Below are 69304 nucleotides of genomic sequence, written 5' to 3' on the forward strand. Positions count from 1 at the left end.
ACCCGCGCCCGGCTTCCCCGCGGTTTCATTGGCCGCGGGGCCTGCCTCGTCAGCGAGGCGACCAATGGGGGCGGCGGCTGGCGGCGGCGGCTCGCCATTGGCGGGCCGGGCGCGGGGGCCCGCTGCGTGTCCCCGAGGCCCGGGCGCGCTCCGCCTCAGCCTGGCTGGCGGTTTAAAGATGGCGGCGGCGGCGCTCGTGCCCCGCGGTCCGTGAGCGGCGGCGGCCGGGCGGGCGGCCGGGGGAGCGGCGGCCAGGCGGGAGCGGGCCGGGCGGCCAGGCGGGAGGAGCGCGGCGGCGGCGGGAGCGGCGGCCAGGCGGGAGCGGCGCGGCCTGTGCCCAGGTGGGCGGCGGGAGCGGCGGGAGCGGCGGGGGCCGAGCCGCCGGGCCGGGCGGGCGGGGAGGGGCGGCGCGAGCCGCGGGGCGGGGAGCGGGGGGCGCGGGGGGCGCCGCGGGGCGGGGGGGGGGCGCGAGCCCCGCCGGCTCCTTTGTGCGCCCCTCCCCCCGGCCCCGGGGCGCCCCCGCCCCTCCCCCTTCTTTGCGGCCGTTGAATTCATTTGAATTTCAATGAGCCCCTGGCGGGGCGGGGCCGGAGCCCCGGGAGGTCGGCCCCGCCCCCAGCCCTCGGGGCCCCGGCGGGGGGCGGGGGCCGGGCCTCCTCCCCGGGGGCGCCGGGCCAGGGGCTTCCGGATGGCGCGTGGGCTTGGGGGCCTAGGGGCCCCCAGAGGCCTGGATCCCCCAGAGGCCTGGATCCCGGCGGGCCCCCGCGATGAGGGCGGCCCCTCCGCGCCCCGCTTTAAGTGCGTCCTGCTCGGCAGGCTGTGATTTCAGGACTTGGGCATTGCTAGCTGAAGTGGCAGTGCCAGTGCCGGTGGGTGACATGGGGCTTGTGTGTTTGCTGAAGTTTCCAGTTTCTGTCGTAGACGCGTAAGGCAGCAGTTTAGCACCAAATCCTTCGGCATTCCCGCTCTGCAAAGGAAAAAAGCCTTTTCTTTCTTCTCCAAGTGCCTTTAATGAAAGTGTGATGGCTAATAGGAAAAGGCCTATGGCAGAGCATTTAGGACCTTTCAAAAGAATTTTGCCCCAACTAGAACCCTAGTAAAACTGACCTTAGTCTCATGGGTAGGGCGCCTTCACAAGGGTTTCACGTTTGGGCCTTTGGGCATCTGTGTTAACCGGCTTCTTGGTTTGCATCGACTCTGCATGGTTGAATGAACCAGGAACTCCTATACCTACCTGTATTGGGTGGCAATGGCTATGGATCAGCTAGTTTCCCTTTTATCTGTAGTGCTGGAAAAGACATTGTTATTATACTCTGGGGTTGTCTTGTTTGTGATGTACTGTTTTTGTTGCTAGACTTAGAGGAGATGAGGTGTGGTTTATTGAAGAGAAGGTGAAGGCTATAAAGGAGGGGAGGATCTGTTCATAAACACCTTTTGAGAAGGGCATCCTCATGTAGAATAACAAATTTCAGATTACTGCTGTGAATGGGAGTGGGTGGGGTTTGTAGTCTCACTTTGGTGCTGATGAGGTGTAGCTTTCAATGATTTGTCATTTGACCCAGGTAGGGGGATTTAGTAGTTATTTCACTTCTCCGGTCTGTCTGAGTGACCCACCTGATAGCTGACCTGGCAAGAAGCCTCCCCCCAACCACACCTACTGGCAGTAGTGTTGATGCCTTCATCTTGGGAAAACACTGAGCTTGCCTTGGCTTCCCCAGCACCCAGCTGATGCATAAAGGCTGCTCTTGATCCCATGAAACTGGATTGAGCTGGTTTCCCATACACATGTTTTTCATTTTTCTCCTATGTTTTTAATTCTGTGGGTTTTTAAGAAAAGATGTTTCTCTGCAAACATGCAACTGTTAATAGCTCTTAAAGAGCACACTTCTATGACTGTAAGAGATATTGCCGCAGCTGCCTGGTGTGGGAAAAGGCAAGCTTTTCAGAATCATTCAAACCCACAGTGGAAAAAAAAGATCATTCTCCAATGCTAAAAATTGACATTGTTGTTAAACAACCTAATTCTCAGAAAACAAGTAAAGAAACACAGAAAAACACACACACACACTCATGCCTCTGCAGAGTGTGGTTGTGGCATAGGTTTCTTGAAGTTGGAAGAACAGCACAAAGACCAATATAAATAACTGCTATCCAGGGGGAAATTGTCTTAAGAAAGACACTAGAAAGATTGGAGTACTGATGACTAAGAAAAAGGTAATGTTGACCAAAAACTGAGAAAAGAATAACTTTTACTGACAAAATTCACTTTTTCATTTAGGGTTGGGCCAAAAACTTGGCAAGAGAAGTCCAGGTGAGATTGTAAAGCTCTAGTCCATTTCATCAGATTGTATCATCATCATCTCCACTGCTTTTTTTTTTTCTTTTTTTTTTTTTTGCTCCCAGGATGTCTAGAAATCTTGTCTCCATGGAAGGAATGATCATCTCAAAGATTTTTAGCATGACCTTGAATCTCAAGTATGAATATATTTTATTCTGTATTTACTGTGTCCCAGGAACTATGCTCAGTCCTTTATGCATGTAATCCCCATGTAATAGAAGAGGACACTGAGGCAGACAGGTTTGCTGACCTGCCTTGCTCATGTAGGTAGGTCTTCCTGACTTCAGGTCTGGTGTCATGTCCTGCACCAGGAGAGAGAGGCAAGTATATTTCATTGGCCTGAAAACTTTTATTTAAATCTGACCGAACACCTGTAGGTAACCTTAGGAAAACACACTTTGGCTCAAGTGCCTCCTTTGTTCCAGAAACTACTAAACACCGGGACCCAAAGAAAGGCAGCATGACCCCTACCCTGGAGCTCCTGCTCCAGTCTAATGGAGGAGACAGCATTCTAATAATTGTGGACAAAAGCTTCAGATCCACAAGAGTACTGGGAAAGGCTTCTCGTAGATGATGAGATTTTAGTTGGGACTTGAAGGAAGTCAGAAGTTGGCATGAAGGATGGATGGTGAAAATGCCAGTCTGAAGATGGGATAGACTGGGAGTCTCAGCCAGGAGCTTACTGCTATTCCAGAAGACTGGAAATGTGTGAGGGCCACTAGTAGGGAGCCCCTGGAGAAGATGAATGTGGCAGTTGAGAGACAGACCCACCAGCAGCACTTCTGTTAGTGTAGACCTGAGATGATAAGGACTTGGTACCTCTGAGAGAAAGCAGCATATTGAGAAGATGTTGGGAAAGTAAATAGACTTTGGCAGGAGAGAGTGTGAGGATTGCACAATGACTTCACTCCAATTACAAACACAGGCTATAGGGAAGATGTTGGCAGGGATTATCCTGAGAAGTAATAGAGAAGTAAGTTAGGAAGAGGAGGTTTGGAAGGAAAGATAAATGAGTCCAGTTTGGGACTTGTCAAGTTTAAGAGGTCTCTAGGACATCCCATTTGAAGTGGCCAATAGAAAATTGGAGTCAGGAGGTTAGGAGGGAGATGAGGGTTGGAAAGATCAGTTTGAGAATCCCCAGCACAGAGATAATTAAATCCATGGAAACTGATGAGATCACCAAGTAATAATCTAGAGCAGGGCTGTCCAACCTTACTTGTAAAAGTTTTTTATTGAAACCACAGGGCTGCATTGTGGGTAGCATTTTGGACAGCCCTGATCTCTAGAGGGAGAAGAGAATCAGGCCCAGTACAGAAATTTGGAAGACACCCACAGTGTTAAAGATGAGACCTGGAAGAAGGTTCTGGGAAGAGTGGAGAATCAGGAGAGGTGATCATGGAAACCTAGACAGGAGAGCATCAAGAAGAGAGTGAGTGACAAACAAGTTTGGGAAAGAGGGTCAGAACATATACTGTAGAGAATTAGAAGAAGAAAGCAAAGGAAGGGAAGTGGAGACATCTAATAGAGAAGACCTTTTCAAGGGTTTGTTTTAAGATGTTTGCATTAGATATTTGGGGATGGCAGTCTGGATGGAAGTTTACTGAAAAAGTAGATCTAAGAATCATCAGATGACAAATGTGGAATCACCACAAATGGCAGATCACAGCCAAACGAGGAAGTTGGTATTGAGTTTTTGTTAAATGTCAAAGTATAAGGTTTGATATAAGGTGGTATATTCAATTAGTTTACTTTGTTCTAATCTTTCTCATCTCTATTTGAAGTCTACAGGTTGGTAGGACCTGCCAGTGTGTGGTTGCTAGGATGGTCTTCAAAATCCCAGCTTCACTTTCATGCCATGATTTGACCCGGCTTGCTAGATAGCGAGTAATGAGGCTTCCTTGACTCTGCCGTCCCCTCCTCTATCCCTTGTCTTTCCAAACTCCAGCCTTGCTGCCACTTGCTCTCCTTTCCTTCAGCTCCTGGTGGTGCAGCTTACCATCTGATCACCCACATGAAACTTGTTTCCATTGTTCATTTCTTGGCCACTACGAAAGATCATGGATATAAATTGGAATCTAATGGCTTTTTGTCATCTTCATCCAATACATTATTTGGGTATTCATGGATCTGCTCCTGTCCCCTCTTCATCTCATCCAAACTCACCAAAGCTCTCTCTCAGCCCTTTTCTTTTTTGGACTCGGTGATCCCATCAGCTTCTATGGATTTGTTGATCTCTATCAATGCCTCCTATATTGTATGCCTACCTAGTCCCCTGTCCCTCTCATCATTTGTCTATCCAACATATAACTCAGGATGACTGTATCTCCTACTCACTGTCTCTAAAAACTCACTCCTCTTCTGAATGTCCTTATTTCTGTGGATGATGCCCCACTGGAGATAGTGTGGGAATACTAGGCTAGCCCCTAGAGCCACCATCTGGGACAAAGCACTGGAAATGACCTCCAGGGATAGAGATGTTTCCTCAGGACTGCCGGACCTTCCCCACTGACTGAGCACTTTGTGCTTCTTAAGAATATTCATTCTTAGCTCAGGGTTATTCTGAACTCCACTTTGACCTTCTCCTAGGATCCAAATCCCAGCACCCCAGTTCATCTCTTCTCTTTCTCAAGTTTGTCCTCTCCTCTCCTCCCCTCCCACCTCTGCTAAAAGGTTTTCTTAAAGCTCATGCCCGTCATCACTCTGCTGGTACCTCGCCCTGGTCACTAGGATGGCATTTGCAGTGCCTCACTGGCTAGGGCTAGTTTGAGCCCCCACCTCTGCATGCAGTGTCCAACCCACCTTGCTGTTCCCACCCATGATTATCTGGGCCTGAAATGGACTTGGCTCTTTCTCTTAAAACCTCTGACTAACCCTGAAGTACCATGTCCTCCATCAGACCTTTCCTGATTCCTTCCCCCTGCTCCCCCTTGAATACTTCATCCTGTATTTCCATGTGTTCAGGTCCCCTCCTTGAGGGCAGAGACCTCTTGGAATACCCACTTGAAATGCTTGTTGATTGTGTATGTCTGGTCAGACTGCACCCCAAGTTCCTTGGAAGCTGAGTGAGAAATTGAGTGGGTCTTGATGGGCAACATTTCCCCTCTGGTTGGCTGTCTGAGGAGGAGAGTGCCTACTAGATGAGTCAGTAAGCATCTTTATTTGACTTTTTCATGACTGTCGAATTCAGTGATACTGATAATGGGGAAATTCAGAAAGCTTTCTACCTGCCCTTGGGGAGCTCTCCCTTAAATTGGGGGAGCCCAACAGACTCATTCTATTTACTGCTTCATAATTTATGGAAGAACTTCATAACTTTTTGATACTCAAACAATTCTGTTAGGTTTAATATGTTTACTTAATGACTGCCTTGACCTCACTTCCTAACTAGGTCTTGGTGGGCAGTGTGAAGGCTTTTGTGAAGTCTGATCTGACTTGTATAAAACCTAAGTTTGGTGTGGGTTTATGGCTATTTCTTTTTTTTTTAGGGTTTTTTTTTTTTTTTTTGGCAAGGCAAATGGGGTTAAGTGGCTTGCCCAAGGCCACACAGCTAGGTAATTATTAAGTGTCTGAGGCCGGATTTGAACTCAGGTACTCCTGACTCCAGTGCCGGTGCTCTATCCACTGTGCCACCTAGCTGCTCCAATTTTTCTATATGAATATTACACATAGAAGAGCTCATTTTGAGAGAATAGCCTATATTCAGACCAACTTGATGAATGTGTCCCCTGCCCTCAAGAAGTATGAGGTCTGACCAGGGAGACAAATTACACATATCTCAGTTATTTTAATGTAGCAATATAAGCAAGGGGGAGAGATGGTAATTTTATTCATTAAATCCTCCAGATCTTTCCTGCTGAGGCGGGAAAGAGTTAATAGGCCTGTGAATGTGCATCACTTAAAGCAAAGGCTTGACTCTGCAATAATAGGAACCTAAATCGTCTTAACCTCGAAAAATGAATTTTACCCTTAAACATTATTTTGTAGTGTTATTCCAGTGACTTGGGAATTTTGACTCAACTGTTCTATCTGTATTAAATTATGGGAGTATTTGAATGATTTATTTTCTCTTTCTTTCTCTAAAGCCTTGTTAAGGTATCCTAGAGCCAGCTTAGTAAAAATCAGTCCTGTACCTTGTGAGTAAGAAATAGTTATTTTAACTTAAGTCTTTGGCTGTAATCTGTGTTCTGGAGAAAGAAGACGGAGGGCTTTCTAAAAATGGCTGTAAGCATATCCATGTGCCCAGAAGAGTGTTAGAAAGATGGAGTATGGGGAGCTGTGAATGGGAGTCTGTTGGTTGGCTCCTTAAGAGAACCAGCTTGGGAAGAGGTTAAAGTGCTAATCACCACCATCAGCAAGCAGCACACTGTTCCTGTTGTGAATGTGTGGCGCTCCTTTGTTAAATGTTTCAGCAAGTTGGTGACATTTTTTAACCATTTCTTTACAGGTTGAAAGAAGAAAAGGAACTTAAGGACTGAAGAGCTGCTCCTCCTCCTAAGTCTTCCACTGTTTAAGTTGAATGCATTGTGATTTCCAATAATTGAGACAGTGATTCTAAAAGCTGTCTACATTAATGAAAAGAACAATGTAGTCAGCTTAGCTAAGTCATCAGTGTTGCCTATTGACTAACTTGATGGATTTTTGCATGTTAGGAGAATAGATTGACATAACTTTTAAGTTTTTGTTCTTTTAAAGTGGTCATTTTAAGAGAATTTAAGATATGGAGACATTGGAAAGCATAGCTCCTCTCCAACAAGAGTTGACAAGAGAATTGATTGTGGAAAACCACCTTTATCTCCCGCCACTGCCTCCTAGCGAAGAGCCTCCACCACCTCCCCTGCAAACGTCCAGTGACGCAGACGTAATGGACGTTGGCTCTGGTGGTGCTGGACAGTCAGATACCCCTGCTGGGGACATGTACGCCCACTTCGGACCCCAGCTTCTCACCAAAGGATCTGCTCCCTACAAAAGCCGCCTCTGCATAGACCCAGACAACTGCGACTTAAGCCCAAGAACAGCTCGCCATGCCCCTTTAGTTCGAAAATTCATCCCCGATCTTAGGTTGCTTAAGGATGTCAAGATTAGCGTAAGCTTCACAGAAAGCTGCAAAAGCAAAGACAGAAAGGTTCTCTATACTGGAGCTGAGCCAGACGATAAGACCGAGGCAGCTTTTAGTATTAATGATGTCAAAGGAGATTTTCATGTGTGTCCTTTTGATGGTAGTCATGGGAACATAGTAGGAGTAGTGGGTGAAAGTGTAGACAAGAGGGATGAGGAAAATGAGATTGATCAGGAAAAGAGAGTGGAGTATGCAGTGCTGGATGAGTTAGAAGATTTTACTGACACTATGGAAATAGAGGAAGAAACAGGAGGGTTCCCAGCTAAAGCAATTTCTCAGCGAGATAAAGTGGACGAAGACACCTTGAATTTCTCCTATGAGGTATGTCTACTTTTCTGACTATTAAAGAAATCTGAAAAAAGTCCTTTAGGAAGTTCAGCTATCTTTTAGAAGTCAACATTGCAGAGGAAATCAAATTTTATTTACTCTGCTTGGTTGAATGATTTTATTTTGATAAAGAGGAAATAAGAGGAACAATTAAAGTTTTATCAAAACTCTTAGAAATAGTTGTCACTAATAATTTTTCCTTTTGGGGGCAATTTAAACAGATAACCATTTCAGAAGGTGCTGCTGTGGACTGTGAATCTGTGGTGTGTTTAACTGATTTGTGCCTAGAATGTGTAGTAAAAAATTTATTCAGTTTGTTTTTCAGGTGATCTTGAACCATTAAGTGGAGATCCAGTGACCATATTTAAAAGCTACCCATTTGTTTTTCTCTTTTGCTATGGTCTTTTAGCAATGATGTTACATTTGCCACTGGGATAGTCAGTAATTTCTGTTCTTGAGGAAATGGTGGCCCTGGGATGGAATGTCTGATTGATAGAGTGTTTTGCAGGATGATTTTGACAATGATGTGGATGCACTCCTAGAAGAGGGTCTTTGTGCCCCCAAAAAGAGGAAAATCGAGGACAAATATGGAGGAGAGAGTGATCACCTATCTGATGGAGAAACAACTGTACAGCCAATGATGACCAAAATAAAGACTGTCCTTAAAAGTAAGCTGCTTCTTAGGTTTAAAATGTCTTTTCTAAAGGTAGAGTATAATACACTTTGGTTGTAATTAGGAATGTGAATGGGATCCTGTGTTTGGTTTGGTTTTTACAGTGTTGAGTCATAGTATACCAGGAATACTATTATTTCTAAAATGGTAACTCTGGCTGGGTTGAAAGGAGGACCCCAGGCTCCAGGATTGAGCTTTTATGGGTTTCCAAGTCCATGTAGTCCAACTCATTTTGCAGATGAGGAAACCGAAGGCCAAGAAGAGCATTGCTCAGGTTGTGGCAGAAGGAAAAACTTGAACATAGCTTTGGGTCTTTCAAATGTTTTTTTTCCATTATGTCTATGCTGCTGAGATGGACTTGAGGCAACTGGCCTCCTTATCTAGAATAAGCTCCACCCCCCGGAGCTGCTTGGAGGCTCCTTAGGGGTCCTTGGAAAAGCGGGCGCTCTTTCCCTAACTGGAATGCTGACTCATAACAAACTGGCTCGTTTGGCCATTGCTTTTATGAGGTCTTGAGAGCTCAAAGAATGAATTGCAGCCCACGGATGGAAAAATGGATCCAGAAAAAAAAAGATTCCTCACATTCATTCCCTGAAAGGAAGTTAAAGCTGGGGAGGACACACTTACTGGACTGTCAGCTGATGGGAATGGGGATAGACTGAAAGTTGAGTGAGAGATGAATCCTGCCCAAAGATATTCAGGTTCTAGACTTCCCTCTGATTTAGCATGTGACCTCAGTGTCAGCTACCCAGTCTGCCCAGTGCTTCTCTTGGGCAGGCTCACTGGAGGTGGGAGGGCTACCAGGTGAGGTCAGAGTGGCTCTTTTCTTGTTCTTTGGCCTCGATTAGGGTTAGTACTTGAAATGAAAACAAGACCCTTTCCCTTATTAGCCACAGTGAGGCAGGTGATCCTTCAAGTCTCTCTTGCCCACCAGATCCTAGACTTCCTAACCTCATTTTGGAAGCACCTCAATCTCTTCTTGGCACATTTGACTACCTATGATAGAAGCATGGAGAAATGATAACTCAAATATTGCTAACTGCAGATCTGCTTTTTGATTTTGTGAAACATTATCTTGGGATTACATTATGATTAGCCTCCATTCAATGCAGAGGACTTTTCTCCCCACTTCTCTGATCCTGGTTAAAGAGATCATCAGGATGAGAGTTTCCTGAAGCTTTCTTTGGAGGTTTAAAATATATTCTGGGCTGCTGTTCTTATCCTTTACTATGCCAAAGGAACTCAAGATTCCATCAGGTCTGGCCAAACTGAAAAGACTTAGATTTTGGGTCTAGTTTTTGTTACCTGAGGCCCCAAGTGATGAATTTTACATGATTACAACACTCATTTGACTCTCCAGAGTTGTGGAGGGATGCCATCTGGGTAGGAAGTAAAAGAAGAGTAGTTGCACTAATGAAGTCACAGATCCTTGTGAGTGGTGAAGGATTCTGTGCCTGTTCTTGCAAACAGTAAGTTTTAAGGAAACTTGGGCCTGATTCATGCCTTACCCAGAAGCCTCTTCTACCAGTGGTTCTTAGGCAGAATGCTGCTGTGAGGGGATTTGGTTTGCACCTTTTTTTTTTTTTTAGGCCTTTGCAAGGCAAATGGGGTTAAGTGGCTTGCCCAAGGCCACACAGCTAGGTAATTATTAAGTGTCTGAGACCGGATTTGAACCAGGTACTCCTGACTCCAAGGCCGGTGCTTTATCCACTAAGCCACCTAGCTGCCCCTGCACCTTATTGTTGATGGTCCATAAAAGTAGATAGACGTACAAATTTTTTTTTGGTCCTAAGTTGGAGGTAAAGGGAGGAAAAATAGTATCAATAAAGTAAAACATTGCTTTCATTCTAACCTTTGAGGGTAAGGAGATGGTGTGAGTCAACAGCAGAAACATTTGAATGAAAAGTATTATGATTTAGGGCACTTCCCAATTACATTTTCATCTGGTTGGAGTTTTACCTGGAGCTGGGAGCCTGGCCATGAGTCTGACACCTGGTTTAGGGAGTTCAGGGCAAGCCAAAAGAATGTCGAGGTTGTTGGGGTGGTGTAGTGGATAAAGCACCTACCTTGGAGTCAGGAGTACCTGGGTTCAAATCCGGTCTCAGACACTTAATAATTACCTAGCTGTGTGGCCTTGGGCAAGCCACTTAACCCCATTTGCCTTGCAAAAAAAAAAAAACTTAAAAAAAAAGAATGTTGAAGTTGTATTCAGAAAATTTTGAGTTCCAGTTTGTTACTGGTCACTTAACTGTGGCTTCAGTTTATCCCCATCAGTGAAGAGGGTGATGCTTGGATCGCTTATCCTCATGGGTTATCAGGTGTGCATTTGATAAACAGAACTTGGCATATGAAGACCTATTGTCATAGTCAACAGGTACTGGTTTGAAATTTAATTAAAGGGGGGGATGTTTTTGTTGGCTTTTATATAAAATTTTAAAGTTCTTTTTATTGGATTTTATTGAATGAAAATTTTCTTTAAAACGCTAAAGCTTTCAAGTAATTCCAGAATTTTCTTGTTTTTTTATAAAGGCCGTGGCCGCCCGCCTACAGAACCATTACCTGATGGATGGATCATGACATTCCATAATTCTGGAATTCCTGTCTATCTGCATAGAGAATCTAGAGTTGTTACCTGGTCCAGACCATACTTCTTAGGAACAGGAAGCATAAGGGTAGGGGGTTTGTTGGTCATTGGTAATGTAAGATTTAATTTTAACTGTGCTTAGAAAGACTGAAATCACCTTGGTTAGTTTTGAAGCAAGATCTATAAATGCTCAAATTTAGAATTGCATGTCTTGGAAATTTTTTGTAACCAGAGTCCAATAAGAGAAAGATTTTCAGAACTCAGCTTATGTAGATTGTGTGCTGGAATTCATGAAGCATTGCTGTTTCGTTGTCTGTCTAGAAACACGATCCTCCCCTGAGCAGCATTCCTTGTCTACATTATAAGAAAATGAAGGACAACGAGGAAAGAGAACTCAGCAATGATATCACTCCAATTGGGGATGCATCCCCGATAAAATCCATGGAGAAGACTTCTGAGCTAGACAGTCAGACAGAGGAACCTGACTCCACAGCGGCAGACTCAGGGTGCCTCGATGAGAAAGAGACTCTAGGGGGAGACACAACCCAAGGAGCCTTAGGACAAGTCAAGGCCAAAGTAGAAGTGTGTAAAGATGAATCTGTTGGTAAGTCTCTGGTCAATCTGAAAGCATTCATAAGGGCCTACATTCTACAAGGTCCTGGGCTTAGAGAAAGGAAGGGGAAATAGCCTGACTACAGATGTTAATGCAAAATTATCGAGGGGGGGTGGGCTTCACTGTAAGCAAACTGGGTGAGAAGAGAATAATGTGCAAGAATCCTAGGGAGATGGGCTTGAGTCAGGTATACTACTACTAGAAGTAACAGAGCAGTGCAATGCAATTTGTCTAATTTTTGTATTTTAGCAAAAGAATTTCAACTATATAGAGAACAGTGAAAAGAGACCAGAGCAAGGGAACCATTTTCCATTAAGAACCAGAAAAAAATGGCAATTGAGGACCTATCTATTGGTAGGAAGTATAGGGAATCTGGCAACTAAAACAGTTTTCCCAGGTTGCCTTTTCTTCCTACCTTTTACCCTTTTGTTAGATGGAATAGCTTGTAGATTATGGAGAGAGGTGTTATATTTGGAAACAAAAGCATTCCTATTTTTATGTTTAAAAGAATTTTTTTTTCCCCTTGGATAATGCAAATAGGAGAGTTGAAAATGTCAAGATAATGAGCCTAGGTGGGTGACTCGGAATGTTAGTAAAATTTGCTACTACAGGAGGGATTTGTTAGGTAGGGAAATAGGGGTTCAGTTTGAGATCCCTGCTGAATCACCAGGTGGATGATGCCAAACAGGCAAGTGGTAACTAGACATAACTAGAGCTAGAGATAACTGTTGTGGTTTCCATGAAGGGAGAGGGGTCATGGAGCATGGCTAGTGATCCTACCTTAGAAGACTGAGAAAGTCTTGTTAACTAAGCTTCCTGGGTGGCCTGGTAACCATTAGAGATGACATAGTGGGTGTGGGGTCACCTTTCTCTAGTACTGAGGCTTCCTTCAAAATCTTTCCAGTAGGCATTTTGGAGAGGCCAAGGTTACAAGCAAGTGACCGAAAACAAGATTTAAGCCCTGGTCTTCTTGGAGTGATCTTTGTACTCTTGGCTGTCGCCTATCACTTGCAAGTATGAGGATATTGAGTATTAATTGGAATAGGTGAATCCGAATTCTCAAATGTGATGCTAGCAGAAGGCAGCTCTGTCATGCTGGAAAGATTAGCCTACTGATGGTGGGCATCCATGAAACAAGAAGACAGGTTGCCCTTGTTGAGACTCAAACTCTTTGTAGAATTGCTCTAAATAATGATTTTAAGCTTTTGAGATTCTAATTGTGACCTCCTTGTCTGGAGGGGCTGACTTAACCATCTTGACATTGGCAGTGAGACCAGAAGAGGAAGGGAGGTGTAGCAAACCTGAAAGGTGGCTTGTAGTCTCTCTTTGGAGATTGCAACTAGGGGTTGGCAGAGTTGTTTGGTCATGAATTCAAAAGCAACAAGAAGCATTATTTCAGGGGACTCCTTGTAATGCCGATGAGAGATGTTTCCCCAAACCACTTCCATGAAGGTAATTGTAACTTAAAAGCTAGTGTCAGCTATTGAGAGGTAGATGAGATGGGGAAATTCAGTGAATAATTTGCTAAAATAAAAATCTTAAGTGTCAAACAACAAGAAAGAAACGAGGATCAGTTGAGGTCTGCTGTTGAGACAACACCAACTTTACATGTTTAAAGAATATATTGATGCTGACACAGGAAACGGACAAGAACAGCCTTACCAAATGTTCATTTCCTAAGCAGTTTAAATAGGTCAAGTTGAGCAAAGCCAAATCCTCAGTAAGGTCAAAAGAATGTAGAAGTTACCAGCAAATACTTAATTCTTCTCTCCAAGTGGAAAGCTGCAGCAAAGGGCAGTGAAAGCTTAAAAACATGAGTTTGATTGTTTAATCTTAGAGAGGACGACATTGGAAGATTATGAGAAATATTACCTTAAAATTAAGGACCCAACTGGAAGCTGGGGGGGGGGGGTTCGATAAGTCTCTGGAAAACATGTTGGAAGACTGATTGTGTTGTTCAGTCATATCCAATTCCTTACCTCATTTGGAGTTTGATTGTTATTTTGTTTTGCATTTTTTTATTGGGGGTGAGGGACAAAGCTACTGGAGTTGTTTACTGTTTCCTTCTCCAGCTTGATTTACGGATGAGGCTAATAACATTTAAGGGCCTTGCACAGGATCACAGATCTAATGTCTGAGGCCAGATTTGAAAACTCAGGATTTTGAACCCCTGACTTCAGTCCTGATGGTGCTCTATTCACTTTACCACCTAGCTGCTCCCAAAGACATTTAATTTAAGGATGAGATGGAAACAAATATAATTCTTAGTTCATAAATAGAATCTACATAGAAATGACATTAAAGAAAAGAAAGATGGGAAGAACAGTTAAATTGATTTGAACAAACATGGAGGAAGAAGAAAGGGTTCACATGGATTTTGATTTTTCAGTGATTCTGATAAAGGGAAAGGAATCTCATAGGCACTTGGAAAAGATTATAAACCAAAAAAAGGGGTATCAAGATATTAACTCCCAATCCATGTGCCTACTTTTATATCCCTCTGAAGTATAAAGACAAAAGGAGGAAATAGGTTTTCACAAGTGAAATTTAATGCAATTGACCAAAAGAGTCACATATAAAATCCCATTGTGCTTTTTTTGTTTGATTAAGAAAAAGAATTCTTTTCTATAGAAGAAAATGTTCCACAAGGACCCCCATAAGTCCAAATTGTACAAGGCCTTGTGTGGCTCTCACTTTGATCAGAATACCAGTGGAAGAATAAGACAAAGAGCAGCCTATTGGCAAGGCTACAGCACAGTCCACATTCTTGTACCTTCTCTAGCTAATACACATGGGCCCCCTTGGATCCTTATGTTGACAGAGAAAGAGAATGTTGTGTGTACACACCTGTCAGATAACCTTGAGAGAGAATTGCAGACTGTGGTATAGGACTTTATCCTTTTCTCAATCACCATTTAAAAATTATGAAAAGGAAAAGTTGTTTTATTTGCTAGACATCCTGGATGTAATATGTTTGTTCACAGGCACTGCTATTGTTGACTTATTTCGGATTTTTATTGATAATTCTTATTTCTTTGTGTAATTTTTGACTTTCAGATATTTTTTCTCCCTTTCCATTACCTAATAAGACATCCCTTACGAAAAAGCTGACTTTTATCCACATGAACAGAATTGAACAAAAAGTACAATATCAATGTGCACTGGCCCCCAACTCAGCAAAGAAGAGGGAAAGGGGGGAAGGTCAGGGCATATATTTTCTCATCTCTTTCATAGAAAGTTTGGTCATTATTTGATTTGCATTTTGGGCAATCATTCATCTAGCAAATAATTTGTTTTTAAGAGCTATTTTTGTTTATGGCCTTTGGATTTAGATATGTATTATTAGTCCTCATAAATCTTGCATATCAGAGTTAAGCCAAGATTTTTTTCCCCCCAGTATATAGCTTTCTTTTTAAACCTAGTGGCATTGGTTTTGTTTGTATAAAACTTCCATTTCATGTAACTACATTAATTTTACCTTTTGTGATTATCTTTGTCTCTTGTACAGTTAAGAACTCTAATTAATTCTTAGTTTAAAAACTCTAGCCTTGGCTTTGGGTAATTCCTGTAATTCTTTTCTAGTTTTTTGGTGCCTTAATTCAGCTAATGTCTCTATTTTGAACTTTTGAAGGAAGATGTTGTTTTAACCATATTTCTACCACACTGATTTCTCATTTTTCCAATAGTTCTTATTAAAATGGGTAGTTTTTCTTTTTTAAGTACTTTGTTGAATTTTTTTTAATATTTGAATTATTGAGTCTGATTGCTCCTAATTCTTTTTCATCTAATCTTTTCCTGTTCACTTGTCATGACTTGCCCAAGGCCACACAGCTAGGTAATTATTAAGTGTCTGAGGCTAGATTTGAACTCAGGTACTCCTGACTCCAGGGCCAGTGCTCTATCCACTGCACCACCTAGCTTACCCCCTTTGGGGTTTTTTTGGCAAAGATACTGGAGTGCTTTGCCATTTCCTTCTCCAGCTCATTTTACAGATGAGGAAACTGAGGCAAGTAAAGTAATGTAAACTTGTCCAGGGCCACACAGCTAATAAGTATCTGAAGCCAGGTTTGAACTGAGGAAAATGAGTGATCTAGTTTTCTGTTCTTTAACCATTATCAATTTTTTTTGTTGTTGTTTTTTTTCATTATAACTTTTTTTGTTGTAATTTGCTCTCTAGAAGAACTGTTTACCCCTTATTTCCCCCTTGAGAGTCTAAACCTTTTTTTGTCCTTCTGAGTTAATTTTGTTATGTAGCTCCTTCAAGTATTATTTTGGTAGTTTAACATAGCAGTAAGTCTGTAAATCAATTTAAGTAGCATCTTGATTTTTGTATTGCTTTGACACCCCCCCCATTACTGACTTTTTTCTTTTTATGCTTTATAAATAGAGCACTTTTGTGTACCTTAGTAGATTGACTTAGTTATTTTCTGCATTTTGTAGTTATTTTGAATTTAGCTTCCTTTTATTTTTTCTTAGATCTTTTTTGTCGCTGCTTTATAGAAATGTCATTGAGTTTTATGTAATTTGTTAGATGCTCTTAATTGTCTATGCAAATCCCTTTATTGTTTCTCTGGGGTATTCTAAGTAACCTATCATATTATCAGCAAATGGGTGTATTTTTTTTTCTCTTTTTTGCCTCATGCTTTTGTTTTTACCAAAATAGTCATATAATTTGATAACTAGAAGCAACAATGTTTCTTTGGTAATTCCTGCACAGATCTTGAGGACTTTCGAAACTACTTGGAAAAGCGTTTTGATTTTGAGCAAGTTACTGTGAAAAAGTTCAGGACTTGGGCAGAAAGACGCCAGTTCAACCGTGAAATGAAGCGTAAACAGGCAGAATCGGAGAGGCCCATCTTGCCGGCCAACCAGAAGCTCATTACTTTGTCTGTGCATGATGCGCCTACAAAGAAAGGTTAATCTTACATTTAAAAATTTTTACATTAGCAGAATCTACCCAGGCTTACTGGAGTTGATCAATTTTGGGTTGTAAAATGTGCCTCTGAGGCACATTTCTGAATGGTTCACATGTGAAATAAACAATTTGAGTATGAAAGATTGATTTCCTATCTAAGTAACACATTTAGATTACTGAAAACTTTTACATGAAATCAATTAGCACATGACATTTACATAGCATTTTAAGGTTTATAGATGATTTTATACACATTATCATTTGAGCCCTATAAAATTCAATTTAATCTTTGTTTGACAGGGATTTATAATCATTGTCATGGTGATCATTTAATTTAGAAGTGGGAGTACTGGGTTTGAAATCTGGGTCTCTTGAGATATCAGGACTCTCTTTCCCACTCTCCTCTGGCTTCCTAAATGTTGGTTTCTCTTACATAAATGATGGCCATGTATCCATTTGTGGAGATGAGGGGGTTTAAATGTTGTCGTTTCTTCTTTGCCACAGAATTTGTTATTAATCCCAACGGGAAGTCAGAAGTTTGCATACTGCACGAATACATGCAGCGTGTCCTCAAGGTTCGCCCTGTTTACACTTTCTTTGAATGTGGTAAGTTTTGTTCCCTCATTTAGGGGCTGTTTCCACAGCCTATTCTGTTTACTTGGTAGATACAGTTTGCATATAATTATGGGATCTAAGGAAGCTGACCTTAGTGCTGACTCTTCTCTAATCTTCCTATACTCACTGCCCCTAGGGTAGGATCCTAGGAGTTAGAGTTCCTGTAAAGCTGGACTGGACCTTAGAGATGTCTCCTCCAAACACCTGAGACATCATCAAGGTGGGGGCGGGGTGGGGAGTGACATGCCCAAGGTCACACCCACACCCCCACACACAAATGCACACACAATACAGGGTCAGTAGAGGTGATATTTGAACCCCAGATCCTCTTGCTTCCAAGATTTTCTCCCCACCAGGCTGTGCTACCTCCTCAGTAATCTCTGGTCAGCCCATTATTAGTACAAACTCAGTTTGTATTGATTTGCATACACTTGGTGGATTTTATACAATTTTCTCTTTGTGTCGGTCCTTGGCCGGATTCTAAATTCCTTGAGGAAGAAGAATGCTTTTTTCCCCGGTGCTTTTTTGCTTTTTTCCCAAAGTACTTTATAAAACGCCACACATAGTAGGCACTCATAAATGTTTGACTAATAGTTTAGTGAATTTAAATCCTGCATTGTATTAGGGGATTTTTTAAGTGGTGTTTCATTCAGGCTAAATATTTTAAAGAGAATGTTTTCCGTTTTTTAGAGAACCCAAGTGAGCCTTTTGGAGCCTCAGTGACTATTGATGGAGTGACCTATGGGGCTGGAACTGCAAGCAGCAAAAAGCTTGCAAAGAACAAAGCTGGTAACGTGCGCGTTTGTAACTCCCACTGCCCCACTGCCCATCTGTTTTACTATCCCTGCCTCTCTCTGTCTGGGGTTAAGGCACGAATTCATAGCAGCAGTCTTGGGTATGGAGAGAGAATGCTGATAACCATTGGATAGCTTAAAAGTGGTAAAATGCCAGTACACTTTATTTTAGTGTTAGAATCAATCATCAAACTGTACTTTCACCTTTTACAGTGGGATTTTATTGTGTTTGAAATCTGGTTCGCATTGATGAGCTTTTTCATGATGATGGAGGCAGCCATGGTCTAGTGGATAAAAAGGACCTGAGTCCTCAGCCCCTCCTGTACCTGTCCCAAAATCCCTTTCCGTCTCAGGGCTAAAGGCAACTCTTTATACCTTCTTAGGTCGAACAAAAGGTGCTGCCCTACATTTGTAGAGGGAGCTTCCTCATCCAGGACTTTCTGGTACCTGTGACATCTAAGGTCAAGTCCTTCTTTTCCCAGTGAGGCCAGATTCTGGTTTCTAGAGTAGAGTTCTGTAGTTTTTCAATTGGAGTTAGTCCCATCTTGACTGTCCTCTTATCTTTCAGTTGAAGGACTGATTCAAAATGCTTAACTACTCACCTCCCACCAAGTTAGAACAGCAAGTTGGACATATTGTAGCTCATTACTTTGTTGGACCCCACCCAGGAGGGGGCAAAAAAGGCACCTGAGTACACGTACATACCCACCAGTACCATTTAGATGCCCTTGACCCTGTGGGGAGCCCTGCAGGCTTCTTTCTTGGAAGTCAGTCTAGACCACAGAACTTGAAACAGGGACAAGGTGGGGTCAGAACAATTGTAGTGATAGCAGTGACAGAAGAAGAGGTGACAGTGAGTCCGGGAGATGGAGACAGACAAACAGAAGAGTAGACATGAGAGTTTTTAAGATCAAACAAACGAATGCCATTTCGTGAAGACCCAAACATCCTTGCGTGCCTCAGTCACCTTTGCAGAGATCGTTTGAAGTTCATTAAAGGGCGACATTAGACCCAGGACCAATTCAACAAACATTTAAGTGCCTACTATGTACAATGCACTGTGCTGGGTAGACACTGGGAGGTAGATAGATGACACCAAAATGGTCCCTGCCCCCAAGGACTTTAGAGCCTGCTCACAAAGCCAGCAGAGTGTGTGGTCCTGATTTAAAAGGCTTCATTCCAGAATAGGAATGACATGAGCTTGAATTATGCAAAGAAGTAAGGAGAGAGATTTGGGTGACTTTCTCCTGGGTCACAACTGTTTTTCTTGACCAGGTTGTGGGGACAGCCCATGGGGGACCAGCCTGGTTCTTCTTTACCTCCAAGTGTCTCAAAATGGAAGGGTTTTGTTCCTTTTAGATTTCAGCATCGAGCACACTTGGACCCACTAAAGTATGTGGACCTTAGGTTGAACCCTTTATCTGCCACTCACTAACTTCCTGTATGACCTTGGGCAACTCACTTCCCACCTCTAGGCGTTAGCTTTTTTCTCTTTAAAATGAGAGCAGTGGCCTAGATGATCTCTAAGGTCCCATCCACTTCCCAAATTCTGAGGTGTTGGTGAAGTCCCAGACCCCACAATGAATGAATATTAGACGTGGAGAGGGCAGAAGGAATGGGTCCGTAAGTAAATGGGTGACCTGGGAAGATTAAATGCGCATAGGTCGAGAACTCAAACCTTCTCCTTAGATAGATATGTGCATGTAGAGGCATGCACATGGAAGAACCACCTGTTTTCCTGTATTTTTTATTGTTGGCTTGTTGATGAATTAGCTGTAGAAGAGCACGTGTCCCAGCACTGAGGCATTGGTTGCCCCAGTCCTGGGAAACAGGGAATTTCTAGATCTGTTTCCTTGTATTAGCATTAAGAATGAGCACAAACTAAAATGATTACTCTTTTAGCCCGAGCCACATTGGAAATTCTCATCCCTGACTTTGTTAAGCAGACCTCTGACGAGAAACCCAAAGACAGCGAAGAACTGGAGGTAAGCACTACTCAGCTGACCTTGTCTAGCGATGTTGGCCATGGCAGGGCTTTGGTCATTAGCCCCTCGGTTTGAGTGAATTATTTGTGTGTTTACAGTGCTGAGATTTAAGAGATTAGAAGGTGTACTGCACCTGGAGAGATCCCACCAGTCTGTCCTGCTATATCCTTGGTGTGGAGGACAAGTGGAACTGTGCCTGGACCCTGGGCTTCTGCAGCCCCACTCATCCCTGACCTTCATAGTGTCATAGTGGAGTTCTTTCACTCTTTTAATTCCTTGAGCTATTTTCTGTGGGGTCCTACCAGGGCCTTAGAGGTCCTAAAATCCCTCAGAAGGGGCCAGAAAGAGGGAGGCATCCAGAGCACAGAGGTTGCCTGGGGAGAAGAGTGGTCTTGAGAATATGGAGAATGCAGGAACTGTAGGGTGAGAGGGGACTGCAGCTGTTGGACGGTCTTGGCTGCTCCCATGGGAATGTATGAGGAAGGAATAATATCTTAGGTGATTACACTGTGAGGCGCTGGGCTAAGAGCAAGGAATGGAAAGAAAATTAGGAGATGGTCATCCCACATTCTCAAGGAGCACATTTCAGCAGAGAAGTCTTAACTTTTAAGTCAGATGGAGAAAGTGGTTGGTCCTGTGTATCTTCTCAAATGTCATTTCTTTGTTAAAATCACAACTGTGTCAAGAAACACCCTTTCTGGGTCTGCATGGACTCTTAACTGCTGCTGATTGACAACACCTGCAGAAATAGTCACTGGTCACATCCTTCAAGGTCTCTGTCCCAGAACAATAGTGGGGGCAGGAAAGGGGAGATTGTTCAGTGATGAGTGGTGGTGGGAAGTCGCTTCAACAAACATTAAATGCTCTTTGTGCCAGACCTTGGAGATATCAGGAGAAGCTAAAACAGGGAAGGGGTAGGAAAAACGGGGACTGCCAAGAAAATCTATTTTGTGTCATGTAGAAGAGACTTCCAAGGAGGGCATGAGCAGGGTAGGGAACAGAGAAATTCTGACAGACTTTGGAGTCTGAGGGGAGACTCAGTGAAAGCCCCAGGACAATGATGGGCAGGAATTGGACAAGTGAGCAGAGGGTCTCGTAGGGAAAACCTGGACCTAAACGAATGTACATATAAATGTAGAGAAAAATAAGGGAGAAGATAGGAAGGGGCCAGGCTGGTTAGTATCTATTATTTCATGAGTCAATGAAATTTACTTAATAGGAGTGACACAATCACACCTGTGCTTTATGAAGAACAATTTTGCAGGTGAACAACAAACTACTGCCATAGTCTGAATAGGTCTGAAGTAGTAAGGACCAGGAGAGTGGGGGCAGTGTCAAGAGAGAAGGGGTTCATATAAGTAGTCTTATCACGTCAGTAGGTTTGATAGAGCCTGGCTGCTGATTGAATGAGAGGGAGGAGGAGGAGGAGGAGGAGGAGGAATCAAGGATGACCCTGAGGTTGGAATACTGGGTGACTAACAAGATGATAGTGGTCCCAACAGTAATAAAGAATATAAAGAGTTTGTGGGGAAAAAGATGGGTTTGGTTTTGAACTTGTGGATTTGAAAATGTCTTTAGGGTGCAGTAAATGTGAGGCTGAGGGGGAGGGTAGCAGACAAATCATGCCAAGAAGACTTGGCTTAGAGATGAGAATTGCATCCCAGGATGCATGCGAATTGAGAAGCAAAAGTAAAAAGAATGAATGAGGGGAATGGGTGATCCTGGGCACCAGGTGGGGGTAGAGTGGGGCAAGGGATGTTCTTGCTTCTTGGGCTTAGGTTTCTGGACCACAGGTTTGATTGATGGTACTAAAACTACTCCTTTGGGTAACCAAAGAAGTGGCTATACCCTGGGGTGGGGCAGCCTCAGGGTCACCATCACCCTTAATGAGGCATTTTTGATAAAGGGCTTTGTATTGGTCTTAGGATGTCTTTCTGTAGGGACACTCTGGTTGTCATTGTTTTGAATATGATCCATTCTAGCTTATGTTTGTAAATAGACATGCTTTTGTGAAGTGCAATCCAGAAAACCGTCCCCACCCCACCCCATGTGGATGGTGGGCTCAGCCCAATTCTGATTCCGTGCAGTGTGACCCTTCACCAGTTGTTTTTCTGCCCTTGGAGCATAGAGGTTCTTCTCTGTCTAATTCCTACCCAGACTTCACAAACTTCTCCCTTACTATTTTTTGTTTCAAGAAAACCTCTTCCCGTTGTTACTACAAACAAAGCTTGTGTATTCCTGCCTCTGCTCAGATAAGACTCTGCTCTCTTTTCTTCTCTTCCCCTAGTTTCTGTGGCGCCTCCTTCCTGTGAACCTTCCCTGGATCTCTCCCCTGGAGTCCTCCAGGGATCTCCACAGGCTGCCCCATTACTCTCTAGAGCAGGTGTCTGCCCCAGGCCTCCCTTTTCCTATGAGAATGGGAACTTTATCTCGGTATTGCCCTCCTGGCCTCTTTCCCCTTTGTGTAAATCGTGCATGGGAGGCACTCCATACATGTTTGAATGAAAGAATTTCCTGATTCCTCTTCATCCAACTTTTGTGGTTTCTTTGCCTTTTTGGAAGTTTTTGTTTCGATTGGCAAGGGATTTAAAAAATTTTGCCCTATTTAAGCCTCCCTAATTGAGTTACTACCAAACTGGGTTTTTTGTACTTTTCTTTATTAGTCTGACTTAATTTGTTTTTCTTTTGTAATCTTCTCTTTTATTCTTTACTTCTGCAGCTGTGGGTTTAGTCAGCTTGATCCCATTCATTTCTTGATGATAAGCAAATCTCTTATTTTATTGGCAAACCTCCCTTCCTCCTTAGGGTCTCAAATGTGATCTTCTGTGAATGCTTTCTTCAACCTCTCCCTTTCTGCTCAGTTGAAACCATTTGATTTGACAATCCTGCCCAGAAGGAGTTCCATCCTGTCTTTATTCTTATTCCTCTGCTGCTCACGGTTTGTATTTAGAGGACCTGGGCTCATAGGGTATAGCTTTTACTGCCATTTAGCTTGGGCCTCAGGTTTTGTTTTGTTTTGTTTTTTTAATCTTCACTTCCTACACTAATTTTGAATTAAACTTGAAAAGTCATCTTTTGGCTTGGAGATTTCTGGAAGTATCTTCAGAATCTCAAAATTTGAGAGTTAGAAGGAACCTTAGTACCCATCTGACCCCTAAACCAGAGGGATCAAGAGAGTGGAGCCATATCCTTTTAAAGATGAAGATGTGACCAAGAGGCCAATGTCAGCCAGAGTAAGTGAAAGGCCAGATTTTGGTCTAGAGCCTTGGACTCCAAATACGGAGCCCTCAGTCACCACTAGGACATAATACACTGGTCATTCTGCTTATAGGTTTCCAACAGGGGCCAGTCCATTGCCCGCTCCAGCTCCCTTATAGACAAAGCTATGTATCAGGAGAAAAGGGGCTCTTCGCTGACATCCAAACTAAATGGATTTCTTAGAACCTTTCACCCATTGCTCCTAGTTTTTTGCTCTGGGGAAAACCTTTTCACTACTTAGAATACAGCTCTTGTGGCCCTCCCTGGAGCCAAGCTAAACATGCTTTGTCCTTCACACATAATCATGATACCTTCGGCTCTGGTTCCTTTTGGCTTGGGAGTATGGGTGCTAGGCAACTGGGAGGATCAGGACAGGCTTCATGTAGTAGTTGAAGGAAATGAGGGATTCTCCAAGGTAGGCAAAGAGAGCTTTGTAAGCCCAGAGAGGCAGGAGATGGAATGAGGAACAGAGAAGGCTAGTTTGAACCAGTACACCAGGGGAAGTGATGGCAATGAAGTTGGAAGCAGATTGGGGACAAGTTGGGAGAGACTCTTTTAGAGTCTCACAGGATCTGGTTTTATCTGAGAGGGAAGAAGGGAGTGTGATGGGTCAGATCCAGACTGCAAAAAGGTCACTGGCTGCAGTGGGAAGACTTGAATCAGAACAAGTAGAATCCTCTTGCACAGTCATCTCCCTCTCTAATGGCCTCAAGCAAGCCAAACAGCTGTGACTGGAGAGAGAATTGAGATGCTTTCCATAGAGTATGTCATCTGAAGATGCAGTGCTTCTTGCCTCCCCCACCCCCTGGCCTCTAGGCAGGCTGTTCTTTCCCTGCCCAGTCCATTTGGGGGTTTCATCCCATTAATTCTCGGTGACTTGGAAGCCCAATCTGCCTCTTTGTGTTAGTCTCTTCACAATTGTCAGGGGGAGTTTTGATTTGGGAATCCCAAGAGTACTGAAAAAGGAACAACAGGTGTCTATTTGCTCTAGTGTCATGTCCTGAATTGTGGTTTTTAGGATCCACTTGCATTGACCACTTAGGTGCTAAGTGTGTATGTCTTCTTGATTCCACCTTAAGAAAAGTTTTATGTTTTTTTGTAGTATTTTAACCATATCAGTATTGAAGACTCAAGGGTGTATGAATTGACCAGTAAAGCGGGACTTTTGTCACCATATCAGATTCTCCATGAGTGCCTTAAAAGGTAAGAGAAGCATCTGGGCAGCTCACAGGTGTCCTGGTAGCTGTTGGCTGGGGTTGCTGCATCTATGTCTCTGGGTAACAGAAGTTTGTCTTTCTGTTAAAGAAACCATGGAATGGGCGACACAACCATCAAGTTTGAAGTGATCCCTGGGAAAAACCAAAAGAGTGAATATGTGATGACTTGTGGGAAGCATACTGTCCGAGGCTGGTGTAAGGATGGCATATGTCTCTTAGGCTATCTTAAATTTTCCCTCTTTCTGTTCTTGACTTAAATGGTTTCCTATTTAAGGAGCTTAACTTCTGCAGCCAGTCGGATAGAATATGTATCTGTGCTTTGAGTCCACTAATGGTCCTTTTTCCTTTTTTTTCTTGTAGGTAAAAACAAGAGAGTTGGGAAACAATTAGCCTCTCAGAAAATCCTTCAACTTTTGCACCCACATGTTAAAAATTGGGGCTCTTTATTGCGCATGTATGGCCGGGAGAGCAACAAGATGGTGAAACAGGTAATTGGAAGCTCTTTGTTCACTTCTGGCTCATCAGGCTTCATTTTCATGACCCCAGGGGAAACTCTGTGCTCCTGCCCTTTGGAAGTACATCTTTCTCGTCGGTGGAGAAGTCTTCTCTCACTTGTACCCCTGAGAGCAACTCAAGAGACTTGACTGGGAAATTGTTGAGTGTCTCAGACCAAATTTGGCCTCATCAGAATCTCAGTGTTGAAAGGAAAGATCTTGTCCAGCTTCTTCTGGCAACAGGAACCCTTCCTACCACCTCCCGACAGCTAGGGTAGCCATGGCAATGGGAAACCCAGTCAAGCACCACATTCCCTTGGCCTGCGGTAGGGGGAGGGGGGCTTTCTAGGCTTGCTGCCTTTTGTGACCTATAGCTCACCAACTGATAGGCGATTTCCTATCTCAGAGACTTGCCTGGCTTTTTGTAACTGTGAGTGATCTTTGAATGTTGCTCTGCTTCATCTGGGATATCCTCTCAGCCTGACAGATACCAAGGCAGGGCATCGGAGGGTCTGCTGCTTGGTGGATGGGTGGGGGGAATGAGTGAGGCTGACTGAGCAGGGTTTCTCTACCATAGCCAGGGTGACAGTACTCCTCAGAGGAGGGTTCTCAGTGGGGAAATGTGGTAAAGTTTTAGAAAAGGGGCTCTAGCATTTTCTTCAAAGATATTATGAATCTTTGACTGGGGTGGGGAGCTAAGGCCACATGGACTGAATGGGAAGAGAAAGTGGGCAAAGAATATCCCTCAGACATCTAAATTTAAAAAGCTAAAGGCTGAAAGAAGCTTTCGTGGGATTTTACAAATAAGGGGTTTTTTGCATTTCGGCTCAAGATGTAACGAACAAATTTTCATTTAAAAAAATGAGGCTTTGGGATAGATCGATTAAGTCTGTTACGTCTCTTATGAGAAATGAGCCTTTTGGTCTCTTAGTGACTTGTAAACCCAAATTTGCCTCTTTGTGTTAGTCTCTTCACAATGGACAAGGGGAGTTTTGATCTTATGCCTGGTCTCATTTTCTCTTGCTGTGTCCCCACCTAACCTTGTCTGCTACTGCTCAGGGACAAAAACAAGGTTGTGTATCCTCATGTCCCTAGTGTTGGATGGCAGCCATGGGGAGGGACTGTCAATTGTAGAATTTCTTCCCTCTGGAAGGGATCTGCCAAGGGCTGGGTAGTGGCTGACTCCCTGGGAGTAGAAGGGAGGTCATGGGGAAGATTCCTACTTCCCTTCCAAAAAGGAATAGACTCCACCATTGAACACTTTTTCAAGCAACATGTTTGTTTTTTTTTTTTTTTTGCAAGGCAATAGGATTAAGTTACTTGCCCAAAGTTACACAGCTAGATCAGTATCAAGTATCTGAGCCTAGATTTGAATTCAGGTCCTCCTGACTCCAGGGCTGGTGCTCTATCAACTGCACCTCCTAGCTGCCCCTGAGCTCCTTTCCAACACTTAGATTCAGGTTCACTTGCTCTGACACAGTTGGGGAGAATTCTTGAATCCTGCAGACCACCTGAAGTAGAACAAGCCTCTTGGTTCCTTTCATTGTCCAAACTCAACCCCTCATCCTTCATCCCCTCCCACATTTGTCATGAGTCCACTGGGAAATTTGAGCCTGTCCTGCAATGCTGGTCACTGAGTCAGGGGAAGCAGCATTGAAGAGGCACCCTGTGTTTTTCCTTAGCATGTGGTCTGATGGTCCAACTTTGGCCGAGACCATCTGGGCCTAACCTTGGGGACTGAGAGATAAAAGGAGTCTAACCTGGAAGTGCCAGTAAGTAGAGGCTGCTTTTGATCCAGATTTCCCTCCTGCACCTTCTAAGTCATATGATATAGAAAGCAGGTAACTGCTGAGCCTCAGTGTCCTCGTCTAACAGTTGTGAATCATCCCAGTAGTTCCTGCACCCCTGCCTCAGGTGGTCAAGTAGACTTTTCTGAAATCTCTGTGGCCACTCATCTACCAGGAAGAGAAGGCTGACTTGCTGTTTGACGGCTCCTCTAATTTTCATTTTGTTCCACAGGAAATGTCAGATAAGAGTGTGATTGAACTTCAGCAGTACGCCAAAAAGAACAAGCCAAATCTGCACATTCTGAATAAACTGCAGGAGGAGATGAAAAAACTGGCCCAGGAGAGGGTGAGTGCTGGGGAAGGATGCACACTTCTTGTGTATCCCCTTCTCTGATATCTTCACAGGAAGGAAGCTAAAGTGCTGGAGGCCTCCTTGAGCAGGGAGTGGGGAGGGTCACCTTGTGGCTGTACTTTGCTTCTGATCCCTTTGCTCCCACCCATTAGCAAAGGGATTCACAGGTTTCCCCTGCCTTTGGGGTACTCTCCAGGGAGGAAGCGGGGGTCCCACCTCCCTTATCAGTGCCTTCCGGAGAACTGCCCAGAAGCCAACATCTTAGGAGAAGTGACTGTAGTCCTCTAGTGCCAAGACCTTTCTTTAAATTGCTATTTTATTTTTCCAATGACATGTTATGGAAGTTTTTCAGCATTCTTCCACATGCATATGCATATTTTTAAGTTTTGTTTTCACCCTCCCCTCAGTGCTGAACACTCAAGCAAACTTGCACATTCACATTTGTGTTTAACATGTTTACAGATTAGTCATTTTCAGTAAGAGGCATTAGGATTAAGGGAAAAGAAAAAGTCATGAGATGGGAAAGAAATAGATGAGAAATTTGTAAAAAGTGAATTCAGTGTTCAATCCAGGTTCTGAAGGGTTTGGTTTGGTTTGGTTTTTCTTCCACTGGATGGGGATAGCATTGTCCAGAGCCAGTTTCCTAGGGTTAGCTAAAACCTTTTAAATGGAGAAAAAGAACTGAAGTGACTCACGCATAGGGGCTAACTTTAGCCCACCCTCCCCAGATCCATTCCTTCCAGTTCAGGCCCCATCTCTAGGGGGCCTCAGAGCTCCCCGAGGCTCTCGTCTGTTTGCCACCCCCACATCGGAACTCCCTTGGGCCCCTTTGCTTTCTTCCTCCAGATCTCTTCACTCCATTTGATGACCAAAACCCTTTTCCTTCTAGTTTTGTGTGAGAACAAAGTTAAGCAAATCAGGAACCTTAGGTCCTTAGCTGGAAGTGTGCAAAGGTCACTGGGCCGAAGTGAACCCACCATTTCCATTCTTAGGAGGTAGGGCTCCTGCATGGGCCTCTGTCAAGCCCCTCCCTGGGCTACATTCTGTGCATTCCAGCTACATTCAGATGTAGCTTTTGTGAGTCTGTGACTGGTTTGAGATATCTTTAAATGGTGAGTGAGTTCAACTTTTGGCTGAAATTCTTTTCTATTTGATTCTGTATTGGTAGGAGGAAACCCGGAAGAAGCCCAAGATGACCATAGTAGAGTCAGCTCAACCCGGCAGCGAACCTCTGTGCACGGTCGATGTGTAAACAGCCGCCCAAGTGGGGAGCCATGAGACAAGCAGTCTGCAGCCCCCGGCAGCCATGCCCGGCGGGTCAATCTTCAGAGACACCCTTCTCTTTCTGCCCTTATCAGGCCCCCTGTCATTCACCCCCACTTGTTACTAGGAGTCATAGTTAAATGATTGATCAAAAAAGGGAAAAAAAGGGCTCTTTGGGGGGCCACCAAGTAGAGACGTTAACAAACCACCCTTGTGCAAGCAAGCACCTTGTCCTTGACTGTCATTTCTAGTGTCTTCATTGGATGGGTGTTTTGAGACCAAACTTGGAGTATGTAGTTTGGAACAGATATAGGAGAGATTTATGAGGAGATACAGGCTTCTTTGTATTATGCCTCAAAACTATTTTTATGGAAGGTTTGTTGCATTTCAGCCTGGAATAATGCCCTGGGAGAGGCCCAGAGCAAAAGGAACCTTGTTCCCGCTTTCAGGTTTGAGCCCTTTGGTGAGCCTAGCCCTGATGTGGGAGCAGGCCCAGCTGCATCTTTACATCCTAATCCAAAATGACTCATAGTAGGAGTGAGTGACAGGTTTGATTCTCCCCGACCCCCTTCCCTGACCCTTCTTTTTAAAAAAATGGGGAAATGATGAAGAATCCATTGTAGCAGTGGCTTTGACCCTTAAAGGGGCTTCAAAGCCACTTTTTAGATCTTGAAGGATAACCATTAACTGAAGTCAATTATTCTTTTAACTCAAATCCTCTGCCAGTGCATAACAAGTTATAAGCTGAAGCCACGATTGGCCAATTTTAATGGGTTTACTGCCTTGAGTGCATTTTTATTTGTTTTTCTACCCAGGTCTTAAATCCCTTCAAGAGACTTTTTTTAAATACCAAGACTCCCTCTTCTCTCCCTCTTTTCCTTCACTGGCACCTAGCAAAAGTTGTTAGGGAATTGGTTTCTCTCAGTGTGTGGCTGGCTGTGGAGCCGTACTGTAATGCTTTGAGATTTTTTTTTTTGGTAGCATTCTTGAAAAGCAGCTTTGACTTGTATTTGAGTGTGTTAATGACAATGGAGTTGGGCATTCAGGGGCATTGGACTGGTCAGGCGGTAACCAGAGCTAGTCCAGTCTGCCTTGACATCTGACTCAGAGATGGTTAAGGGCCAAGGGGCACCATATCTCCTGAAGCATTTGGGCTTGGTGACCAGCCTCCTCCTCTGTCAAACTGGAGCTGTCAACACTCATCCTGGTGTACCCCTCAAAAGTCCTCAGGGGTAGTGCTTGTCTGAGTAGGATTCCCTCTTGGTGAGAGCTGGGGATAGATGCAGGGGCAGCTGGACCTCTCTGGGAAGATTGGGTTCTTCCTGTTTCCAAACTGCACCTCTGCTGGTATGGGGATCTCTGCCTTGTAGACCTGTTGTGCCAGGTCATCTGAGGTCCTTGTTTGGAGAGGAAGCTCTGGAGATGGACCTTGATCTCCACTAGCGGACCGGACAGGCCTGCTCATCTGTAGGTTAGAGGAGTCCTGTCAGGTCTTAGAAGAAAACAAAGGTACTCATCCAGTTGAAGTTTTATTATGGTCAGTGTGAAATTTTTGAGGATTGCAATGTTTTTTCTGTGTAGAAAAGGAGAAAGAAGATTAGATTATCTTAGCTCCTCCTTTTAAGAGAGCTTTAATGCAAGGGATGGCAACAGTCTTTCTATGTATCGGGCCCCCAAAGCTCTCAGCAAAGACAGGACCATCCACCCTGCCACCCGCAGGATCAGACCAGCCCAGGAAGAAGTTTGTGTGCCCCCCCTCCCCCAAGCCTTTGTTTGTTGCCAGGGCCCAGAGGCAGACTGCCCCAGAGGTCTCACTCACAGACCTGATGTTATTGCCTTGGAAATAGATGAAAAAACACAGGTACCACCTTGTTACTCTAGCTGGCATGTTGCTTCATACCTCGCTCGGCCCCTTGCTCTGAGTCATGTGAAGGTGAAGGCTGAGACTCAGGCCCTGAAAACTCTGTCCATGTTTGTGACATGAGCAGCCTCAGACAGCCAGACACGACTGCAGACCAACTCGGTGTGGGAGTCTCACCTTTAGACCGGAGCAGGGGCTGCTGGGCCAGTGTTCCTAGTGTGGTTAGCCAATTGGTCACTGAATGTACATCACCATCTACATGTCAGGTGGTTGGCCATGGGCATCCATGAAGTGGACACCTGTGTTGTGTGTGCCAGGAACCAGCTGTGGACTTGCTCCCTCAAGCAAAACTGTCCAGAGGAAGCTGCCATCCCTGCTTGTCTGGTTGGTTGGGTGTGTGTCCTGGGGTGGTGGGCTTCTCAAGGTACTGTGTCAATAAAGTGGGACCATCCTCTCTGCTTGTCTGCCTTTGTATGCTTCAGCTCAGTGGCAAAACACAGTTCCTACAGCTTCAGTTAAGAGAGACGGGACATGAAGAATGTTGGCTTTGTAAGGGTAAGTTCATTTGATTGAAAAGCTGAGGAATAGAGAATTCCCATGACCTCCATCTTTGGATTCTGATTCTCTTGTCATTCAAGGGTCTGGGGTGACCAGGAGCAGGGTCGGGTGCCTCCATATTTTTCTTTGTTGATTCTGTGGGCTGTAAATTTCCATGGTGGGACCACAGGGGTCATCTGAGGTTGTTGCCTGCTTAAAAATCCCAGCTTGAATGTAGGAGACTCCTTGCCCTGTCTTGCCATAGAAGGGTGGTGTTGCCTTTGGGCACTACTTGGTACAGTTTGGCAGACATTTGCCTAGTGTTCACAGGTGTGGTTGACACCAAGGAAGTGGCCGCACTGTTGGGGCCTGACTGCAGAGCCTCATCCTGAGAATCTCTAACTGCCTGGGGCATCTTTGGCGGGGGGTCCAGGACAAAAAGATGAAACCAGTTTGGGCTTCAAGGAATCGGGATAGGAGAGGAATAGGAGTATGAGACTAAAAGTAAGAGGTTAGCAGGGCCAAGCACTGGCTGGGCTCCATGTTTGGCCTAGACCTCTCTGAGCTTCCTTTAATTAAAATGAACCCCCTTTCTTCTCAAGATCCAGTCTGATCCACAGAGGTTTAGGGGGTTCAATAAATACTGCAGAGATGCCAGGGTGCCCCCTATACTAGCACACTCAATCTGGCCAACTGACTTGGTTTCTAGGTCACATGTTTTAATAACAGGAAAAGTAATGGGTCCAGGCAGCAGGGTGGAGAACTAAAACCAAATGAGGGGATTGGTGATGTGTAGTCTGAGAGCACTGGGGTGTTCTCAGCATGTTCTGATCCAGTGGAAGTGATCTCACCTGAGGACCTCTGTCAAGGTAGACGTTCTTGAGCTAGCATTCCTCTGACAACCTCAGACAATGTCAGAATGTAAATGATTCTATGTCCAGCCTTAGGCCTTCTTGTACTCAATAATCCTTAACTTCAAGTTAAGCAAATCCAAAATGGAACTACTCCCACCCAGTGTTCTCCAGGATGCCTCTCCCCCTGCTATTCAACCTGTCGAGGCTTAATTTTCCCTTCTCGACTTCTGGGATCCATCCCAGCTCTCCCCTTTCCAACCCGGTCCATACTTCACATAGGACTGACTCAGAAGCATTTCTTGGGATACCTGATTTTACAGATTCAGAATCCGAAGCAAAATTGGTGGAAAAATTGAGAAGAATTTGTATTGGAAGTTTTATGGGAATGAAAGGTTAACATTGACATGCCCCTGGCTAGAAGGAATCTACCAAAGAGCCAGGTGCGCCAACATGGAGATGGAAGTGAAGCCATCCGGTCCCATTAGGCTCGCAGGAACTGCGCCCAGGCTCCTGCGCCTGTGGCCCCATCAGCTCTTAAGTTTCACCACATTTATGCAAACCCTAATGAGGTGAGCCAAGAAATATCAAGAAGCAAAAGCTGTCGCTAATTGACCCTGTGTAGTGCTTCACCTTGCAGGAGAGTTGAAGGCTTGTAAATGTTTGGTGTGTTCTGGTGTCTAAATGGCAGTAGACTAGTTCCTTGCAAATACTATGCAATGTGTTTTCTTATTTTATTTTTTTGCAAGGCAATGGGGTTAAGTGGCTTGCCCCAGGCCCACACGGTCTTATTACTTCTTAAACACAATTTTCAAGATCCGTAAGAAGTAAAGAATATAAAGAATGTGGATAGTATTTTAAGAAAGCAAGAGGAAATAAGTTCATTTCCAGATGCTTAAATCTTGTGGTCACTCATTATTTAAAACTATACAAATATAGATAACATGATTTAGAGAATTCTTAATGTCTGGAATTTCTCATTTCTAGTTTCCAAATTCCCAATGTCTTAGGAATTTGGAAACACCAACCACACACACCTACCTAAAATTTAAAGTCTGACTGCCTTCCCCTGCTCACCTAGTTACAGCGATTCTCTGGGACCTTCAGAATCCAATATGATGCCTCTGGAATTTTAACTGCCTCCTGACCTGGTGGTCTTACTATCCAGGTTCCTCATACTTGGCTCCTAGTCTAGCACAACTGGCTGACTTGCAGTTTCTAATGCTCTGCTCTCTTCCCCTTCCCCATGAGCAGGCCTCTTACAGGTCACCTTCCTCCAACCTGGCCTGCCTTCTCTGGATTGATTTATAGTTTGCCTCCATTATATGGGCTTCTTGTGAGAAGGGGTTCTTGTGGCTTTTTATTCCAAGTACTTGAGGGATAGTAGATGCCTCATGCTTATTTACTAAGATGAAAGAATTGCCTGGAGTGGGCATTCCAGAGCACCTACATTGGGGATGGGAGGTAGGAAACAGGGACAAAGAATCGGGAGCTGCAGGGGTGGAGAAGAATGTGGTGGTGATTTATGGGATGATTTCCACTAGATTGTCTTTACGCAAGACAAGAGGTCACTGGAGAGTGAGCAGAGGGTTGGTAGGGGGGCCAAGTACCTGATGCGGACCTGTTGGAGGTCTAAGATGGTGCTAGGATGCGGTGGAATGGGTAGTTCAGGCTAGGTCCTTTCCCTCTTGTGAGAAAATGTAGTGGCTGAAGTGGGTGCTGGGGGTGCAGTGGGTGGTCCAGGAGTCGGGGAGGGAATAAAGACATGCTAGGGGTCTGAGAGGGGGAGAGGGAAGGAAAGGAAAGAAGTCAGGAGGGAAGAGGATATGAGGAAGGGAAGGATCTAGACAGGAAAGAGAGGGAAAGGACAATACCCTGGAAAAATCAGGTGGTTTTTTTTGGTAATAGATCCTTAAAAGAAGTGGGAAGTAGAGGAGGGAGATTGGGGAGCAAAGTTTCTCACAAACCTCACTTTTATTTGTACTGAGAATGGTTTAAAAGAGGAGAGAAAGGAAAGAAAACTCCCAGACCAGTGCTCTATCCAATAGGGATAGATGTCATGGTCTTCAGTATGAAGGACGAACATCATCAATTGGTTGGTTGAAAATGGGGCTATTATGGGGCGGCTAGGTGGTACAGTGGATAGAGCACCGGCCCTGGAATCAGGAGTACCTGAGTTCAAATTGGGCCTCAGACACTTCATAATAACCTAGCCATGTGACCTTGGGCAAGTCACTTAACCCCATTGCCTTGCAACAACAACAAAAAAACCCAAAAGAAGGATGATCTTTCAATTAATCTGGATCGGGGCTGAACCCAGATAGTTCTTGTTTATTTTACCCTAGTCCCCCTGTCAGCACGACCAGGCCCCCACTTACCTGTTGATTTTTTTGTTTTCTTTTTTACTTGAAACAAATACAAAATGAGGATAAAGAAAAACTTTGCCATGTACACAATAGACCATCACAGAGGATTCAATATAAACAAATTCAAGAAAACCTCTATAAAAAATTCTACATTGTTTTAAATGCTGCCCAGCTTTGCTTCCTCTTTGTTTTCTCTCACTCTCTGCTATGCAGCTTTTCCTTTATCCTAACAAAGGTTATAATTAACCATAAATATATGCAGATCCATCAACGTCTGTAAACATGCATATCTATAATATACACTCACACACCATATTTAAGATCATACTCTGCTTATTTCTTCTATCATGTTTCGTGTTTCTCTTCATATTTCCAAATCTTGCCATGATTCTGAATCTACCAGTTCATGATTTCCTATTTCACAGCTATATTCCAATCTAATCACATCCCATTCAAGACATTGTCTATGGAAATTTTTCCCCCAATTTTCTGAATTCATTTGGCTACAACAAAATTTTAATTTAAAATAACCAAAATTATCCTTTTTACACTCCAATAGTGCTTTCACCTAATAATATAGATTAAGATCTGATACTGCTGAATCTATTTCCTTTACATCTTTTCCCCATAGTTTCTTCGAAGTTCCTGACCTTTTGTTCTTCCAAATGAATTTTGTTTTGTTTTGGTTTTTTTTTGCAAGGCAGTGGGGTTAAGTGACTTGCCCAAGGCCACAGAGCTAGGCAATTATTAAATGTCTGAGGCTGGATTTGAACCAGGTACTCCTGACTTCAGGGCCAGTGCTCTATCCACTGCGCCACCTAGCCACCTCTATTTTTTCTAACAACTTTTTTAGTAATTTAATTGGGATGACAATGAAAAAATAGGTAAGTTAGATAAAATTGTTGTTTAAAAAATTATATTGGCTTTGCCTATCCATGAAAAATAGATATTACTTCAGTTATTTAGATCTGAATTTATTTGTATAAAAAAAGTTTTTCTGTTTATATTCATAGTTACTGTATCTGCTTTGGCAGGTTTATGCTCAGGTACTTTATACTGCCTAGGTATTTTATATGGTTTAAAATAGTGTTGAATAATATATTGTAGTTTCTCTGCTTTTCACTTTTGATTAAAGCTATTTTAACTTTGTCTGAGATCCTGATTACTAACCCTTTTACGTACTAAATTCTTTTTTTGTTAGGGCACAGTGGATTAGGAGGGCAGGAGTTTGACTTCATCCTCAGACACTTAACTAGCTGTGTGATCTTGGGCAAATCACACAATCCGCATTACCTCTCATCCAGGGCCATCTCCACTCTTCCTGGCCATATCTGGTCACTCGATTCCCCCCTCACTCAGATCCGGTTCCCATGTTTGTTGTGGCATCACCCCCCTGATGTCATGGTCTTTGAAAATGAAGGACAAACATTATCCTTTTGTCTCTCATTTGTATTGTTTCCTGAAAGCAACATGTTGTTGAATTCAAATGTTTAATCTGCTCTTCATTTCTGTTTTAGGGATAAACTATCCATTCACATTCTAAGCTAAAATGACTTGTCTTGCATGCCCCATTTGCCCTGTCTCTCCTCCTCTGCTTTTCTACCTGCTACTGTCCTATTCCTTAACCTATTTCCCTCTAAAAGTCCCTCTCTTATCTTCTCCCCCTCCCCCTTATCCTTTTATTTCTTTCTGAATTTAGACATTTCTTTTTTTTAGATTTTTTGCAAGGAAATGGGGTTAAGTGGCTTGCCCAAGGCCACACAGCTAGACAATTATTAAGTGTCTGAGGCCGGATTTGAACTCAGGTACTCCTGACTCCAGGGCCGGTGCTTTATCCACTGCGCCACCTAGCCACTCCTGAATTTAGAGATTTTTTACATAGATATAGATATAGATATAGGTATATATATATGGGGGGGGTGTTCCCTCTTTAACCATTCTCACTGAGAGTAAGGCTCCAGCCCTATTGGCCCTCCCCACACTAGCTTCTGTATTGATTCCTCCTTTTATGCTTCATAATTACTTTTTTTTAATTTCTCCCTGGTTTTATTTAGAATAACCCCATTATACTCAGTTCAACTCAAGCCTTTCTTTCAAACCACCCAAATAATGACAGTCCTAAGAGTACTGATATATTTTCACATATACAAAGTAAACAATTTGACCTTATTGAGTCCATTCTTTAATGTTTACTCCATATTTTTCCTGTATGTTATATGTAAAATAGTTCTGGGATTTTTCTCACAAAAACCTGAAAAACTTGGAGTTTCTTAAATTTTCTTTCTTTTTTTTTTTTCATTCAGCAATATACTTTGCTGGTTGAAATAACCTTGGTTGTAACCTCAGCTCTTTTGCTCTAATGGAATGTAGTATTCCAAGACTTATGACCCTTTAGTGTAATAGTGATCTTGGGTAATCCTTATTGTAGCTCCATGATATTTAGGTTTTATCTTCTTGTTTCTAGTATTTTCTCCTTAACCTGAGAGCTTTGAAACTTGAGTGTGATATCCCTATAAAGTTTTTCTCCTGAGATCTTTCAGGTGGTGATGGGTGAATTTTTTCTTTTTCCACTTTTGCTGTCTTGTCCTAAAATTTCAGGGAAATTTTCCTTAATGATTTCTTGTAATATTGTATCAAGATTCTTTTTTTTAATTGTAATTTTCAGTAGTCTGACTAATATCATTTTTCCTCATTCTCATCTCTAGATTGGTTGCTTTTCTTAAGAGATGCTTCACTTTCTTTTGATTTTTGTCTTATGATTTCTTGGTGTCTTAGATTGTCATTAGCTTCCTCATGCCCAAGTCCAGTTTCTTTTTACAATTTTCCTGATTTTCTTGGATTGCTCTTATTTTTCTTATTAATTTTTCCTCTTTTCTCTCTTATTTGATGTTTCACATTGGGAAAGGATTAAGGTGTTTTTTGTTTGAGTTTTTTTTAGGTTTTTGCTTGGCAATGGGGTTAAGTGGCTTGCCCGAGGCCACACAGCTAGGTCATTATTAAGTGTCTGAGATGGGATTTGAACTCAGGTACTCCTGACTCCAGGGCCAGTGCTCTATCCACTGCGCCACCTAGCTGCCCCGGGTTAAGGTTCTTTTAGCTCTTTTATCTTCCTCTGAATAAGGCCCCAGATCTATTCCTATAATAGCTATCTAGGGTTGAGTTCTTTCTCCTTTGCTTACTCATTTTTATTTATTTTGTTTTTAACAGCTATTTGTGTAATCAACTTGTAGTCTTGAGGTATGGGGAATGATATCCAAGCTTCAGGTCCTTACTGTTATTTTCTGAGATCTGGCCTGGGGCTCACTTTTGGGCTTTCCCCTCTCTACTCCTAAGTCCCAGTTAGGGCCTCCAGCCAAACCCACTCACCAAAGATCTTCCTTAGTCCCTTGGGTGTCTACAGAACACAGCCATTTGCTTTGCACCAGAATTCAAACTAGCAACTCTGCTCTCTTGCCTGCAGCCTATAATAGGTCCCTGCCCCTCACCCACCAGTGGGTGCTGCATTCCTACAGCCCAGAATATATTAGGTCAGCATTATCCCTTGACGGTGAAAGGTCCTTTGGTTTTCTCCTTAGTCATCAGACTCCCACACTATATAAGATGAATGCTTTCTGGCTCCCGACCTGGCTGCCTCCAGGACTTGGTTGATGCTGCAGAGTCAGCTTGGAGGAGTTTGCATTTCACTCAGAGCAAACCTTCATCCCTGGATCTCCTCAGATTGTCTTAGGAGGACAGAGAGCTCCTTTACTCCATGCTGACATCTGCTGCTCTGAGACATTCTGTCTTTTATATGGAGGAAGTTGGGAGAGCTGAAAGTTTTCTGAACTACTCTACCATCTTCCCAGAATGCTCTCCCACTTCTTTTGTTAAAACAGGTATAAAGGGACAGAAATATATAATATTGGAGATGTAAATAGGATGAACTTGTTCATAAAATGGAAGGGGGTCCAAAATAAATCGGAAAACAAAACTTAATTTATTTAAGAAATACACACACATACATGTTTTGGTGGAGCAGTGGAGAGAGGCCTGGAGTCAGAAAGACTTGGGTTCTAATCCAGCCTCAAACTGTGGCTAGCTGTGTCCCCTGGGCAAGTCAGTTCACCTCTACCTCAGTAAAATGGGAATGATAACAAGAGGATTAAATGAGATTTAATCAATAAGATAATATTTGCCTAACCCCTAAGAAACACAGACAATATTACTATTATCATTATATCCTACAGGGTTAACGGGAAGAATATATTTTACTTTAGCTAGAGCCAGAAAAGCGGGGGGGGGGGGGCAGTCACAATCACAGTATTTAAATATAACTGACTTCTCTATCTCTGATTTGGTCACCAATTTTTCCACTCTCCATAGAACCAATGATAAACTATTCCTCCTCCTCTTAATTGGCCTGTGGTACCACCCTTTACACCCGAATCCTGTACCCATTTCTAACCCTTTTCCTGATATAGGTTGCATGATGTAGATCCATGCCTGTTTTCTACCATACTGTTTTCCAGTTTGCCCAGAAGTTTGTCAGAGTTCTTATCCCAGAAGCCAAAGTCTCTGGGTTTACTAGAGTAATTTCCTACTGTTTCCGTTTGTATCTAGTCTATTCCACTGACCCACTCCTCTGTTTCCTAGCCAGTACCAGATCATTTCCATGACTGCTTCTATGATCTTAAATCTGGTACAGCTAGGCCCACTGGTTTGGAGATGTTTTGCATTAATTCCCTTGATGTTTCCTGACCTTTTGCTGCTCCAGATGAATTTTTATTATTTTTCCTAGCAATGTAAAATAGCTTTTGGGTAGTTTGTTTGGTATGGCACAGAAGAAATAATTTAATTTGGGTAGAATTGTAATTTTTATTATAATACCTCAGCCTAATTATGATGTTTTTCCAATTAAACAATTGTTAAATCATTATAAACAGATTTGACTTGATTTCTGTTCATATAGTTTCTGAGTTTGTCAGGTGGATTCCCAATTATTTTATTTTGACTTGTTACTTTAAATGGAATTTCTCTTTCTATCTCTTCCTGTTGGACCTTATTGATCATATACAGAAATGATGATTTATGTGAATCTAAGTTACAAAAAAGATGATTTCAACTACATTAAAAAGTTTTGGGGGCAGCTAGGTGGCACAGTGGATAGAGCACTGGCCCGAGAGTCTAGGAGTACCTGGGTTCAAATCCCGCCTCAGACACTTAATAATGACCTAGCCGTGTGACCTTGGGCAAGTCACTTAACCCCATTGCCTTCCAAAAAAAATTAAATGCAGAAAACTGGGAAACAATTTTCACAGCTAGTATTTCTGATAAAATATATTTCTAAATTTCTGATAAAATACATTTTTAGGGTTTTTTTTTTGCAAGGCAATGGGGTTAAGTGGCTTGCCCAAGGCCACGCAACTAGGTCATTATTAAGTGTCTGAGGCTGGATTTGAACCCAGGTACTCCTAGACTCTCGGGCCAGTGCTCTATCCACTGTGCCACCTAGCTGCCCCTCCAAACATTATTAATTAGAGAAATAAAAAACTTAAACAACCTTGAGGTACCATCTGACACCTATCAGATTGGCTAAAATGACAAAAAGAGAATGAACATTGTTAGAGAGGATGTGGGAAAAACTGGGACACTAAGGCATTGTTGGAGTTGTGATGCAAACATTTTGGAGAGCAATTTGGAACTATGCCTAAAGGACTATAAAACTGTATGACCTTTAACTCAGCCATACCACTACTAGGTCTATACACCAAAGAGATTATAAAAAAGGGGGAAAGATCCATATGTACCAAAACATTTATAGCAGCTCTTTTTGTAGTGGCAAAGAGTTAAAATTGAGGGAATATCCACCAAATGAGAAATAGCTGAACAAGTTATGGTATCTGGATGTTATAGAGTAAGACTTCAGAAAAGTCTGGAAAGACTTGCATGAAAATTTGTTTTATGTATTATGGTTTTTTCCCTCCTTTTGATTTGATTTGTCTTTTACACCATGATTAATATGGCTATATGTTTAGCATAGTTATATGTGAATAACCTATATTAGATTTCTTTCTGTCATGGGAAGGGAAGGAGAGAAAATGTGAAACTTTAAAAAATGGATTGTTGAAAACTATCTTTGCATGTAATTGAAAAAAGATGTTTTAAAAAATAAATAAATAATACGATTTTTTAAAAGAAGAAAGAAATGATTGGTTGGGATTCATAAAAAAGCAAGGAAAGACTTGTATGAGCTGATGACAAGTGAAGTGAGCAGAACCAGGAGAATGTTGCACACATTAATGGCAGCATTGTGAGAAGCATCAACAACGATGGACGCAACTCTTCTCAGCAGTTCGGTGATAAAAGACAATTCTGAGAGACCTGTTATGGAAAATGACATCCACGTCCAAAATAAAACAAAACAAAAACTGGGGTCTGAATGCAGAGCAAAGCATACTATGTTCATTTAAAAAATTATATAATTTTTTCTTTCTCATGTTTTCCCCCCTTAGTTCTCATTCCTCTTTCACAACATGACTAATATGGCAATATGTTCAACATGATCAAACATGTACAACCTAGATCAGATGGGGCATGGATGTAGAAAAACATGCAACTCATAAACTTGTAAATGGATGAAAGTTGAAAACTACCTTTTGCACGTTATTGGAAAATACAGATATGCAACTATCTATATCTATATCCATAGTTTACATGAACTGATGCAGAGTGAAGTAAAAGGTCAGCAAAGGTCAATTTAACCCTTCTCAGCAATGAGCCAAGACAATTGTAAAAGACTTGTGCTGGAGAATGCCATCCGCATCTAGAGGAAGAACTATGGGGCCTGAACTTGGATCAAAGCAGACTGTTTTTGATTTTTTTGGTTTTTCATAGCTTTTCCCTTTCATTCCATTTCTTCTGTTCCACCATGACTCTCCTAAACTGGACTGGGATTGTGGGCAGGCAGCAAGGAGACTGAGAGTCCACGGTGAGACGTAGGCAGGGGCTCAGCCCCCCAAGGCTCCAGTCAGTACTCTCTGGTTGGAGTTTCTGAGGAGCCCCCACAACACAGATTTATTTATTTCAGGGCCTCGGCGGGGCGACTGTCCTGCCCCCACCCAGGGTGCTGCCCCTCAAGGCCTCATCCCGCTCATGGCTGATAGATAACAGTGATGTAGTCCTTGGGTCCTGTGGCCCTTCTCTCCCCTTCTCCCTGGTCTCTTGCAGCTCTAAGGCAAGGAGGACAGAGCTAAACAAATCTTAAGAAGAGCTAGTGTTTATAAGAAAGAAGATGGGGGGGGGGGTTGGCCAGTGAACTGTGGATTCTGGTCAGATCCTTATCGTCTTTCTTTTTGGTTTTTACCAGTCAGTGAGGCTAAGCAGATCCTCCTGGTGGTTCCAGGGCCTGGGTTCCCAGGGTTGTGAGGAAAAAGATTTTTTAAAAAAGCTATTAGTTTAAGGGGCAGCTAGGTGGCACAGTGAATAGAGCACCAGCCCTGGAGTCAGGAGTACCTGAATTCAAATCCAACTTCAGACACTTGTAAATTCATATGGCCCTGGAGATTTTTTTCTTAGGGAGTCCATTGACAATTTCTTATTTCTTCTTTTAATTATTTTAATAATTTTTAAAATCAGTATTTTCTTCTAAAATAGGGCTATTTATTTTATTTCCTTTTCTGTTTATCTGGATAAATTGTATTTTTGTAAATATTCATTTTGTGTATGATAAAAACACCCTAAAGAAAAATTTCAGAGACTGGGTCTGAGCAAAACAAAGTTTTTATTTACTTGAGAGAAGGTGCACTCAAGTCAGAGAGCCACATTGAAAGCACAACAAATTTGGTTTATATTTTTTTTTTTTTTTTTTAGTTTTTGCTAGGCAATGGGGTTAAGTGGCTTACCCAAGGCCACACAGCTAGATAACTATTAAGTGTCTGAGGCCAGATTTAAACTCAGTTCATCCTGACTCCAGGGCGGGTGCTCTATCCACTGCACGACCTAGCCCCCCCCCTCCATAATTTCTAACTGCAGTTTTCCACCTCCCCTTTTCCCTAACCTTCTTCCCCATTGACTGAATTGGGGAGGGGGTAGAATCTATTCGTGGGAATCTGTCTTGGCAACAGATGCAAAGGAAGGAATGTAGTATTTTCAAAATGTGTCTCTCACTAGATGGTGGGGTGACTAGGTCCTAGTGATCTCATATATTTTGACTAGGAACAGAAATAGTAATAACAAAGTTTTCATGGTCGTGATGTTGTGCCTCAGGTAGCAAAACAGTCAATGCAAAAGCATTTCCTTGGAATGAAAGGTTTTTCTTGATATAAATACTTTTTTAACCCTTAGAGGGCTTCACCAGAAATTTTCCACACAATTTCACTTAGATTTACTGACATAGTTGGGCAAAATAGCTCCAAATTATTGTTTTAATCTCCTTTTCATTGATGAATTCACCCTTTTCATTTTTTGATACTGGTGATTTTCTTTCTCTTTAAAAATCAAATTAACCAAAGGTTTATCTTACTGGTTTTTGCATAAGACCAAATCTTAGTTTTATTTATCAGTTCAAGTTTTCTTGCTTTCAATTTTATTACTCTCCTTAGACTTTCAGAATTTCTAATTTGGTATTTAATTGGGGATTTTAAATTAGTTCTTTTTCTTACATTTTTAGTTCCATGACCAATTGACTGATCCACTTTCTCTATCTTATTCATGTGAATATTTGGAGATATAAAATTTCCCCTAAGAATTGCTTTGGCTGCAGTCCATTAATTTTGTCATATCATGTCATTATGGTATATTCTCTGATAAAATTTATTCTGATTTGTTGTTTGACCCACTCATTCTTTACAATTAGATTATTTAGTTTCCAGTTGATTTTTAATCTACCTTTCCATGGTCTTTTATTACAAATTTTATTGCATCATGATCTGAAAAAGGTTGCATTTCATATATATATGGTTGTTGCAAGGCAAATGGGATTAAGTGGCTTGCCCAAGGCCACACAGCTAGGTCATTATTAAGTGTCTGTTTATAAGAATATTTGAGAATTATTTTTTTTTTTTCGGTTTTTGCAAGGCAATGGGGTTAAGTGGCTTGCACAAGGCCACACAGATAGGTAATTATTTAAGTGCCTGAGAGTGGATTTGAACCCAGGTCCTCCTGGCTCTATCCACTGTGCCACCTAGCTGCCCCCAAAATGTGTTTCTTGTAAACAGATTGTAGTACTGTTTTTTAATCTACTCTCCTATACACTTCTGTTTTATGGGAGAGTTCATCCCATTTACATTCAGTTATGATTATTAACTGAATATTACCCTCTATCTTATTTTTTCCCATTTATACTTTTCTCTCCTTTCACCAGCTTTCTTTGCTACTTTCCTAAAAGATGCTTTCTAGGCTCTTAGTTTGCTTTCACATAGTCCAAAAATTCTTAAATTATCTCTCCTGGATCTATTTTCCAAGTCAGATGTTTTTCCAATGAAATATTTTACATTTTATTTTTCTTTTACCGTTTTGATTTTGTTTGACTGATTCCTGATATCTCATAGTCACTATCTTCCACTTGGCTCAATCTATTTTTTTTAATTTTTTATTTATTTTTAAATCTTTAATTTTTATGTTTTTTAGGTTTTTGCAAGGCAATGGGGCTAAGTGACTTGCCCAAAGCCACACAGCTAGGTAATTATTAAGTGTCTGAGGTCGGATTTGAACCCAGGTACTCCTGACTCCAAGGCCGGTGCTCTATTCACTGCGCCACCTAGCCACCCCTAAGAATTACTTTCTTTAGATGGTTTTTGTACCTCTTTTTCCATTTGATCGATTCTATTTTGAAGGAATTTTTCTTCAGTAGATTCCCCCCCCCCCCCATTTAATCAACTGTATTTTTTTGGCACCAAAAGAATTTATTGTAAATAATCAACTATTTTTTTTAAGGAATTAATTACTACAGTCAATTTTTGTTCCTTTTTCCAGGCTATTGACTCTCTCTTGCATAACTTTCATTTCTGTTCCCAATTTTTCTTCTTCCAATTTGATTTTCAAAATCCTTTTTTAGCTTTTCCAAGACTTTTTTGGTCTTGAGAGCAATTCATCTTCCCCTGTGAGGCTTCACATGTAGGCATTTGACATTGTTGCTATGTTCTTCTGAGTTGCTATGGTCAGGGTTCTTTTCTGTTTTGTTTTTTTTTAACTTATTTCATGACTTTTAAAGTTGAGCTCTGCTCCTAGGGTATGGGGGGCCCACTGTGCCAAGCTTCTTGTGCTGGGACCAGGAGTCTGGTTCCTGGCTTTCTGCACTATAGCCTTGGGTGCTGGTGGTTTGCCCACTGCACCAAGGAGGTCCAGACTAGTCATGCCTGTCGTGCTGAGGGCTGAACATTTGCCTTATGCCTGGGGCCTTGGTTGCTGATCTGTGCTATAGATAAAAGTCTCCCACAGGTTTGCCCACACCCCAGCTTGTGTTGGGCTGCATTCCCTTTTAACCCACGGGAGAAAAACTTTTCCTGAAGTCCTCCTAAATCATCTTAAGCTAGAAAATGGTTTCACTCTATCTTTTTTGTAAGCTATATCTCTCCAGGTTTGAATCAACATTGTTTCTGAGGGAAACTGTGGAAAGCTCTGGCAATTTCCTGACTTTTCTCCATCATTGTGGCTCTACTTTTTTTGCAAGGCAAATGGGGTTAAGTGACTTGCCCAAGGACACACAGCTAGGTAATTATTAAGTGTCTGAGACCGGATTTGAACCCAGGCACTCCTGACTCCAGGGCCGGTGCTTTATCCACTACACCACCTAGCCGCCCCTAAAATAGAAACTTTCAATGAAACAAATATCTTTTTATGACCAAAACTGGGCAGTTAATGACACAATGGATACAGCATTGGGTCTGGAGTCAGGAAGACCTGCATTAAAATACAGTCTCAGACACACTTACTAGGAGACTCTGGACAAGTCATTTAATCTCTCCCTGACTCATTTTCCTCAATTATAAAATAAGGATAATCAGAGCACCTACTGTCTAGGATTATCATGGGCATCAAATGAAATATTTGTAAAGGGTTTAGTATGGCGCTGGCACTTCCAAGGAGATTAATAAATGCTTATTTCCTTCCTTCTCTGCCACTCTTCCCTTCAATGTGGGTAGCAAGGGAATTATCTATTGGGAAAATTCTTTCCCCCTAGGAAACATCCTTAAGAAGGGATCAGATCTGAAACTGTACTGGTAAATTAGTGGGCCAGATTAAGTACATATTATATTAGAAGAAAATGACCACAGTAATCTAGTGTGTGATAAACTCAAAGAAACCAAAACTACCTCTGGTCACATGTAAACGTGCTCTAAATCACTACTGATTAGAGAAATGCAAATCAAAACAAGTCTGAGGTACCACCTCATACCACTTAGATTGGTTATTATGACAGAAATGGGAAATGACAAATATTGGAGGGGATCTGGAAAACTTGGTGGAGCTGAGAACTGATCCAACCTTTCTGGGGAGCTATTAGAAACTACACCCAAAGGGCAACAAAATTATGCATATCTCATGCAACCTAGTAATAGCATTACTAGGACTGTATCCCAAAGTTATTAAAGAAAAAGGGAAAGGACCTATTTGTACAAAAGTATTGATAGCAGCTCTTTTGTGGTAGCAAAGAATTGGACATTGAAGGGATGTCCACTATTTGGGGAATGGCTAAGAAAGTGTGAAATCACAAGAATTGATTTCAGAAAAACCTGAAATGACTTATGTGAAAGTGCAAAGTGAAGTAGGCAGAACCAAGAGAATGTTGTCCACAGTAACCACAGTATTGTGAGGATGATCAACTGGGAATGACTTAGTTATTCTTAACACAATGACCCAAGACAATCCCAAAGACCTCAAGCTGAAGCATACTCTCCACCCCCCCCAAGAAAGAACTGATAGTGTCTGAATATGGACAGAAGTATGCTATTTTTCACTTTCATTCTTTCTTTTCATTTGTCTTCTAAGTGGTCACATGGTTGCACAAATATGACCCCTATGTGATTTTTTTTAATCATCTCAGGGAGGGAGGAGGGGAGTAAGGATAGGATTTGTTACCTAAAACTTAAAAAAAAAACATTAAAAAACCATTTTAACATGTAATTTATGAGAAAATAAAAATATATACATATGTGTATATAGGAATTGATACACCTTACTTAGAATAAGTAAGAGCCATTTGCTAAAATCAGTCAAATGAACAGGGCGTTTTCAAAATGACCAAAAATAAATGCAATGTGAAATCCTGAGGTTTCCTCTCCTAACCCTCAGAGGATGAAAAAAGTCAAAGGATGAAAAGTGGTAAATATTGGAGGGGTAGATGCATGTCTGCTGGAGCTCTGAATTCATCCAACTGTTCCAGAAAACCAGATCTGAAATCATAATAGAAAAGTCCAGACTAAGGTGTTCATACCCTCTGCCTCAGTCCTCTGATCGTTGTAGAATGTCATTGGTATTAAGCCCTTGGCTGGCTGGTAGGGAGGAGGGTGTCCTGCTCTTGGCTCCATACACCCTCATCCTGAATTGCCCAATCTTGGCACCCTGGACCAGGCAAGCTCTGAACCTCAGGTAGAGCAGTTGTAGGGATCAGTCTTCTGGCATTAACTTGACGATATCCCCATGGAACCCAGGTCCCATGACCAAAGTAGGAATGAAAGCCTATGAATCAGCTCAGTCCTGAGCACAAAGAAGGTGGGGGTGGAGACTGTGGTACTTGGGGGACAATAAAGTCCCGGAGAGGGAAGGGCCTGGCAGATGCAATGCAGGAGCCAGGCAGCCAGAAATGAAAGGCAGGAGCCTTAGAGACTTCCTCCCAATCCCCAGCCAGCACAGAGGTTGGTCTCCAAGCAGAATCGGTGTTGCTTGATGACAGTAAAAGGGAGAAGCACTGAGAAGATGGGTTGAACAATCAAAGAAAGCTGGTGAAGGCAGAGAGGAGGCCCCAAGAGAGTGGCCAGTGTGTCGCCCAGCTGGTCTGAGGGTCAAGCGTGCTGCCACCCTGGTGATCTAAGGAGTAGAGTGGAGAGGCTGCCATGGCTGCAAGTGGGATGATGATAGAAGGGAGGGTGCCCCGGAAGGAACTGGGGCAACGAAGGGTAACCAATAAAAAAACGGTATCTTAATGAAAAGAGCACGCACTGAGTCCATCAAGTCAGCCAGGTGTTTGATGCAGGGAGCTAGTACTCTGGACCCAAGTTTCAATCCAGTGTTAGGCCCTTACTGGGTAGGTGAAGTCCTTTTTCTGTCCCAGTTTTCTCATTTGTAAAATGGGTACAAGAGCACCACCTGTCTGCCACGGTGGTTGTGAGGCTCCTAAGAAATCAATACTGGCCGTGATCATTCTCATCATTATTCTACCCTGAGGAAGGTGACTCCTAGGCCTGACTGGGACTGGGGCAGGCAGCAAGGAGGCTGGGAGTCCACAGTGGAGAGTGGGCAGGGCTCGGCTTCCCAAGGCTCCAGTCACTCCACTCCTCTGGCTGGAATTTCTGAGAAGGAGCTGCTACAGCACTGAAAGGCATTAACCTCCAAAACTATTTATTTCAGCTGCTTGGCGGGATGACTGTCCTGCCCCCACCCAGGGCTGCTGCCCCTCCAGGCCTCATCCCACTCACGGCCAATACAGCACTGCGATGTAGTTCTCAGGTCCTGGGGCTCTTCTCTCCCCTCCTTTCTTCTCACTGGGCTCTGCCCCGTGGAACAGGCTCTGTGTGGGACAGGCCCCCAATGGAGAATCTGCTATGAAACTGCGGCTGCCGGAGGAAGGGGACTGGGGCTTCTGTGCTGGTCACTGGGAGGAGCTTCAAGAGTATCTGGACAGTTCTCTTCCTGGGCCCCCACAACAATGGGGGCAGGGGGCAGTGGAGTCGTGTGCTCTGGGGAAGAGCTCGCGGTGGCGGCAGTGGTGGTGGTGGCAGTGGCGGTGGCAGTGGTAGAGGCAGCCAATGGGCCATTAGGATGCTCTATCCTCTCAAACAAAATCACCATCTCACAGTGCAGAGTCTGAGGAAAGAGGTCCACGGCCACAGCCCGGACTGGGCGGAAGGGAGAGCCCTTCACCCTGTTGGATGGGGCTCGACAAAGGCTTGGGAGGAGAAGGGGGAGGTTAGTCTCTGCTAAGATTTCTCCCCTCCCCCTACCCCCAGCCCCACTGCCCAGACTCATCATGCATCTCTCCCACATGAGGCATGGCCAGGGAGGCTGGGCAGCCCACAGAACCCTTCTCACTGGGCCATAGTACTCCTATCATCCCTTCATTTAAGAGAGGAGGAAATGGGAGACCAAAAGAGGACCCTGGCAGGTAAGAGGCTGGGTGAGTCTGCCTCCATCAGGCAGCTTGGGTCACTGGGCCCCCAGCATTTTAGTTCCAAATTCATGAGACCTGGAGATAAATCTGGAGATGGTCCAACAAGAGACCCTTCTGGGAAAGTGGATGGAATGGTCACAGGGTGGAGGGCTGGAGGACCCTTGGGCCTTGCCTTCTGTGGACTGTACACCTCCCCTCTCTGGGCTTCTGCTTTAATGATGGGGAGTGGGGGTCCCATGCTCTCCTCCCCATCCTCAGCAGGCTTCCAAGCAGAACTCACTCGACAAAGTTGCTCATGGCTGCCCGGGGGTTGCAGGAGACGTAGAGAAGTTTCTTCAGGTTCTCGGCTCTCCGGAGCGCCAGAATGACCTTGGAGTCTAAGAGAGGAGACAGAGGTCAGTGAGGAGGAAGGGCAGCAGCAGACCAAGACCAGGGTTGGCCAGAGGCTGAACTGATTTCAGAGTGGCCCTCCTTCCCACCTCGGCCCCTCAGTCCTTTCCCACCAGATAATACCCATTCTGTACCCCCCTCCCCCACCACGCTCTTGTCACTCACGCAGTCCAGCTCGGGGTGGGTCCACAATGGCAGTCAGTCTCTGCAAGGACAAGGAGCTCATCAGAGATGGGACCAGGTCCTCTGCCTTGCCACAGTGAAACTCGATGTTGTCCAGGGCTGCAGGGGGGAGAAACCCCAAGAGTTAGGCCTTAGCATCTCTGGCTATGTGGGCAGCTCCCAATGTCCAGCAGGGCTGCAATCTCCATTTCCAGACACAGGCCACCCAGGGGTCTAGTGTGGGCCCCACCTTGTCTGGTGGCTCAGGCCACTGAGGCATGCCTGGGGTCTCCTTTTCTTTCCCTGGAGCTTAGCTTAACCTGCTGTTGCCTCCAGTGTTCCTGGTCCTGCTCTCCCACACTGTCCACTGGACCTGATCCTGTCCCATGTGGGAACTGTAATGGCACCTTATGTCTGTCCCCTACCTTGACCTGGCTCCACCAGATGCCACCCTCAAGCCAGGAAGTGAACCTGAAGAATCACCACTCTTACAGCCCAGGCCTAATTCCAGCCCAAGGCCCCACTAGCTGGGACTCTAAGACCAACCAACCATTAATCTTGGCATTCACTCGGGCATCTTCCACAGCTTCCTGGCACAGCTCGATGCCAATTACTTTCTTTGCTTCCTGTAAGGGGAAGAAAAGAACTTGGGATCCACTTCCAAGCCTCCCTAAAGACCTGAGATTCCATCAGCCCCCTCCCCTGCCTCAGTCTTAGAGAATGGTTCAGGGACATGCAGTCAGCGAGGGTTGGAGCAAGGACCTGAACCAACCCTGTCCTGCCTCTCTGCCCAGGACCCCACACTTCTCTGCCAGTTTGTAGATGAGGCACAGGGGGTCTCCAGGCAGCTAGATGCTTGTCTTGGGTTGGGACCCATCTGCCAGACCCCCATTCACCTACAAGGGGAGCCTTCAGGCCTCTTCTCTCCCTCATTGCTATACCCCAACTCCTGCTCAGATGACCTATGACCACTGAGGAAAGGGCTTGTCCACCATATCCTCTGAGGGTCTAGAAGAGAGAGGCCAGAGCTCACCCGAGCCAGGGAGAGGCCAATGGTGCCAGTTCCGCAGCAGACATCTAGCACAATGCTCTCCTTGTCCAGCTGGGCCCAGTCTCGAATGGTCGTGTAGAGCACCTCTGCAGCTGGTGTGTTCACCTGAGGGACCACAGAAGGAATGAACCTCCAGAACCCAGAGTACCTCCATGCCTGAGGGCCCCCAGAAGTCAGCTAGGTAATTATTAAGTGTCTAAGGCCAGATCTGAACTCAGGTCCTCTTGACTCCACAACATTCAATATGGCACCATCCTGGGGTGGGAGGAGGAGCAGATACTCTTCACCTGCTGCTTAACTACTGTAGGCGCCTGCTACCTCCAGTCCCCCCACCCCCCAACTCCAGACTATCTTCCTCAAGCTCAGGCCTGACTCTGTTGTTCCCCTCTCCAAAACTGGTATGGCTCCCTACAACAAGCCTCCAGATCCAATGCCAAAGGCTGTTTGGTCCTCCTAGACCTCCTCCCTCCCCAGTCTGCTTCCAGGTCATCCCTAGCACATACTCTTTTTCTCAATGACCCTGTGGCCTCCAGGCTGCTCTGGGCCTTTGCGTGGTCAGCCAACTCTCCAGGTTGGAATGCTCTTCCTCCACTCTCACAGTTTGAACAATGCCTGCAGAAGCTTTTCCCTCTAAGGTTGCCTTCCATTTATTCTTTTTAAAAAAATAACACTTCCCCACCTCCCTTTAGTAAGCATGTCCCCACAACAAATATGGTAAAGTGGAACACATTCCAACACTAACCACATCCAAAAAGACCTATTTAGAGCATCACTGCTCCATAGGAGGTGGGCAGCATTCCTTATTAAGTCCTCTGAGAAGTCCTAAATATTTCCGAAGTGTCTGTGGTCCTTTTCCTCTCTAGTTTTATCTTTGCACCTCCTTTGACTTTTACTTTTTAAGATCATCAAAGCCTAACAGACATCTCCCATGACCCCTGCTGACATCACAGTTTTTAAGGGATACCTGGATCATTCTTACTCCCTCCCACAGAAAGGCAACAGTGGTATCTTTACATGTTCTGAGTTCTGATTTTTACCTTTTCATTTCTCTTTATTCCCATATCTGTATTCCAGAGTTTCTATGTGCTTGTCTTTCCATCAGGAATATTTGGAAGTCCTCTTACTTCATGAAAGGTTCTGACTCCAAAACAATTAAACTAAGTTTCGAGAAGTATTATTCTTAGTTGCAAAGCTTTCATCTTTTGTTTTCTAGATCATCATATTCCATGCTCTCTGTTCAACATGGTCGGTGCTAAATCTAAACTCAGTTCCATGTCAGCTTCAGATACATACTGTTTAAGTCACTTGGGCAAGTCATTTAACCCTGATTTGCCTCAGTTTCCTCAACTGTAAAAATGGGGATAATAACAGCACCTATGTTCTAGATTTGGGAGGATTAAACAGAAAAATATTGACCCTGTCCATCCTTTGCTATCCTGCTACATGGATGGCTGTCAGGGAGATGACTGGACTGTCCAAGGATGGGTTGTGCAGTGAGAGGGGCAGGAGGCCTGAGCTCTAAACCAGCCTGGACACTTCTTGTCTGGGTGGTCCCAGGCAAGTCCCTTCTGCTCCCAAAACTATGCTTTTTTTTATCCCCAAAATGAGAGTATGTCCAGGTCTGACCCAAGGAAAGCGTTAAGGAATTAGACAAAATCATTATTTGAGGGATTCTAACAGGTGACAGTAGTGATGTTAAATTCAAACAGAATCTCTCTACAATGACCACTGCTGCTGCTAGTGACTAGCCAAGTGAGTGAAGTTTATGATGCTGGCCCCCTGGTGGGGGGCCTCGGATGGCTTAGAAAAGCAGGAGTTTCAAGTTTGCTGAACAGATAGAAAACTGAGGCAGAATGATTGAGAGGAAAAGCCTTGGTCTTAAGCATGTGGTGATTAAGGAGCAGAGCCAGGCCTTCAATCTAGTGCTCTCCATGGAGTGGATACCCATTACATACAGAGAAGCCAAGACATTCTGCTTGGTCACTGGGACTAATGGATTTACTCCCAGAGAACCAGGGGTGAAGGTCTGCAGGAACTACTGCTTGGCCTTTTTCATTCTTGGTTCTTCAAGTCCAAAACGTCTAAGAAATTTTAGGGCCTGGGCCTAGTGACCAGTTGCAAGATGTCTTTGGACCCGACCCTTCCCCTCCTCAGAGGCCAGGAGTTCTGAGGCTCCTGGCACTTGGGATCTCAGCACCTCAGCAACAGCAGTAGCCAGCCAGCTACTTCCTCTTCACCTGCCTCAGGAAGGTGGTATCAATGGGCTGCCCTATGGGTCCCCTCCCTATTCCAAGAAGTTCTCAGACCAAGGCACACCAACTGCCCCTAAGCACACATTAGAAGGGTCTCAAGCATCCTTTGGGCTTTCAATATTCTGGGACTTCTTACAGAAACCCTCAATCTACCTCTGATCCATTCCCTCTGGGTCCCCTCCTGGCTTCCCTCAAACCTCAGCTAATGTTCTACCTTTTTGGAGAAGTCCCTCCCAGATGTTCCTAATTTTAATGCCTTCCCACTGATGATTTCCCTCCATTGACCCATTGGACTGGGAGATCCTGGAGGGCAGGACTGTCTTTCGCTCAGGGCCTGAGACGCAACACAGCAGGCACTTCATCACTGCTTGCTAACGTACCTGGAAAAATGCATGCGGGGAAATCCGGAACTTGAAACCCAGAAGATCTTCGTGGATGTACTTCTCTCCCGCCACATGCTCCAAAGGCAGGTCCTCTCGGTTAGGAGACTTTCTGGCAACAGAAAACAGGAAAACCTCCAGAACAGGGCAAGATAGAGTGGACCCAAGGATAGATGAAGTTCTGGAGACATGGTTCATGGGAGGGACCTTCGCTCTGGGTCTTGTCTCCATCCTCAAGCACCTAGTCCTGGTCAAACACCAACAACTGTCCTACCCACCCAGGTCAGGCCTGGGTCTGCCCAGGGAAGCTCTTTCGGGGCCACAGAAGCCTTACCTCTGCCCCTCCTCAACGAAGTAGAGAGAAGTCACCCCACTGAGCCGACCGGACTCCACTGTAAAGTGCTGGCCAAGGGAGGCTTTCAGTTCTGCCAGTTCTTCTTTACTGAGTTTCTAGAAGGACCGAGAGAAAAGGTCACACTCAGGGACACGGCTGCTCTGGCCTGAATGATGGGGAAGCCTTTGGCCCAGACTGGGAATGTCAGGTAGCCCTAGAAGCACTCAGTGGGGAGTCACTGCCTCCAGGCCAAATCAGACTGGTGCTGAGCCCAGAGTCCAGGCGGAGTCAGGGAGACTCAGGGATTCCATCTGGACAAGTCACTTAACTTGAGCCTAGCTCCTCATCTGCAAATGCTCCTTCTGACTCCTTTGCTGTACCATTCTCCAGGTCGTGCCCCTCAGGGTTCTATCTTGGGTCCTCTGCTCTCCTGTCTATTCTACTTCACTGGGTGATCTGCTCCCATCTCTGTGCTGATGATTCTCAAATCTCCTTTTCCTGCCCCAACTTCCAATCTTGCATCTCCTTTTGGGCATCTTCCCTCCAAATCTGCTCTCCCTTCTTCCTTCCCTATTACCATCAAGGGGGTCCTTCTCCCAGGTCCCTTCACCATCTCTCATCCCACCCCCCCCATCCAATATGGTGACAAGGTCTGCTGATTCCTCTCCAGCTTCTCTTGAATATATGCCCTTCTCTCCTCATGAATGGATTACTGCCATGGCTGGTAGGTGTGGTCTGCTTGCTGTCTCTCCCCCTCCAGACCATCCTCCATCTAGCCACTAAAGTGAATTTCCTAAAGTTCAGATTTGACCATGTCAGCCCCCCACTCAAACTCCAGGGGTTCCCTATGGCCTTTAGGATAAATTACAAAAATGCTATTTGGCCTTTAGAGCTCTTGGTCACCTGCCCTGCTGTGCTCCTGGTTGTTCTATGAGACCTCCCTCTCCTGGCTCCACACATTCTCTCTGGATGGACCCAAGTCTGGACCACTCATCCTCCTCCAAGCTTCCTTCAGTCCCAACTAAAATCCTTTTTTTTTAAATTTTTGCAAGACAGTGGGGCTAAGTGACTTGCCCAAGGCCACACAGCTGAGGTCACATTTGAACTCAGGTCCTCCTGACTCCAGGGCTGGTGCTCTATCCACTGCGCCACCTAGCTGCCCCTCCAACTAAAATCCTACCTTCTTCATGAAGACTTTCCCAAGACTTCTCCCTGGTCATTACCTCCTATTTATCCGTTATAAAGCCTGCCTTTGAACACGATGATGGGACTGTGAGCTCCCTGAGGGCAGGTCTTGTCTGTGGCCTCTTTTTGTACCCCAGGTCTCAACATAGAGGCCTGCATCAACATTGCAGTGCTGACTTCAGGGGAGGATTGCGAAATTACATCTGCAGAGTGATTTCTGGGTTAATAGAGTGAAGACAACTCCCGCTCTGGACCAGCACTTGATGATGAGCACCTCACTTGATCCTCCCCATTTTACAGATGAAGAAACAGAGGCAAACAGGCACAGTGACTTGCCCAGGGTCTCCCAAACTTGTGTCATAAGGCTGGATATGAACCCAAAGCTTCCAGCACTCTGTCCACACAGCCCTGAGCTGTTGTTTCCATTCTCAGCTACCCAAGTCCTTTCTGACTTCCCTCCTGAGAGTCTGGGGATGGGGGGGGTAGGTGGGGTGGGCATGGCATAGCAGGGATGGGGGTGGGTCCACAATTATTCCCCTTGGGGGGGATGGTTTGGTGGCAACTCCTGGCTATACCTGGCTGGTGGCCAGAGCCTTGAAGACAAGGTAGAGGTGCAGGAAGAATCCTGGGCGCTCACCTCCCAAGGAGTTGGTTTTTCTATAACTCACAAGGGTCCCTCCATCTCCTAAGTGCTGAGGACCTCAGTAGGGCTCATGGCTCAGAGGGAAAAGTGCCCCTGAATTCCCATCCCCAAGACCCTCCCCCCCCCCCCCCCCAGCTCAGGCCTGGTCAGAAGCTCTAGCATCCTCCCATAACACAACATCCAGTTCTTCAGGTTTGGAATAAAAATGACTCATTTGTGTCCCTTGTCCTTTAGTTCCAAGAGGAGACAAGTCCCTTCTCTGTGTGCTTCAGTTTCCTCATCTATAAAATGAGAGGGTTTGCCTCTGAACTCTCCAAGATTTTCTTCCAGGCCCAAATCCAGAATCCTACCCATGATCCTGGCTCTGGGACCCTCCTCAGCCTCTGGAAGGAAGCAAGGCAGGGGAGCCTGAGCAGTCCCCTCCATCTCTCACTCTACGACTTCATCCTCCTCCTCCTCCTCTCCCACAATCACAAGGGTTGCTCCCCTTGAAGGGTCATTCAGTCCAAAGACTGTCTTCACTATGGAGATGAGGAAACAGGCTCAGAGGGGCCCATGGCTGGGTCAGGGATGGGGATGTGGGGCCCAGGCACTTGGATAACTGAGAACTGACTTCTCCTTTGGAGAAAGAATGAAACCTCCTGGCAGAGTTTTTGAACTTGCAGGAAGAGTGCCAAGAACACGAGATTGGGGGGGGGGTGTCCCTGTGGGACTCTGTCTCTTTACCGCTGAGCCCATTTTTTTTTTTTATCTGCATGTAAATGGAGATAAGAATTTCAAAATGTGAATCATGGGCCTTCAAGTGCAGCAGGTCCCTCTTCTTTCTGGGACCTCCCTTGGCCAAACACAACCTTGCAGGCAGAGCCACTGGGGTAGGTACCTGGGGATGGAAGTAGACGATTGCCATGATCTCCCCACTCCTGCTGGTACGCACTGTAAGCTGCCGCCAGTGCCCCTCATATGTCTCCGGGCTATACACAGAGTAGGGGGTTGACCTGCAAAGAGTCACCCCCACCATTAAGGACAGCACAGTACCCCCTGGTCCCCTTCTTTTGTTTCATTTTGGGCTGAGCTGCTGCTGCCAGAAGATTGGATGGCTCTTGGTTAGGTCCAGCTAGGGACAGAGACTTGAGTCCCAGAGATGGCCAGCACTGGCCAGTGAGAGGCAGAAGGAAGCCCCATGGATGGCCATAGGCTCTGGAAAATGCCCCAGAGGTGGCAGCAACTCTAGATGTGGCCAACTGCTCTCATTTCTCTCCAATGCCTTGTCTTGGAGCACAGAACACTTGCTAAGCTTGGGCCTGGATGGAAAGTGCCTCACCATCTTCTTTCCAGGATCCCCTAAGGGTTCTTCTTGTCTAGTCCCCCCTGAAAGGGCTAAGGGGATGTGAGGAAGGACCCCACCCCACTCTCCTCCTCCTCCCTCAGTCACATTCACCAGCCCAAGCTGTTAGGTGGACTGAGCACTAGACCTAGAGTCGGAGGGCTAATCCTCTTCTCTTTGAGGGTCCCATTCTGCCACCAGAGAACAAGAAGGGGGCAGGGTTCTCAAGGAAAGGGCTTGGTTCCTGGGCCTCACTCACCGAATATACTCCTGGAAAGCCCGGACCACGTGCTTGGTGCCTGATGGGATGTGGATGGTGTCGAAGGGCTCCACGACAGCACACGTCCCCCCCTTGTACTTGCCCAGGCGGCAGCCCACAGTCTTGTCTTCTTGGTTCACACCCACACCAATCAGAAACTCACATTTGTTGCGGTATTCAGTCTGAGGAAAGAAGGGCTGCGTTGGTCAAGCTTGGTTTCCCTTCACAAGAGACACACTGAAATCCTGGCTTGAGTCCATGGTACCAATTCCCAAGAGTCTGGTTCAGTTGGACCTCTGCCCAGGAATGTGTGAACAAAACCCAGACCAAGAGCACGCAGATGGCACAATGGCCTGGTGTCCTGCCCTCGAGACCCTCATCTGCACAGTAGGGCCTTGGAGGAGGTGAGACCCAGCGAGGAGGCATGGGGAGCTCCAAGAGTTCCTTTTTTGGCTCTAGAAAAACAAGCTATGTATGCCCCCACCTTTCACTATGACATCTGTATTCCCAAACTTCTGCTCCCCAATCAAACACATGCAGGGTTCTACACTTGCACCAAGAAGGGGGAAGGAGGGGTGGCTAGGTGGTGTAGTGGATAGAGCGCTGGCCTTGGAGTCAGGAGTACCTGGGTTCAAATCCGACCTCAGACACTTAATAATTACCTAGCCGTGTGGCCTTGGGCAAGCCACTTAACCCCATTTGCCTTGCAAAAACCTAAAAAAAAAAAAAAAAAAAAAGAGAAAGAGAGAAGGAGGAAGGGTCTATTTTCTCTCTGTGATGTGAGGTTTTTGGGCGTGAGCTATGTGGGCAAGTGTGCTCCATGGTCACAAATGCTGACAAAGACCCTTAACAAGCTAAAGGAGACATGAAGAGGAGATGGGGTGCATTCTAGTTGAGGGGGACCCCTTGGCTACCCTTTCTTCTCTGCACTGAATTCAAGAGAATTCAAAGGAGCAGACAATGGTGCTATGCTCAGTGAGTGTCGGTGGGCAGCTGGAGCCAGGCCCGATGAGCGCCATTTGGGGGCCACACACAAGACCTGTGGTGCCTCTGAAGGATTCTCAGCCTGAATGACCACTTGGCAGAGACACTTTGGGGGCCTGCATTACAGGGGAGGTCAATGGTGTGGGGGACACCTAACGGTCATGGTAGATGTGGGGAAGGAGAAAGGGAGGGTCTTTTATTCCTCCAAATGAATGTAAATCACAAGGGGAAAGTGAAGAGGGTGTACTGATACTCAACTGGAAGCTTTCAGGATTAAAACTGAGTAAAATGAGAGTGTGGGGCTCCTGTTTGTTTGAGCCCCTCCCTGGGGCAGGGCTTGTGAGAAGGGAGGGAAGAGGCCACTGATGACATCCTGACCCGGCTGAACCCCCTGAACACCCTCCCTTGACTGCCCAATCAGTCAAATGGGATAACAGGGTGCCAGGGACCCAGCAGATCTTCTGGAAAGGTTCCTTCCCCTTTTTATTTGTTAAAATAAAGGAAAGCTCCTCCTACCACCTGACAGGAGAAGAAGGAAGGGCTGGAGGGCCGGCGAGGGACCAACACCTCCACCCATGGGGACAGAGTGGGGGCAGGACACCCGAGGAGCAAAGAAGTTACTCAAGAGCACAGAGCCCAAGAGCTTGGGGTCACAAATGAATACACACACACACACACACACACACACGTACACCACACTTATACATACTTACATTCACATCCATGTGACCACATCACACACACACCCAACCCATTCACTCACACGGGTATACACTGCAAACACATACTTTCGTTCTTCACTCACACACACATGCACTCACATGTGGACATATGCTCCCTCATACACTTGACATTTACATACTCATTCACATGTGTACATATCAAACACTCACACATATACATGCCACAAACTTGTACCCACCTGTTCACATACATGCCACACACAGCAGCATCCACTTACATGCATTCTCATTCATTCACACTCACACACACCACATACTCTCAATCATTCACATGGTGAAGCACACTCACATGTATACCACACACACACACACTCTCATTCATTTACTCTCTCTCTCTCACAGACCCACCCCACCCCCTTCCAGTCCCTACTGCCATCATCCCATCCAAGAGAGAATCCCAAGGAGCATCTCCAGAGGGAATGAAACCCTGGCATCCCTGCCAGGCCTGGCACCCATCAGGGCACACCTCAGTAGATGCGGAGATTAGGAAGCAGTGAGAGGCCAGACCTTGAAGCATGCAATGCCCTCACCTGCAGTGGGGATGCTTTGACACCTTCCAGGGGGCAGCAGATCTTGTTGAATTTCTGTTTTTGCACAAAGAGCCATGGCAGTAGGGCGCGGTTGTTGTTTCCAATTTCCCTAGAACAGAGCAGAAAAGGGGATGGGGTCTGATCAACAGAGGGGAACTCCCTTTCTGCCTCCTGTCGCCGCCCCCCCCCCAGCTCCTGCTCCTCACCAGGCTGGACGGGTCCTATCTGAGGGAGGAGTAAACGCAGGCAGAGAGAGAGGACTGAACCTGCCAAGAGTGAGTCTGGATCCTGTCCACTTCCAGCACTGAACAGTCTGGAGAACTCAGGGCAACAGGAGTGGCTGGTGCCCAAACTCTGGTCCTGGCAGGAAGATGTGACTGTGCTCCTCAGGGCACTCAGCCACGGGCAGGAGTTTGACAGTATGGCATACTTGAGTTCATAAGAGCAGGATTCAAATCCTACTTTAGGGCTACAAGCAAGTCACTAGCTCTAAGCCTCAGTTTCCCCATCCATAAGACGAGGATAAGATTCCCCCATGGCCTTAAATGAGATTGTACGTGTAAAATATTCTGCAAAATTTAAAGCACTAGATAAGTGAGTCACCGTTTTAACTTGCCTTTTTCCTAACAATCGGTGGCTAGTCTTACCCCCCCCCCCCTCCAAAGTTAATCAAACCAGCCAGCCTGGCGTTCCTCAGACTGAGCTCCTGCCTCCAGGTCTTTGCAAAGGCAGTTGCCTGTGCCAAGAATGATCTCCCAGAATCCCTGTTTCTTCAGGGTATGGCTCAGGTGCCACCTCCTGTTCCCCAAAGTTGTGAGGAGTCCCTCGCCCTTCACCAGAAAGTGACTTCATAGACAGTCTGAATTTCTTGTTGGTGGTTGTTTTGGAACTGGCCATCTCTGGACATTCCCAGGGCCAGTTCTGTGACTGTCTGGGGGCTGGCCTGAGCCAAGGGACCAGGTGGGGAGGCTCTGCCAGAACAAACTGAGGCTCAAAGCAGGGTGGTGATCAGAGGGATGTGGCCGTGTGAGCTCCGAATGGGCCCCAATGCACAGGCCCAGGAGCTCAGACACAGATACTCGCACACTCATCCCCCCACACACAGACTCACAAACTCACCCAAACACACACACCCTCAGACACTCACACGCAAACATACTTACACACGCAGGCTCACCCACACACACACATGCAACGATAGGCAGGGCTCCCTCCAGCCAATGGGAATGACAGCAGGGCAAGCAGCCAACAGACGGGTGACTACTGAATGCCCGCAAGCTGGCCGGGGGCAGAGGTTTTCCCGCTTGCCCATCCGGAGCCCCAGAGCTTGGTCAACATGGTCCAGGGGCTTAATTCAGGCCTGTCCTCTGTCCCGTCCGTTCACTGGGATCTCCTCATGACGAAGGGTTGGTTCTTGGCTAGCGCTGGAAAAGCTGCAGAGTCCTTTCCACGCCGAGTCTCTTGGCTCCTTCCAAGCCGAGGAGGCGGCGGCCCCCCGCGCAATCCCTGCCCAGCTCTCACAGCTCATCTGCGGGGTGCAGAGACCACACCTGGGGCCTCCCAGCTTACTGGGGGCAGCCAGGGCAGATCCTGGGGCAAGGGGCGAGTCGAGGAACTCAGCCCGAAACAGGTGGAGGCCGGACGGGCCCAAGCTGGGCCAGCGGCCCGAGCTCTCCGGGCCCGGGCAGCCGCCCCCTCCCCGCCGGGGCCCGCTCGTGTCCGGCGGGGGAGGCCCGGGCGCCCCGGACTTACTTGGTCAGTCTCTGCAGCACCTGCTCGCACTCGCGCCGCTTCTGCTCCAGCTGCTCCTCGTAGGGGACGGCCCAGAGCGGGGTGACCACGTCGGCGATGCGCCGGGCCGAGGCGCCGCCGGCGGCCTCCGCGGGCACCGGCCGCCCGGCCCGGCCCTGCCCGCCGTCCGCGGCCTCCCTCCTGCGCTGCTGGGCCATGGGGTCGGCCCTGGGCTTGGCCGGCCGGACGCTGAGGCGGCGGCCCTTCCAGGCCGCGCCGTGCAGCAGCTTCACGGCCCGCTCGCGCTCCTCCTGGCTGCGGAAGGTGACGAAGGCGAAGCTCTGCTTGGCGAACAGCTTGGTCTTGTGCGGCTGCAGGCCGAAGCGGGCCAGGAAGCGCCGCACGTCGCTGAAGCCGGCGTAGCGCGGCACGTTCTGCAGCTCCACCTTGTAGATCTCCGACGTGAACAGGTCGTCCTGGATGTAGCGGTACAGGGCGGGCCCGGGGGGCGCCGGGCCGGGCTGGGCGCCGGGGGCCGCGCCCGCTTCCATGGTGCCCAGCGCTGCGGGGAGAGGGGCCGTGAGGCCTGCCCCGAGGAGGGGGCTGCGGGGCCGGGGCCCGGGGGGAAAGGGGGGCCGCGCGGACGGACCACGCGCCCGAGCGGGGCTCGAACGCTCGACCCTCGGGCCCGGGACACGCGGCTCCCCCCGGGTGGATGGGGCGCCGCCTCCACCGCGCACGCGCGCCACCGCCCAGGCCCCGCGCAGACGCAGCACGGCGCTCGTCGCGCACGCGCCTCGCTCCCCGCGCAGGCGCACCCTCGGCCACCCCGGCCCTCCTCCCGCCTCGGAAGCCATCCCTTCCCCCCCCCCCGCGCGGGGCGGAGCAGAGACGCGTCCTTCCTACGTCATCGCGTCCCGCCCCCGACGCACCAACCGCCTCCCTTCGGTCTGGCCCCTCCCCCCTCCCGGAAACCCGCCCTCCTCGCCGCCCCCGCTCCCGCCCCCGCCGGCCTCGACCTATGAAAGCCTCCGGCCGCGACACCGGAAGCGGGAAGGGCTCGGCGCGGCCGGAAGCGAAGGCGGCCGTCGCAGTGGCCGGCGGGAAGGCGGGAGCCGCGGCCTGGTCGGGGCACAAAGCGCCCGGCGGGGCGGAGCGGCCAGTTCCTCGTTGTCGGGGGCGCGCCCGCGCGCCAGGGGCCCGGCGCGCGGCGTTTTGGGCGGGAAGCCGGAGGGGGCGGAGAGAGCCGACGGAAGGAGGGGCGGGGCAGGACAATGGCTTGTCCGCCGCCCGCGGCCCCTGCGCCTCAATAAAGTTGCGCTAGCTTTGAATGCGCGGGGGCGGGGGCGCGTTTCCCGCCGCCGCCGGGGTCAAGGGGCCGGGGTCGCGCGCGCGCGCGCGGGCGGCGGGGCCGAGCTGAGGTAAGCGCGGGCCGAGGCAGCGCTAGCGCCAGACGAGCAGGGCCCGGGCCGCACCGACCAGCCGCCGCCGCCGCCGCCGGGACCAGCCGCCGCCGCCGCATCGGCCCGCTCCCCCGCCCCGATGGCGGCCGCCAAGGTAGGCGCGCGGGGCCCGCCGGGCCGGGGCGCCCCGCGGGCCCGAGGGAGGCCGGGCCGGGCCGGGGAGGGAGGCCCCGACGCGGGGCCCGGCCGGGCCTGGAGGCCGCGGCCACGTGGGCCCCGGGGCGGCCAAGCACGTGGGCGGGGGGGGGGCGGCGGGCGCTGCCCGGGCCCGGACACGTGAGGCGGCCGCGGCGGGGCCCGGGGGGCGGCGGGGCCCGGGCCAAGGTCACGGGGGGGGGGGGCCGGGGCCGGCCTTGAGTCCCGGGGCTCGGCCCTGCCCGGCCCCAGGAGCCTCGCGGGAGGGGCCGCGTCCGCGTCCAGTGAGGACGACGGGGCAGGCTGCTGGGGAGATGGGCATCGGGAGGGCCGGCCGGGCCGGCGCAGTGACGCGCGCAGGAGCGCCGGCCTCTCCAGGGCGCCATCCCGCCGCCCTTAAGCGGGGGGAGCCGGATCTCGAGGGTCCTCGGGGCCCCTTCCCGCCTGTGATAAAAGCGCCGTCGGAACCTGAGTTGTGGGGGGGCTTGGGCCTGCACCGTCACGTGCCCCTCCTGCTGACCAGCTTGGTGCATTTGTGAATAAAGAAGGAAATTGAGAAGAAAGCCCTGAAGAATTCCCAGCGGAACGTTTTCTGCCCACTCCGCTGGCTCCTCGGCTCCCTCCATCTCCCCCCTGGGGTGGGAACTCTTCACAGCTGTTCCTGGGCCCGGCATCGAGGGTCCCTTAGAAGGAATGCCTGCCCTCCTTGGGGGAGAAATCATTTACTTTGTTCTCCTGTGCCCCCGTGCCAGACTCAGTGGGGCAACTGAGATTGTGGCAGCCAGGGGGCGCCCCAGAGCAGAGCGCCAGGCCTGCGGTCAGCCAGGGCCCTGGTGACCCTCCTACCTTCGTGGCCTCAGCTGGACCATGGGGCGGATTCTTTAGGGCACCTTCCTGCCAGGGCCGCTATGAGAAGCCACAGAGGAAGGTTAGGTTAGGTGTTCCATTGCTGGCGCTTTGCGTGGTTGGCATTCACGTCCGTACGTCTTGCTTCTTTCTTCACAGGAAGCTCATGAGGAACACGACACGTCCACTGAGAACGTGGATGACTCAAACCATGATCCGCAGTTTGAACCTATAGTGTCTCTTCCGGAGCAGGAAATTAAGACCCTGGAGGAAGATGAAGAAGAGCTCTTTAAGATGTGAGTGGGCCTGAGCTACAGTCCTACAGCACAATCTTAACTCTGGAACGAGCAGCTTTTTTGAGGAAACAGAGGCTTAGAAAGGATCACGTGGCAGTTAGAGCAAAGACAAGGTTTGAGGGTTCCTTCACCTGGCTGTGTGGACTCCTGTTTCTAGGTGGCCTTGCTCAGTTTACAGGGAAAGGTGATTTCAGGAGCAGCATCAGTCCTTCTTGATCATCTTAGCAGCCAGGACTCGAGAATGGCCTTATCTGAACTTTTGAGCATTGCCAGGTGTAGTTCTTTTTTTGTTTGTTTGTTTGGTTTTTTTTGCTAGGCAAAGGGGGTTAAGTGGCTTGCCCAAGGCCACACAGCTAGGTAATTATTAAGTGTCTGAGACCGGATTTGAGCCCAGGTACTCCTGACTCCAAGGCTGGTGCTTTATCCATTACGCCACCTAGCCGCCCCCAGGTGTAGTTCTTGCACCCAGGACTTCAGGCCTTACTGTGATCTAGAAAGACCTAGAAACATCCTGGGCTACCTTGGTATGTTTTTGAGCTGGAGCCCTCTATAGCTGGGGAGCCAGAATCAAAGGACACAGCAAGGAAACTGTCCTTGAGGGAATTTGTCCCATCTGGCTGGCCATGAGAAGAAAGCAAGAACCTGAGAAAAAGTGAGGATAAATGAGAAGGAATTTGGAAATTTTTGGGAAAAAAACAAATGGGAAATTCTAGGGATTGGGTAAGAGAGAATCCAAGCATCTTTGAGAAGTGTTCAGATCCCTCATTTTACATAGGAAGGAATTGAGTGGGGCCACCAGGATGCATGGACTAGTCCAAGAGGATTCTCCCCCAGTCTTTCCAACCTACTTTGTTGTGCTGCCTCAGTAGTGAGGAGGGCTAGTTAGGATTGTTAGATCCAATTATCTGGCTTAGCATAATGACATTCTGTCTGGAAAGGCAGTTAGTCCTCCCATCAGCTCAGCCCAGCATCACCACCTGCCCCTGGAGCAAAGTCCCTCCACTACCCCATTCTGGGTGGGGCACACCTCAGATCCTTCCATCCAGTGGTTTCCACCCCCACCCCCAAACAGGCCCTGGTGACTTCCTCTTTGGTCTCTTCCTCCAGTCCATCCTACCTCAAGAGCCCTCCAGAGGACTTTCCTAAAGCTTGGGTTTGGCCACATTTGCACAGTGGCCCTGGCCAGGCCTCATCTTAGGCCCTTTCAAACCTGACTCCCCTCCACATCCAAACCAACATCCTAGGTCTTGCTCACCCACCTCTCCACACCAAGCTCCAGTAGGTGATTCCCCCACCCACCCATGGAATACTGTTGGTTCCCTCACAGAATTTTAGGGAAAGAGGACTGTTTGGCTTGGTAGCGCCCCGCCCCCGCCCCCCCCCCCCCCCCGCCCCCGCCCCACACACACACACAGTAGGTTCCCACTTGATGCATTTACTCTTGGTATGCTCAGGATTTTCGCCTTGGTCTCATGAGTCTGAGTCACTACAAGCACTTTGTGGTGCCTGGCTCCTCTCGTTTTCTGATGCCACAGAGTGCAGCCTGCCCTCCCCCATCAGGTGTCCCTCCATTGCCTTGTGGTGGGGGGGCTGTGAACTTGTATTCTTGAGTGACTGGGCTATGGGATCACTCAGATTGTACTGTTATCCCAGGAAGAAGGACATAGTTATTCCCAGCATTCCCATGTAAAATGGGATCCTGCTCTCCCGGGGGCCTTCCTTTCAGCCATAACCTTGTTTCTGGATGCTCTTTGTGTAGTGGGCATCTCCTGTGGGTCCTCCTTCACCCAAAGGAGACACATCTATCCATTCTGAAGCATTTTTAATAACTTGTCTCATAGCATTCTGAATTTTCTGATGTGTGGAAATCAGTGCTCTGGCCCTAAGTCTTCAGTCTCTCAGGGTGGGGTGATGCTGGGTCTGGTTGCCTGAGCTTGGCTGGGAAGAGCTCAGTGCCTCATTTGTCTCATTGGTAAAAAGAGGAAAGGATAGGGGGCAGCCTCAGACACTTAACTCTCTTTGCTTTGCAAAAGACTAAAAAATGAGGAAACAATATCCATAGGGTTTGCATGAGCATAATGACTACTCATTTTCCAAATGTATTTCTGTCTTCTGTTTTAGAAGGGTCATAGTTGATTAGGACAAGTAAATAAACTGACTTTCCTGTGTTTATTGCCCAGGCACCCCCCCAAGAAAAAATTGGTGAAGCAGAATCTCTCCTTGGGCACAAGATAGGAACAATATTTGGGGCAAAAACTCACACCCAATTTTGTCTGAGGAGGAGAGCACACAGCTCACCCTCTTACTTTCACACCAGAATTCTGAGTGATATAGTTTCCTATCGTAACTTGGTGCATCTCTCCAAAGGCGAGCCAAGCTGTTCCGATTTGCCTCTGAGAATGACCTTCCAGAATGGAAAGAGCGAGGGACGGGTGACGTGAAGCTGCTGAAACACAAGGAGAAAGGCACGATTCGCCTTCTCATGAGAAGGGACAAAACTCTGAAGATCTGTGCCAATCACTATAGTAAGTACCCACCTTTTGTTCTGCTTGTGATAACATGAAGGTGGCCCCAGTAGCCTGTTTTGCTTAGGTCTGAGTTAATGCAGGATGTTTAAAATCTAGACTTAAAATGAACTTTAAAAACTTCTGGATTGGGAGTGTATCAAATGTATCTTTATTCTAGATCACAGAATTAAAGTTGAGAAGAATTCCCACTGGGTTGGCAGATCAGGCCATGGAAGGGTCAGAGGGGAGAAATCTTACACCCCGGGTTGGGGCCCTGCTCAAACCCACAGGGTGGTAACACCACTTTTCTTTAAGATGGAGAAAGAAACTAACCTCTCGGCAGACAGAAAGAACTTGAACAGTCAGTTTGTGCTGTGAGATCTGCCACATTACACCAGTTGGCAGATGTTCAGGAACCCCAATCAGGGAGTGACTTGGGAAGCGTGGACATCTGAAGGAGTTGGGGCTGTCTGACCTAGAGAAGTCAAGGGAGGACGTGATACTGTTGTAGGCTCTGGGTTTCCGTCTGACTCCCAAGGCAGAGGCAGATATGTGGGATCAACCCTCGCTAGAGCCAGGGTGAGACCAATGGCAAGATCTGCTCCCTCCAAAGAAACAGTGGGACTTGGTCTTCACTCTCCCCCGCCCCTTTTTTTTTCCCACTAAGGAAGAAAAAACAAACTCGGGAGAAAGCTAGTATTTTGAAGGTCATATAACAACTCAGACTAGGACCCAGTTTGATAATTTCTAAACCACTGTAGAGTTTTGCCATTTCCTGCCTAAGGCGCTGTCTTTGAGTTTCTGGGCTTGTCACTTAACCTTCCTAGGTCTCACTAACCTTTCTTGTGCAAATGAAAGGGTTTGGAAACTTGTCTTTTTCTAAAGTGAGAACATTAAAAAAAACCCAACCCAGTGCACGTGGTTCAATGATTTCCTTTTGTCTTGTGGGTGGTCCCTTCAAACTTCCATCAGATGGTTTGGTGAGTTGTCATAGCCACAGAACAATCAACCTTTGGGAAACTTGACCAGTCATTGGCTGCAGGTTTTCCCTCTTAGCTGACTTGCCAGGTGCTTCAAGGGTCACCTGAGAAGGAATATTGGTTCTGATTTTGAGTTGATTGATAGAACTTTCAACACTGCCGATAATTCCCAAAATAGTTTACTGACCCTGGGCTGCGTCTCCAACTTTGACCTCCTGGTCTGGCTGGTTCCAGGTTTTGGGGGTGTCATTTTGGAGCGATGGGTTCATGGGAGAGAAGGCGCTGTGGCGGGAAGTCAGTATAAATGGTGGTTGTGGGGATTTTTCAGGAGTTGTTTTCCTGACCCAATCTGGTTCAAATTCTATTTTATTTTATTTATTTATTTATTAGTTTTTGCAAGGCAATGGGGTTAAGTGGCTTGTCCAAGGCCACATAGCTAGGTCATTATTAAGTGTCTGGGGTCGGATTTGAACTCAGATACTCCTGACTTCAGGGCCAGTGCTCTATCCACTGTGCCACCTAGCTGCCTTTCAAATTCTATTTTAAAAGCAAATGTCTGCTACATACAGAATACTCTGCCAGGAAGTGGAAATCAGAGACAGTAGTCTTTGCCTAGAAGACCCTATGGTGCTCGTGGGCTGGGCCTGGAGGCAGTCTGTGCCACTGCACACCTAGTGAGGTTTTCACAAGTAGAGCTAATATTAATAGAATTGAGGTGGTAGGTAAAAGTGGAAGTTTTCCTTCCTGCTCTACACTGCAGGAATTGAGCAGAGAAGACAGCTGAGACGGACAGACCAGAAAACCTGCTGCTCTTTGATCAGGGATCAAGGCCCGGCAGGGGCATTTGCACCTGCTGGCACTAACTTGTCCTGCCTCCTTCCTTCTGCCAGTAACGCCCTTGATGGAACTGAAGCCCAATGCAGGCAGTGACAGGGCCTGGGTCTGGAACACACACGCAGACTTTGCAGATGAAAGCCCCAAGCCGGAGCTGCTGGCCATTCGGTTCCTCAACGCAGAAAGTAAGAGAGCTGTGTGCTGATTGGGAGGGACTGGGGCAGAGAGAGGGAGGCCCAGGGAGCCCCTGGAGGCCTGAGGCTCTACAGGTTGGGGGTGGGGGGAGCTGACTTGAAAGCTAACCCTGGACTCTTAGAAGCTGGGGGGGGGGGTCACCTAGCTAGGCCTGTCTCAGTAAGCCGGGGTGGGGGGGCCACTGTGCTAACCTTGGCTGCCTTTCAGGGTAACTAAGGATCAGATGGGAAAAGTAGCTAAAAGAGCCCAGTCCAGTATGCATTAGGTGCTGTACAAATGCTCACGTATCCCTGACTATTTCCTAGGGAACTTTGGGCAGTGATTTCAGCTCTGGACCTTGGTTTTCTTGAGATGCCTCTATGGCCTTATATCTGAGTTAGTTTGTTCTTGGTATTCTGTTCTCAAGATTTTAGGGAGCAGATCACTTCACATTAGCTTCATTTTCCTCATCAATAAGATGGGGAAAAGCTCCTTCTGGGGGAGTAGAGGTGAGAAGCTTCTTTGAGAATAGAAGGGGAGCAAAAGCTCCAAACTCCCTGTCATCGGGTGGTAGGCACAGTACCTTCCTAGGGCCTCCCACTGAAATGGAGGCGGGGGTGAAAGCTTGGATGGAGGGGTAAAATTTCTTTTCTTCTGTAACTAGATGCCCAGAAGTTTAAGGCAAAATTTGAAGAATGCAGGCATGAGATAGAAGAGAGAGACAAGAAAGGTAAGGTCCCTGGGGCTGTTTTGGGCTGTTCCTGCAGACTCACTCTGTACATGACTGCCTTCCTCAGTCTTGCTGCTTTTGCGGTCTGCTAGAGAAGTAGCCCATGGCAGGGCAGACCCCTTTCTCTGGTGAAAGGCCGTTGCAACTGCTTGGGAAACATCCCCGAAACTTGGGCGAGACCCTCCAGCAAGGTTCTTTGGGAATCTCCCCTGGCAGATTGAGGGGCTTATCCTTGCTGTGTAATAAGAGACTTGTGTCTTCTCTTTCTTTGGCACTCAGAGGAACTAATTATGGAATTGAATGGAATGGCAGTGATTATGGGGCTCAGATTTGTCTGCTTTTCTGTGGGCCTGACAGAAGTCTAGTAGGTTGAAATCTTGGATGCCTTAGTAATAGTAAGTCAGCTAACTTCCTGTTGGTGTGAAGTCAGATTTGAAAGGAAAAATGGTGAGAAGCTATCTGAGTTGACTAAACAGCTTGATTTGGCCCCCAAATCTAGTATTGTCTGTTTAAAACAGAAAGCTGGGAATCAAGCTTCTCTACAGGGCTTTTGGACCAGCTTGTGGAAGGCCCTGGGGCCTTCTTAAGTGATTTCTGTCTTGGGATAGCCTGAGAGTGTTTTTTTTTTATTTTTTAAGACAGTGGGGTTAAGTGGCTTGCCCAATGTTACATAGCTAGGCAATTATTAAGTGTCTGAGGTCAGATTTGAACACAGGTCCTCCTGACCCCAGGGCTGGACCTCTATCCACTAGGCCACCTAGTTGCCCCAGGCCGAGAGTCTTGAGCCCATATGGTTTCTGGTGATCCACGGTGAGCAGCGGCCTTCTGCAGAGGCCAGCCAAGCTCCCTGGGCCAGGGTGGAGTCCCACCCTGGTGCCCACTCATCCTTAACCACCTCAGTGCCAAGGTAGTGGCTGCTGACTCCTCTGATTGGTGTGTTTTTATCAGGAGCAGGCAAAGAAAGCACTGAAAAAGTGGTGGAAAAGCTCTCGGAGCTGACGGTGAAGGAGGAGAAGGACAAGGAGAAAGAGGAGAAGGAAGGCAGCCAAGAGCCTAAGAGCCCCGAGGCGCCCGAGAAGGAGACCAAGGACCAGGACGTGTTACTGCAATAAATCATCTC

At 46.3% G+C, this 69304-nt stretch overlaps 3 protein-coding genes and 1 non-coding gene across 7 annotated transcripts in view; 3 read left to right on the forward strand and 1 right to left on the reverse strand.

Annotated features, from left to right (window-relative positions):
* The first annotated feature begins 255 nt into the window (after nucleotides 1–255).
* On the forward strand, nucleotides 256–30656 carry DGCR8 (DGCR8 microprocessor complex subunit). 2 transcript variants are annotated; one of them, XM_074206526.1, is made up of 14 exons: nucleotides 256–341; nucleotides 6783–7775; nucleotides 8290–8449; nucleotides 10984–11126; nucleotides 11360–11642; nucleotides 16369–16566; nucleotides 17071–17172; nucleotides 17872–17970; nucleotides 19878–19960; nucleotides 24321–24421; nucleotides 24524–24630; nucleotides 24796–24923; nucleotides 26949–27062; nucleotides 28237–30656. In XM_074206526.1, exons 2-14 carry the CDS (start codon nucleotides 7056–7058, stop codon nucleotides 28318–28320), a joined length of 2322 nt encoding a protein of 773 aa, XP_074062627.1. In that variant the 5' UTR covers nucleotides 256–341; nucleotides 6783–7055; the 3' UTR covers nucleotides 28321–30656. The 2 variants fall into 2 exon arrangements, with proteins under 2 accessions (XP_074062627.1, XP_074062629.1); XM_074206528.1 differs by lacking the exons at nucleotides 256–341; nucleotides 17872–17970 and having other exon boundaries at nucleotides 729–7775.
* Nucleotides 30657–43818: 13162 nt separating this feature from the next.
* On the reverse strand, nucleotides 43819–60867 carry TRMT2A (tRNA methyltransferase 2 homolog A). 2 transcript variants are annotated; one of them, XM_074206533.1, is made up of 11 exons: nucleotides 60241–60867; nucleotides 58489–58597; nucleotides 56232–56413; nucleotides 55529–55643; nucleotides 52821–52936; nucleotides 52487–52598; nucleotides 49837–49959; nucleotides 49354–49429; nucleotides 48807–48923; nucleotides 48532–48628; nucleotides 43819–48029 (listed from the first exon to the last, which is right to left on the reverse strand). In XM_074206533.1, the coding sequence occupies exons 1-11, from the start codon at nucleotides 60768–60770 to the stop codon at nucleotides 47684–47686; spliced, it is 1923 nt and encodes a 640-aa protein (XP_074062634.1). In that variant the 5' UTR covers nucleotides 60771–60867; the 3' UTR covers nucleotides 43819–47683. The 2 variants fall into 2 exon arrangements, with proteins under 2 accessions (XP_074062634.1, XP_074062635.1); XM_074206534.1 differs by lacking the exon at nucleotides 60241–60867 and adding an exon at nucleotides 59652–59887.
* Nucleotides 60868–61255: 388 nt separating this feature from the next.
* Nucleotides 61256–69304, forward strand: part of RANBP1 (RAN binding protein 1) — a 13628-nt gene continuing 5579 nt past the window's right edge. Inside the window, exons 1-6 of one of the 2 annotated variants that reach the window (XM_074206543.1) lie at nucleotides 61282–61776; nucleotides 62823–62959; nucleotides 65327–65484; nucleotides 67337–67465; nucleotides 68119–68184; nucleotides 69133–69304. The exon at nucleotides 69133–69304 is cut by the window's right edge and continues 2247 nt beyond it. In XM_074206543.1, coding sequence (XP_074062644.1) covers nucleotides 61762–61776; nucleotides 62823–62959; nucleotides 65327–65484; nucleotides 67337–67465; nucleotides 68119–68184; nucleotides 69133–69296 — 669 coding nt within the window. In that variant the 5' untranslated portion in view covers nucleotides 61282–61761 and the 3' untranslated portion in view covers nucleotides 69297–69304. Of the gene's footprint in view, nucleotides 61777–62822; nucleotides 62960–65326; nucleotides 65485–67336; nucleotides 67466–68118; nucleotides 68185–69132 lie in introns of both variants that reach the window. The other variant, XM_074206544.1, reaches the window with a different exon arrangement.
* On the forward strand, nucleotides 68218–68346 carry LOC141503835 (small nucleolar RNA SNORA77). The gene has a single exon (XR_012473135.1). It is a non-coding gene; the product is annotated as a small nucleolar RNA SNORA77 (small nucleolar RNA).

This window comes from Macrotis lagotis, chromosome X (assembly GCF_037893015.1).
Source record: "Macrotis lagotis isolate mMagLag1 chromosome X, bilby.v1.9.chrom.fasta, whole genome shotgun sequence".
Classification (NCBI taxonomy): Eukaryota; Metazoa; Chordata; class Mammalia; order Peramelemorphia; family Peramelidae; genus Macrotis; species Macrotis lagotis.

What these genes read in the sequence shown, in the direction of transcription:
- DGCR8 (XM_074206526.1), top strand. Translation starts at nt 7,056, where the DNA reads ATGGAGACATTGGAAAGCATAGCTCCTCTCCAACAAGAGTTGACAAGA. An exon ending in AATAAAGACTGTCCTTAAAA is followed by an intron (nt 8,450 to 10,983) that starts GTAAGCTGCTTC and finishes TTTTTTATAAAG; the next exon opens with GCCGTGGCCGCCCGCCTACA. An exon ending in TTACACTTTCTTTGAATGTG is followed by an intron (nt 17,173 to 17,871) that starts GTAAGTTTTGTT and finishes TCCGTTTTTTAG; the next exon opens with AGAACCCAAGTGAGCCTTTT.
- TRMT2A (XM_074206533.1), bottom strand. Translation starts at nt 60,770, where the DNA reads ATGGAAGCGGGCGCGGCCCCCGGCGCCCAGCCCGGCCCGGCGCCCCCC. An exon ending in TTCGTTGAGGAGGGGCAGAG is followed by an intron (nt 52,599 to 52,820) that starts GTAAGGCTTCTG and finishes TTCTGTTGCCAG; the next exon opens with AAAGTCTCCTAACCGAGAGG. An exon ending in AGTGAATGCCAAGATTAATG is followed by an intron (nt 48,924 to 49,353) that starts GTTGGTTGGTCT and finishes TCCCCCCTGCAG; the next exon opens with CCCTGGACAACATCGAGTTT.